We start from the raw sequence: 71,453 nt of genomic DNA on the forward strand, positions 1-71,453 counted from the left end.
GCATTAGCCTCGTTAGTGACGGTTACCCACTTCTACAAGAAGCTACTAGGAGCTTGACTTACGGGGGCAGCACTATTGAGTTTAGGTCACCAGCTCGCACAGGAGCCTTGGAATGCTCGACCGGCAGGGGCGTCCATGCAGTCTATTGGCTGCCTACTCTCGCGGAAGTCACGAAGAGCTCATCTTTGTAGAGGGTACCTCACGAATATGACGGATGAGACTTTATTCGAATTGAAATAAAGTTGGTAGAGCTTTTTAGTCTATTGGCTATTAGAGTGCCGAGCTGCCTACTCCTGCGGACTTAGCGTTTCGGAGGATGAGAACTTAGCTTTTTGTAGCGTTTCCCAGGGACGACGCCAATTGATGAATCAATTTTTGGTGATGTATCAATTTTTTATGCTAAGTACCTTGTCATTTGGTGTGAGCTAGGGGTAGATTAGGTGCCGAGTTAACTGGTTCGAGCTGGGCACGTTAGGTGCCGAACTGACTGGGCCGAGCTGGGCAAGTTAGGTGACGAACTGACTGGGTCGAGCCTGGAAGTTTAGGTGACGTGCTAACCAGAGTGTTGAGTTGCCTATTAGGTGCCGAGCTGACAAGAGTGCCGAGCTGCGTATTAGTTGCCGTGCTGACAAGAGGGCTTAACTGCCTATTAGGTGCCGTGCTGACCAGAATGGCGAGCTGGATTGATTGTTGAGCTTTGTAGTTCTTTAGAGACCTGCAAGGAATCAATGTCAGAGGATCCGGGGTGGCTAACCTGACGAGGTCGCTCCGATGCTTAAGTTAGTACTCTCATAGTTGACTGCGAGCTAAAAATGACAAAGTATGAAAGCTAGAATATGCTTACTTGCCCCCTATGCCATTGGGGTTTGGTGCCTTTATATAGGCATAGTTTGGTGTGGGCTTCACGCACCGCGTCTGAGATTTTTGAGAAGTCGTTTAAGTGGTCTGAGATTCCCTAAGATAACCGCCATCACAATATAATTGGGGGGCCAAATCCGCCCTCATCATTTGCCCCCCACTCTCGAGCTGAAACTAACTCGGCGAAGGGAGTGGATTGCTTCTTTTGGCCTGAAATGAGTAATTCGATGAGCTCGTAAGCGTCGATTCAATTCCTTAGGCTTTGGGAGCGACTCGCAGTCCACTCTCCTTACCCTTGATTTTGCCCATGTCGAAGAGGCGACTTGGTTTTATGTGGTGCCGAAGTCTTTGCCAGTTTGACACTTTAGCCCTTAGGCTTTAGGAGCGACTCGTAGTCCATTCTCCTTGATTTTTGATTTTGCCCATGCTGAAGAGGCGATTGGGTCTTATGTGGTGCCGAGGTCTTTTATCAGCTCAACACCTTAGAGTTGCGGCTACGCTGCATCAGCCTCGTTAGTGACGTCGGTTACCCACTTCTATAAGAAACTATTAGGAGCTCGACCTATGGGGGCAGCACTACTGACTTTAGGTCACCAACTCGCATGGGAGCCTTGGAAGTCTCGATCGGCAGGGGCGTCCATGCAGTCTGTTGGCCGTCACTCCCACGGAAGCCACAAAGAGCTCATCTTTGTAGAGGGTACCTTGCGAATATGACTGATGAGGCTTTATTCGAGTTGAAATAAAGTTGGTAGAGCTGCTTAGTCTGTTGGCCATCAACTTCCTGCATAGTCTTTGAGTTAATAAAAAATGGAAATTAGAAAGTGAGAGCTTTTAGTTTCTAAAAGGTGAGAGCTTATTTTTATGGAAGAAGAGGACTTAGCCTTTCGGAGAATGAGAACTTAGCTTTTTGTAGCGTTTCCCACAGACGGCGCTAATTGATGAATCATTTTTTTTGTGCTAAGTACATCGTCATTTGGTCTTAGCTGGGGGCTGATTAGGTGTCGAGTTAATTGGTTCGAGCTGGGCAAGTTAGGTGCTGAACTGACTGGCCCAAGCTAGGCAGGTTAGGTGATGAGCTGATTGGGCCGAGCTAGGCAGGTTAGGTGACGAGTTGACCAGAGGGCCGATCTGCCTATTAGGTGCCGAGCTGACCAGAGTGCCGAGCTGCTTATTAGGTGCCGAGATGACCAGAGTGTCGGGCTGCCTATTAGTTGTCGAGCTGGTCAGAGTGGCGAGTTGGAGTGATTGTTGAGCTTTGTAGTTCTCTAGAAACCTGCAAGGAATCAATGTCAAAGGACCCGGTGTGGCTAACCCGGCCAGGTCGCTCCGATGCTTAAGTCAGTACTCTCATAGTAGACTGCGAGCTAAAAATGACAAAGTATGAGAGGTAGAATATGCTTACTTGCCCCCCTATGCCATTGGGGTTGGTGCCTTTATATAGACATAGCTTGGCGTGGGCTTCACGCACCGCATCCGAGATTTCTGAGAAGTCGTCTAAATGGTTCGAGATTCCCTGAGGTAACCGTCAATCACGTTGACCACCTTCCGGATCGTTCGGCACGTGGCCAACTTCTAAGGATCGTGGGAGTGTTTGGATTTGCATGCTGAATTCGGTGAGCACGTCTGGATATGCATGCTGAATTTGTCGGCAAGCATGTCTCGCAGGTCGCCATGTCGGCACCTGTGCTAGGCCGCTAGGTCGCGCCTTGGCCAGGCCGCTAGTTTGCGCCTGGGCAGGTTGTGCTAGGGCCAGGCCACGACATCATCAACTTGGCTAAGGCAAGTTGTTGCCTAATTGGTTTCGGGTGTCACCTAGTTGTTCCGGGGTGCCATGTGTCACAATATCATTGGAGGACCAAATCCGCCCTCATCATTTGCCCCCCACTCCCGAGCTAAAAGTAACTCGGCGAAGGGAATAGATTGCTCCTTTTGGCCTGAAATGACTAATTCTATGAGCTCGTAAGTGTCGATTCAATTCCTTAGGCTTTGGGAGCGACTCACAGTCCACTCTCTTTACCATTGATTTTTCCCATGTCGAAGAGGCGATTGGGTCTTATGTGGTGTCGAAATCTTTTCCAGTTCGACACTTTAGCCCTTAGGCTCTAGGAGCGACTCGTAGTCCACTCTCCTTGATTTTTGCTTTTGCCCATGCCGAAGAGGCGATTGGGTCTTATGTGGTGCCGATGTCTTTTATCAGCTCAGTACCTTAGAGCTACGGCTGCGCTACATTAGCCTAGTTATTGACGTCGGTTATCCACTCCTACAAGAAGCTACTAGGAGCTCGACCTACGGGGGCAACACTACTGATTTTGGGTCACCAGCTCTCATGGGAGCCTTGGAATGCTCGACCGGCAGGGGCGTCCATGCAGTCTGTTGGCCGCCTACTCATGCGGAAGCCACGAAGAGCTCATCTTTGTAGAGGGTACCTCGCGAAGAGGACTGATGGGGCTTTATCCGAGTTGAAATAAAGTTGGTAGAGCTGCTTAGTCTGTTGGCCATCAACTTCCTGCAGAGTCTTTGAGTTCATAAAAAATGGAAATTAGAAAGTGAGAGCTTTTAGTTTCTTAAAGGTGAGAACTTAGTTTTTTGAAACAAGAGGACTTAGCCTTTCGGAGGATGAGAGTTTAACTTTTTATAGCGTTTCCCACAGACGACGCTAATTGATGAATCACTTTTTGGTGATGTATCAATTTTTTGTGCTAAGTACCTCATCATTTGGTTTGAGCTGGGGGCAGATTAGGTGTCGGGTTAACTGGGGCCGATCTAGGCAGGTTAGGTGATGAGTTGACTGGGCCGAGCTAGGCAGGTTAGGTGATGAGTTGACTGGGTCGAGCTAGGCATGTTAGGTGACGAGCTGACGAGAGTGCCAAGCTGCCTATTAGGTACCGAGTTGCCTATTAGTTGCTGATCTGACCAGAGGGTCGAGCTGCATATTAGGTGTCGAGCTGACCAGAGTGCCTAGCTGGATTGATTGTTGAGCTTCGTAGTTCTTTAGAGACCTACAAGGAATTTTTGTCAGAGGACCTGGGGTGGCTAACCCGACAAGGTTGTTTCGCTGCTTAAGTCACTACTCTCATAGTAGACTGCGAGATAAAAATGTCAAAGTATGAGAGATAGAATATGCTTACTTGCCCCCCTATGCCATTGGGGTTGGTGCCTTTATATAGGCATAGTTTGGCATGGGTTTCACGCATTGCATTCGAGATTTCTGAGAAATCGTCTAAGTGGTCCGAGATTCCCTGAGGTAACTGCCATGCACATTGACCACCTTCCGAATCGTTCGGCACGTGGGCCAACTTCCAAGGATCGTGGGACTGTTTGGATATGCATGCCGAATTTGTCGACGAGCACGTCTCGTAGGTCGCTAGGTCGGCACCTGTGCCAGGCCGCCAGGTCGGCGCTTGGGCCAGGCCGCCAGGTTGCGCCCAGGCCAGGTCATGCTAGGACTAGGCCTCCAGGTCGCGCCTGGGCCAGGCCGCCAGGCGGGACACCATCAACTTGGATAAGGCAAGTTGTTGCCTAAGTGGTTCCGGGTGTCACCTAGTTGTTCCGAGGTGCCATATGTCACAATATCATTGGAGGGCCAAATCCACCCTTATCAATTTTCTTTGGTTTGTAAGGTTTTGTTAGTTGGTAAGGACTCCGACTGGTTGTTGGGGAGATCTGAGATTGATTGAAAATGTTGTCTCTAGTTTGATAGAGACAAACTAGAGGTGCCAACTAGCTAGTTGGTAAGGCCTTTCCTCCCTTGTGTAGCCCAATTGAAGCCAAAAAAGAAAAGAAAATGCTGTATAGACAATCAGAGAAATAGAAACTTTTCTTTCTGTGACAGCGAGAAAGGCAGAAAGTTGAGGGAAAGTTGTCTAGAAATTCAGTGAAATTCCTGAAGAACTTTCCCTGAACTTTCTCTTTCTCTTTTATTCTAGTGAAAACATAAAATATAAACAATATATAAACAACTTAGTTTGTTAGGCGAGAAGGCTAATAAGGTGTCATTCAAGTGGCAAATTGGTTTGGAGCACAACTTTCTTCTTTAGAGTTGAGCTATTTCAAAAATATCTCGAGAGTTGAGATTGCTTTACAAGGGTCCAACTTTCTTCTTTATATTATCCATGCTTTCAATAGCTTAAAGCTTGAAACCTTTCCCAGTTCCCTTTGCTTTGAAGTCTTAATTCTTCTTCGAGTTCTAGATCTACTGATCTAGACTTTCATAGGAGATTGAGATGGCTCTACCTTTCTCTGTTGCAACAAGTGCGGGACCCCTCACCGTCATTGGATCGAATACGCAACCATTTCTGCTAGTCGAAAAGTTGTGCAATGCTAGGTAGAGCGTTTGAAGTGTATTAATGAATAGCCTTTTTTCCCCTTCTTTTTTTTTTTTTTCAGGTGGCGTATAAAAAGGGAAAGGACTATGTGGAGAGGATTAAGGGTTACAGTATGTTGGACACTTTGGGAAGGAAAAAACTACATGATATTCTCAGAAGCTGAGAGAGGAGCAACAGATCTGAGGGCTATCATACATATTAGGGCTATATAGTGGCTGGAATCTTTGGAGCTATTCACATATTACACTGTGGATGACATGTTGAGGAAGTGGGGTGAAATTGCAAATTGCGCACATACCAAGTCAGTAATGAGTGTGGCTGGACCCCTCCACCTGGTGGATTCTTGAAATTAAACTTTGATGGGTGTAGTAGGGGAAATCCGGGACAATCGGGGATTGGGGGTGTTTTTAGGGATGAAAATGGGGTCATTTCTGCCATGTTCCCAAGCCCAATTGGATTGGGTGACTCCCTTAGAACTGAGATCTTTGCAGTTATGGAAAGAGTTCGGAAAGCTAAGGAGTTGAACATCAGGAAATTCATAATTGAAAGGGACTCAGAGGTGGTGATAGGGTGGCTGATTAAAGATCACAATGGTTTATGGAAGTACAACAATGAGAGGAGGAAATTCAAGTGGCTGGTGTGGGAGATGGAAGTTAAGACATGCTAGGTTAAAAGATCGGCTAATTCCCTAGTTGACGGTTTAGGTAAACAAGGGGCAGAAAGGGAATCACTGTATTGGGCTAAGCTATAACTTTAGTGTTTTTTTCTTTTTCTTTTTTTTCCTTTTCTTGAGGTTCTTTGTTGCTCTTGGAAGATAACTGTGTTTGTCTTCCTCTCGTAAATCTTCTATTGATGATTTAATAAAAGTGTTATTGATAAAAAAAAAGTGCATCAATGAATAGGGGTGTTAATGGAATGATTTTGGGTTGGACCCTGTTTACATCAAAATCAATTTAAATGAATTGGACGGACCAATAAAACATATTGAATTGGATCAGTCCAAATTATTTATTAGATTGGATTGGACCTGATCCATCCATAATGGGTTTATATTGGATTGCGTCAGATTGAACCAATATCCAGTCTATTGATTGGAGATAAAAGTACAAGTGTTAATGGCAACAGGTTTGGATTAATTAAAATCAAATTTAACAGATTGGACGGTCCAGACATTTAACTGGACTGGTTCAGGTCCATTTGTAATAGACTCATATGTGACTGGCTTGGACCAAATCCGATCTAATTGACACCTCTATCAATGAAGCAAGGACTGTCATGTCATGGGCCTTCTAAAGTCGCGAATATGACAAAAGATAAACAGTAGATTCGTTGGGTGCTTAAGTTAAGCTTGCTCATTTCTGATTTTTTTCGTCTATTAAAATTTTTGGAAATCAATTTGATGCAAATACATACAGTGCAAATGCTCAGTTGGAAAGGAGTATAAATGCAAATATGTATAGTGCAAGAACATACAAAATATAAGATTTTACATTCTACATATTTGCATTTGTATACCTTCCAAACTGAGTATAAATACAAATAAGTAAAGGAGTACAAATACAAATATGTAGAGTGAAAAATTTTATATTTTGTATGTATTTGCATTATACGTATTTGCACTATGGGGTTTATACAAATATGTAGAGTGAAAAATCTCATATTTTGTAGGATAAATTATAAAGACCCGTCTGTATTATGGGGTCTATACAAAGACCCCTGTATTTTGTTTTGCGATAAAGATTCCTCTGTACTGTGAGACAAAGACTCCCTTCCGTTAACCTTCTGTTAAAGTTCATCGTTGCAATATTTTTTAATCCTGTATAAGCAGGGAAAGGGAAAGGGTTTCGTTTCCTTCCTCTGGGGGAAGCTTTTCTGGGTTAACAATTTAACATTCACTTGGCGAGCATGTGCTGTTGAGCCTCGTTCTCCTGCTGCTGTTGGTAGTTGAATGACCTCCTAAAGAGCATGATGCGTGGCTCGGGACGATGGATCGCGTAGTGAACCCATCCTCGACTCTGCTGAACCCCGAACGCCCTCCATTCATTCTGATAAACAAAATACAAATTAACACTCATTTTATGCTTTTCATGAATTCTTTGAACCATGTCTTCAGTTAGATTTGATTCTTCGTTTTTTCTCGTTCCTATTTACTTCAGAGAGAAGACGATTCTTCGGCAGCAGTTTGGCCACTTCAAGAGGAAGAACCACATGCCTGACAAAAGATACAATCGGAGAAATTTTTGAAATCCTGGTGCGTAACTAACCATAATCAAATCGCGAAAAACGTAAATTGGATTCGATTTCTTCATGATCCCAGAGAGGAATTTCGATACCTGTATTCTTAAGTGTCGTCGAAGTATTTCTCGGAGTACTGGGTCTGGCCCATATCTATTTTCTTGGTTCAATCCTATTTTAGTCGCTAGTGGAGGAGAAGAGACCAGGAAACAGAGAAGAACTGACTAGATCGGTTTATTGATTTTGGGAATCAAAGAGGGAAGAAAGAAAACACTGTGAAGAAGGAAGATGAAGCAGGTGATGATGAGAGCAAGGAAGAAGAAAATTCAAAATTTTCATCTAAAGAAGCTCCGTCTCTGTCTCTCGATTTGCTAGAATTGAGAGAGTGTGGATTCTATCTATAAGACTATCAATAACGGATCAAAAAAGGGTTCTTCGAGAAGCTACTGAACCGTTTGGAGCTAGATACCAAGTCGGAAAAATGCATCTAGTAGGCCCTCGAACGTGCTTGTTCGGGGAGGACAACAATCGTGGTTGCACATCGGTTGTCGACGATAAGGAATGCCCATGTCATCGCTGTGATCGATGATGGGAAGGTGGCGGAAAAGGGTCTCACTCTCATCTCCATCTGCAAGGAACGGAAAATAGGGGAAATCGGAAAAAAGGGGAGGAGAGAAAGGGGAAGGGGAGAGAGAGGGAGGACTTCACATGAAGCCCGCTGCCTTGTGAGACGAGGAAGATGAACAGTTTTTTTTTTTTTTTTTTCAAATACAAGCGTAGTATGAGAATTAAAAAATATTGTAACGGTGGATTTTAATAGAGGGCTAACAAAAGGGGGGTTTTTGTGAGTTTTTGTCGCAAAACAAAATATAGGGGGTCAGTGACTTCAGTCCAAATTCCAAATAGCCACTTATGAAAATCTGGACACATGTTCGAACCTCGTGAGTTAGTTAACACGACCGAGTCGTATCGAGTTCCGAGACACGCAAGTCCGATGAAACCTTATCAGGTGGGAGAGGGGTGTGTGGGTGTTATCAGATATCACAACTGGTCACTGCTCACTGGATTGAAGAAGATAACTGAGCTGCTGCTTCTACATCACAAAGATATAAAAGCTCTCTCCCTTTCTTTCCCTTCTTCTTACTAGCCCGCATTATTATAGTAGAGCTCTCTTGTCTTTGCTCCACAATGCGCGAAGACCTCTCTGTTCCATGTCTATCACTTCTGTGACAGTAGATACACCTATAATGTCCACAGCAATTCGAACTCCCACATGGGTCTCCAAACGAAGACTTCTCGAACAAAAGCTCTCGGAATGTTCAAACCTCATTCATTTGAAGCAAATTCAAGCCCAGATGTTCAAAGCCAATCTCCATCAAGATCCTTTTATGGCTCGCACGCTTATTCAAGCCTTCTCTTCGTCTCGCCAGGTGATGTTAGCAGTTAACGTTTTCAACCAAATTCAGCAACCCAATACTCTTCTCTATAACACACTCATCAGAGCCTGCACCCAGAATTTCCAATCCATTCTTGCCTTTTCCATCTTCTTTGATATGCAAAAGAATGGTGTATTCCCTGACAACTTCACCTATTCGTTTCTTCTCAAGGCTTGTTCAGGCCAATTTGCATTGCGCCAGGTTCAAATGATCCACTCCCACATTGAAAAATTTGGTTTTTATTCCGACATTTTTGTGCCCAATTCACTTATCGATACCTACTCCAAGTGTGGCGCCTGTGGTGTCGATGCTGCAAGGAAGGTGTTTGCAGCAATGACAGACCGCGATGTTGTTTCCTGGAATTCCATGATTTCGGGGTTGGTTAAGGGTGGACAGTTGGAAGAAGCTCGCCGACTTTTTGACAAAATGCCTGAGAAAGATGCAGTGAGTTGGAATGCTATTTTGGATGGATATGTGAAGGCTGGAGAAATGGATACGGCTTTTGAGTTTTTCGGAACTATGCCAGAAAGAAATGTTGTGTCTTGGTCAACAATGATAACGGGTTATAGCAAAGCAGGAGACATGGATATGGCTAAGATGATGTTTGATAGGATGCCTGTGAAGAATTTGGTTTCCTGGACCATAATGATATCAGGTTATGCTGAGAAAGGACTTGCCAAGAAGGCATTTAACTTGTATGATCAAATGGAGATGTCTGGATTGAAGCTTGATGACGGAACCTTTATTAGTATTTTGGCTGCTTGTGCTGAATCCGGTTTGCTTGGTCTTGGTAAAAGGGTTCATATCTCAATTGAGAGGAGTAGATTGAGATATAGCATAAAGGTATGCAATGCCTTGGTTGATATGTATGCAAAATGTGGGAGCTTAAGCAACGCACTTAGTGTTTTCAATGGAATGCTTGAGAGGGATGTGGTGTCTTGGAATGCCATTATTCAAGGACTAGCCAGGCATGGGCATGGTGAAAGTGCCCTTGAGCTTTTCTCCAGGATGAAACAAGAGGGTGTAAAACCTGATGGATTCACTTTTATTGGTGTCTTGTGTGCCTGCACCCATGCAGGTCTTGTCAAGGAGGGTAAACATTACTTCTCTATAATGGAAATAGGCTATGGGATTGTTCCCCAGGTTGAGCACTATGGTTGCATGATTGACCTTCTTGGACGAGGGGGGCATTTGAAGGAAGCATTTGAGCTTGTGAAGAACATGCCTATGGAGCCAAATGCTGTCATTTGGGGAACCCTCTTGGGAGCATGCAGGATGCATAATGATGTTGATATTGCAGAGGAGGTTGTACACATGCAAAAACTGGAATCCTCGGATGCTGGTAGTTATGCTATCTTGTCCAATATATATGCCGCAGCAGGCCACTGGGATGGTGTTGCTAAGGTGAGGTTGCAGATGAAAAATACAGGCACCCGGAAGCCATCTGGGACTAGTTCTATTGAAGTGGATGATGAGTTTCATGACTTCACTGTACATGGTAGATCCCACCCACAATCGAGCTGGATATATAATATGATTGATACATTAGGTTATCATCTTAAGCAAGTTGGTTTCGTGCCAAAGGCAGATTATTAAAATAATGGATAACTGGTTTTGGTTGCTAACCTGGATATAGCCAGCTTAACTGTTCTTGATGGCGATGTTGCTAAGCATGGTTTTTATGCCAAAAAGAATTTCAGTTGCAAACGCTATGTTTGTCAGGTCATGTGAAGTAGCATTTCAGGAAGCATCCGCTCATAATACTTCTGGTACTGCTGCTTGGACTGACCATGCTGAACAAAAGAGAGTTCGATTGTTCTTACTGGGGCTAATAGTTCTTTGTTTATGTATGACATTCAGCCAAAGCATCAGGAGTTTTTATTTTTAATCATGTGATTAAACGATTAGGTGTATACAATTAGCAAAAGGCCTATCAAGTGCATCAGTGCATGTACACATAATGGAGAAAGCAGGTTGCATATTGTGTAACCATTGTCATTGTTAAAACCATGGTAATCAGTGGGAGAATTCCTTTGTACTTGTACGTTCCTGCTTCTGTATATTCAGTTCTGTGTTAGTTTTTGACATATTGTTTGCTGAATTTAAGGATGACCATAAATAAAGATAAATTTCCTGGGTATTGAGTGTAGATGTCATTTCTATTCTATACATATATGAATAAGATTTATTTATTTATTTTTTCTGTGGACACTGTTTTGGCATGTGACTTGTGAGCAACAGCTTATAATAACTATATGGTTATACTTTATTTTAAATCAGTTTTTGCCTTTTGTGTAGCTCTTCAATTTTTATAAAAGGGGTAAATCATGGAAACCTGTTATGCATTTCCATCCGTGTTACCTTAATAATATTTTATCATAGCCATAACAATGATTTCAAAATTTCCTTCAAGGGGTAAACCATAAAAAAAAAAAAAACTTTTATGCCTCTCCAGCCTCGATAATCACCATTCAATGTGTTATCCTAATCAGAGAATATATACAAATACCCATATATTATTAAAGTATTGATGCAGTAGGATTTTGTATTACTTGCTTGCTAACCATGTAAATTTAAAATCTACTTTGGAAGCAATCCACCAAACCTGATAAAGAGTTATGGTTCAGTTTCAGCGGCAGGTAAATTAAGCAAACCCATCGAGGATGAATCTTCTATTAGGTTTCAGTGTGTCTTTATCTTCTTACCTGCTCTAGTAGTTGAATAAGGAAATTAGATAAGTGGGGTTACTTGACCATTCCACAGATGAGGAAAAATAGATATATTGGGAGCTTAGGAATCTTCATCAGTTATCATCATTTTTTTTTTATGTACACATCATATTTATGGTAGCAAGTCATCTAGAACTTTCAGCGACGGTCTTATTCTGATTTTGATTTTTGAAAAGCTATTCCCCTTCGTGCAAGGAGTGGCCAGAAACCTAGATGGAGGCATTTTTCCCTCCCTAAAAGTGTATGCTGGTCAAGTGAACCTTCAAAGCTGATGAGGTGTGTGATATTATCTTACAAAAAGAAAGAAGCCCTACTGTTCAATAGGGCTGTGTGGTCCGTAGGCCGCCCATTCTTTTCCAAGTTGCCTTGCTACTACCTTTTGGACCAATTAAATATGGGGTATATTATATTCTACAGAATAGGACTTTTGGTACGGGTCATGTAGGATTTCTTGTCTTGGGACCCTTTCCTGGCCAACACGTAAGAAAAACTATTCATTAGGAGACTTGGCTTCTTGTTTGGGTCGATTTGTACTGTGTTGTCCACATCAGCCCTACTTGAAAGCTGATAGATATAGATACATAATCACATGGCCAACACGGCAGGTCTTTTTGGATGCCATTTTTTAACAGAAGCATTGCCCATTTCTGCAATTTTTGAGGAGGCCATATCAGCAAAACTTGTTTGTGACTTCTTGATTTGCAGAAATGAGCAACAAAAGTGTGCTTTCCAGATTTATTGGTACTTCTCAACACATTGAGTATGTGTCCAGTATAGCTTCCGTTTATTAAATAAATTGAACCGTTTCTGGGTCTAACGGTTCAATAGTTCAAATCGAATGGATGACCCATTTTGATAAAAAATAAAAAAAATAAAAACGGCCAAACCGTTGGATGGTTCAAACGGTTCAACTGCCCATGATAGTCATTTGCTGACCAAATCAACGGTTTTTGATAAAATAGCAGTTTTGGGGTAAAACATAACTAATCACCTGATCGGTTCTTGGTTTTTCCTGTCCGGTCTGATTTTGAAATCCATGGTTTGTACTTGATTAGTCTTCAAAAATGAGAAAAGTACTTGATAAACTATTTATGGACAATTAGGCACCACATCAGCGGAATAGTAAATAAATGTTTAATTGTTGGGGGAAACATTAAAATAAATCTTCTCCCAACAATTGATGTACATATAAATAAAAACCCACTTTTATAAATATCAACACGCAGATGAATATGATGGAAGAAATGCTGATTTTACGATGACATGATAGTATTTTAATAAACTCCTATCAAACAAAACACACGCTGAATAAAACTAAAAAACTGAAACCAATATTTTCACAAGGTGTTTTGTAAACATCATCTCAACGTGAGATTTCACAAACACTTAGTGGGTACTTGGGATTGAATCCCGCCTTCACCAGGGGTGGGGTGGTGTTATGGGTGGGCTACCCTCCTCTAGGCCGGTGGTCTCCACCGGAAATGGAGAGGGCTTAGGTCCAGGTCCATCATTACTGCAATTGGATGGGTCACTTGGTCAATACTTGGGAATTGGTAGGCCACCAAAGTTTTAAGCAGAATTAGCTTGTAGGTAGGCAATATCATGAAGCTATGCCAAAGGAGTTATGAAATATGTTTTGTCCTAGTAGGGAGTTTCAGATGTACGGACACAATCCTTTGGGTCGATTATTGACCCAGGAGAGGAGGTTCCACTAATTCCTGTTGAGTGCTGTCTACAGATGAGGAGTCTTCTAAACCGTATGGATTGTAAATTGAAATTCAGATATTTGTGGGTGGGTGGGTAGGTGAGGGTGCCGGGGGGGTGTTCTAAATTTATATTGACAATTGACAAACAGACAAAATGCACATGTCATGTGAACACAGCAATCCAAAAGTAGTATCATTCTAGAACTGGGTTTGATTGGAGCAGCTTCCACTTGTTATCCTGTTGCTCATTGCTTGCTTACGTGAATCTGGTAAAAGAACTCAGAAACTACCCCATTGAAAACAAAATATTGCGGAGATGAAGTTCAAAACAAAATATTTTTCAATGAGGATATTTCCTCAGAGAAATGATTCAAAAATGTCATGCTTATGTGGAGACAGCGTGTCAATAGTTGAATTTTCTGCACCAGTTCTCTTTCTTTTCAAAGAAGGGGAAAAAATAATGTTGCAGAGGAGCTTGACCTCATTCCAGAGTGTGTAGAAGAGAGGAATGCAGAATGCTGCACCAATTTTGGCTTCTCTTGAGTCTTGATCTCACCCTCAGATAAGCAGATTCTGTGCTTATGTGAGGGTGATGTCATAAGATAACCATAAACAAATTCATGCACACGTGTATATAACATAGGAAACCCATCTGAGGTTAGAGAAGATAGAGGAATACTCTGGCTCATTGGACTCTTATTTACATGTTAAATTAATTAAATTGATAAACAAAATCATTAGCAAATGGATGGGCCCAGGCCAACAAATGTAGAAATCATCGCCTTTATTTGACCATTTTAAATTCATATTAAATAAACGCACGCGCACACATATACACTGGGAGGCTTCATGCTTAAACTAAGGGACCATGAAAACAACTTGGCTTTCTTTTTCTTCCTTTTGTTTTTGCCTTTGAATATCGTTTTCTTAGGGTTTTATTCCACAATTAGAGATCCTTCTGATTAGTCAATGAATTGAAATGAAGCCCTTTCTATATCTTTATAATATACACAATTTGGTTGGTTGATTGGTTGATGCACAATTAATACAGGGTGAGAGACCCAGGTTACTATGCTGTGCACCCTGGATCCATCCTTTTCAATCTGCGCCCCTGTATCTATTTACAGCCTATCCACCACAAAATTTTTTAGATGGGAAGTTGGGAAAGCCTCTTTTATTGGGACCCACCACTTCAAGCCGACCACCACCGTAGGTGTTTGATAAAATATGCGCACATACATTGTGCAACTGTGCTTCAATCATTAGTTCATTACCCTGCTGGGTCAGATCTTGAGTCTTGACTTGAACAGCCGCGGCGCAGGCGCTAATCACTGTTCGATTAGGTGAATCGGCGCAGCATCCGACGCGATGAGCCCTCCCCCATTTGTTGGTTCACGCGCTCATCACTGTTCAATCACAAGTCAACACTCTTTGCGCTGGTGTTAAGCATACGCTTGACTAGAGACAGAGAGAAGACCAGAAGAGGACCCAGGTGTGGGCCTGGACCGTCTGGTGCCCCAATCCATACGGCCCAAACTACAGAAACCCCGTCTTGCTCATTCACACTCAAAACAGAGGTGGGCCCAAGCTCAATCACATGCTTGCGGGGGCCTCACGTTTCAACTCTCAAAGCGTTTCTATTCCTCCTCTTCTCAACCAAAATGTTTCTCTCATTCTTCTACCTGTCATCTACTGTAAACAAATCTTGCGTCCACACTATCCTTTTATTAGACCAAGACCGCTCGTTTAGTAATTTTGAGGCTCAGACCGGACGTAAAACCGGAATTCCCACCGGTTCACGGTTTTATCAGTTCATCAGTCCGATCCGTCCCGAGTCTTGTTCAGGAAGCTGTCAGCTGACTTGAATGCAAAAACCAGTCCGAGCCGAAAAAGGGTCAACATGGGCGGCTCGTCCGCAACTTCTTCTGAAACTGCGACCAAAGTATCCGGTGTTGACAATATTTTAGCACCATCAAGACATCAACAATAGAAAAACTTATTAGTAATTAAAGGCTGGAGATTAAAATTTAAAAAATTGAAAAAAAAAATTCAAGAAAATAAAGTTAAACGACGAACGTCGAGCGTTTCCTCCAAGCTTGGTTAGCAGCGAGCAGGCTATTCAGCCTATTCTGCTTCAACGACATTCTAAAACGTTGGAATCTCTGAAATTCGTGTAAGAATTTTGGAAGCTGATTCGATGAAAAATCTTGAGGGGTTGGAGCTGACCCGACGTTGAAGAAGGGAAGGCAGAATAAGAGAAGAAGAGAAGGAAGAAGGGGACAGGACGGATCATGAGAGAAGGAGAAACAGAGTGGCGTTTCTTATTACTATTTTCCTTAATACTGTTTACAGGCATGTATCGAAGTTTCTCTTTCTCTCTCTTTTCAATTTTTAAGTTCTTCTAGCTTGATCGGCAAAAGCTTCATCCTTTGATAATAGTAATACCAGTTATATTACGAAGTCTGTAATATAATTTAAGAATAAATAAGCTCCATCATCATGAAGCATGCACTAACTTAACATGCTGCTTCTGGTTTAATGCCTTTTCTTCATACGTTTTCCGTTTCTTCTTATTCTGGGTATGTCCTGTATTAATTAGTAAGTTCTGATGCGAATTGCTTCCGTTTGGTCGGTGGCGGCCGGCTTTGTCATCCATCTGAGCTGGAAACCATCCACTGAAACCCCTTGCACCCGTCTGCGTTACAACAAATCACGATTTGCGGTGGTGCAGGGGAAACTTATATACGACTTGTCAGGGAGGCGGAGAAGTTGGCGGTTCCCAACCGATATGCGAGTTCGTCTGTGTTACGATCCTCGTCAGATTTTAGCGCGAACTCTGAAACTTTTTAATAGCAAAAGAATCAGTCCGCACGAAAGCCGAGACCATCCGAGTCTCTGGTAATATTCGCTTCGCTTGTCGGGGGATAGAGTCAAGAGTGTCGTCTCGTGGCCATATCAATCGCTTACTATTTGATCTAATCCAAGTTATCCGACCTCTTGCCTAGATTCCCTTTGTTTATCTGGGCAGATTTCTTTTCTTTTTTCCGTTCCAGACGGTGGAATCCGAATGAAAATCTGCGTATCAAGTTTGACGCAGGGAAACAGAGTACTGCGGTGCTCAAATTTTCAGATCCGAGCTGAAACAAGATCAGACGAATGCTATTCCCTCTCTTTCCACCCGTTTCTCTCGTTGTTTTCTCCGTCCAAGTATCCCATTTCTTTTTTGTGATGTTGAGAAGGAACCACCATAGAATTGGTATCAGATCAATCCCATCTATCTCTCCCTCAGTCCCTTGATCTGAGGCCCGTTTTGGATAATTTTCTTATTGTTGCTATACAAAAATGAAAACAATGACACGTGTCAGAATTGGATGGCAACAGGGTCGATTTGGATTTTTTTTTCTAATTCATCTCAACCTCCCAATCCAAACCCCACTCATACATAAAAATGTAAAATCCTTCTTAATTCCATCATCCCGCATTTGAGGGTGAAACCAGTTGGGTCCAAAATCCATATATGATTCTTTTTTTGTTATTTTCTGTTATACCTATATAATGAATAATATAAATAAATATCAAAATTTCCAATTATTCAATTAAAACTATCAATTATCTTACATATAAGATTTAAAACACTATAAAATTCAACACATAATAGTATGATACATACACCAATATGCCTTACAACAACAGATTCAATTATTAAGATATTATAAACATTAGGGGTATTTTAATAAATCCAATATTCATATCAAAGAGGGTCGGGTTATACCCAATAGACTGAAGCTTTCTAGATAGAACTTAGATTGAAAATTTTCTATTGGTTAGTGATTTGCTTATTGAGTTTAATTCCTCCAAACAGGTCGGATAGTGGCTTCTGTTTCTCTACAGACTGACAAGGAAGTTTTGCTACGGCTGAAGAAGTTTCTCATAGAAAACAATCCGGTAAATCAAGGTCCATACACTGAATGGAACAGAAGTTCATCTCCTTGTTCTTGGCCTGGAATTTCTTGCAATGGGGCACGAGTTACCGGAGTCAATCTCTCTTACTACAACATTTCTGGGGGCATCTTTCAACACTTCTCTGCTTTAACCCAACTCTCAGAGCTTGATCTCTCCAAGAACACCATTGACGGTCCAATTCCAGCTGATTTGAGTCGATGCAAAAAGCTTAGATATCTAAACCTCTCTCATAACATCCTTGAAGGAGACTTGAACTTGACTGGACTCACCAGCTTAGAGACACTGGATCTATCCGTTAATAGACTCCATGGTGAAATTCAATCAAGTTTTCCTGCAATATGCGACAGATTAGTCGTTCTCAACATCTCTGCAAATAACCTCACTGGCAGCATTAATAATTGCTTTGACAATTGTTGGAGCTTGCAGCATGTTGATCTCAGCTCGAATGGTTTCAGTGGAAATTTCTCGTATGAGTTTTCAAGGCTGAGAAAGTTCGTGGTGTCCGAGAATAAACTAGGTGGAGAAGTTCCAGCATCCATCTTCAACGAGAATTGTAGTCTAGAATATATAGACATATCAGAAAATTACTTATCTGGCGAAGTTCCGAAAGAAATCTCCAAGTGCAAAGATTTGGTATATTTGAATTTGTGGGGAAATAATTTCACAGGAAAGTTTCCCCCAGAGATTGGACTACTGTCAAACCTTGAAGCTCTAGTGTTAGGAAGGAACAATTTCTCAAGAGAAATTCCAGAATCATTGATAAATTGCAGCAGGTTGACATTTCTGGACCTTAGCAAAAATGGGTTTAGAGGAGATATACAGAATATATTTGGAAAACTTGAGCAGGTGCAATTTCTTTTGTTGCATGGAAATTCATATACAGGAGGAATACACTCTTCAGGAATCCTCAAATTGCCGAATCTAAGTCGATTAGACCTCAGCTACAACAATTTCTCTGGGCCGTTATTGGTTGAATTCTTTGCAATGCCGAAACTAAAGTTCTTGATCCTTGCCTTCAATCAATTCTCTGGCCGTATACCGCCAGAATTGGGAAACTTACCACTTCTCCAAGCGCTTGACCTTTCATTCAATAGACTAACTGGACAGATTCCTTCTACGATTGGAAAGTTGAGTTCTCTCTTATGGTTGATGCTTGCAAACAATTCACTAACAGGAGCAATTCCTCGGGAGATCGGAAATTGCAGTAGCTTGTTATGGCTAAACCTTGCCAACAACCGATTATCTGGGTGCATCCCACCGGAATTGGCACATATTGGCCGAAATGCCACTCCAACATTCAAGTCCAACAGAGAGTCCAACGGAGTCATAGTTGGTTCCGGTGAATGTCTGGCGATGAAGAGATGGATTCCAGCAGACTATCCGCCTTTCAGCTTTGTATATACAATCCTCACTGGGAAGAGTTGTGGAAGCATTTGGAATCGATTACTCAAAGGGCATGGCCTTTTCCCAATCTGTGCTGGTAATTCAGTAGTTTGGACATTTCAGATATCAGGCTATCTCCAGTTAAGTGGAAATCAGTTTTCAGGCGGAGTTCCTCCACAAATTGGTGAGATGAAGAATTTCAGTCTCCTCCATCTCGGAATGAATGCATTTTCTGGAGAACTCCCACGGGAGATTGCAGAGTTGCCTCTTGTAGTTCTTAACATATCCCACAACAAATTTTCTGGTGAAATTCCAATGCAAATCGGGAAAATCAAGTGCTTACAGAATCTCGATTTGTCTTACAATAATTTCTCGGGGGAGTTTCCGGCAAGCTTGAATGGTTTGAACGAGCTGAACAAATTCAATGTCTCATACAATCCATTCATCTCTGGTGAAATCCCGTCCACGGGACAATTGGCAACATTTGAAGAGGAGTCGTTCCTTGGTGACCCACTTCTACGTCTCCCAGCTTTCATAAACAAAACCATACCAGGCAAACAGGGGGATGGAAAGACCATGGAGAGGCCGAAGAAACCGATCATAAGTAAAGCAACATTTTTCGCTTTTCTAGTCTTGACCATGGCGTTCTTGATATGCGGAATCTTTTCCGTCATCGTTTACACAATGGTTAGAGATCCGATTGAGTCGTCGGGGTATTTGCTGGAGGATACAGAGCACAGGCATTACAAGGTGTCGTGTTCCTCTTGTGCACTATCATCAGGGACATCGGATTCCGTCAAGGTTATCCGATTAGATAAAACGGCATTTACATACGCCGATATACTCACGGCCACCGGCAACTTTTCTGCGGAGAGGATATTAGGTAAGGGTGGGTTTGGAACGGTGTACCGCGGCGTCTTGCCTGACGGGAGAGATGTAGCAGTGAAGAAGCTACAGAGAGAAGGTGTCGAAGGGGAGAGAGAATTCCGGGCAGAAATGGAGGTATTGAGCGGCAATGGATTTGGGTGGCCGCACCCTAATCTTGTAACGCTTTATGGGTGGTGCCTATATGGGTCAGAGAAACTACTGGTCTATGAGTACATGGAAGGTGGGAGCTTGGAGGATCTTGTGTCCGACAGGACAAGACTGACATGGCAGAGGCGGATTGAAGTGGCCATTGGTGTGGCTCGGGCTCTGGTATTTCTGCACCATGAGTGCTTCCCGCCGATTGTACACCGGGACGTGAAGGCCAGCAATGTGTTGCTTGATAAACATGGCAAGGCACATGTGACGGACTTCGGGCTAGCCAGGGTGGTCAGTGCTGGGGAGAGCCATGTGAGCACAATGGTGGCCGGAACAGTGGGGTATGTTGCACCGGAGTATGGGCAGACGTGGAAGGCGACGACCAAGGGCGATGTGTACAGCTTTGGAGTACTGGCCATGGAGTTGGCGACTGCAAGGCGGGCTGTTGATGGAGGGGAAGAGTGCCTGGTTGAGTGGGCCAGAAGGGTTATTGGGGACGGACGGCCAGAGGTGGACGGAACCATGGTTCCGGTGGTGGTTCTAGGATCTGGGCTTGCCGAAGGGGCACTGGAGATGTGTGAGTTGCTGAGGATTGGTTTGCGCTGCACGGCGGAGGCGCCCCACAAGAGACCGAATATGAAGCAGGTTTTAGCCACGTTGATCAAGATTTCCAGCTGCTAGCATGTAGCTGGTCTGGTGCCTGAAATTGTTCATTAATTCACAATATTTGAAATTTTGTACACATTTTTTTTTTCCTTTCATGTAACACAGATATGATACACATGCATTCTTCATTCATTTTTGTGAAGAAGTTACAAATTTTGATCATACAGAAGACCTTTTGTTTGTGTTTTTCCATTAGTTGAGACGAAAGTTTAATTCTTTGATTCAACTGTAACACTGTAAATAATAAATGTCAGACAGCCAAATGTAAAGGATGTAGTCTTCGATATTTCGCCACTGAGGCTTGATTGAATCCAGGATCCGGCCAAATTCAAAATATGAATTCATTGAGTTTGCCTTCGAATTTTTAATTCCAGAACCAGAATTTCTAGACTGGGACCTAGGTCCACGATTTAAAAGGTTGGTATTTGATAATATGGTATCATAGCTCCGGATCTGCTGCATTTGTCGAGAGTTAAAATCAGCTCCCCACAAGACTGCCCTCACAACGTCCCACACCACACTTCCGCCGTGTATTTATACGGCGGGGATGTGTGCTGTGGCACGTTGTGTCTGGCAGTTGAGCAATGGGACATTTGTCGTGGAGTATATACAAGTGCAGCGCAGTCAGATGCAGCAAATCTCGGTACAAGAGGGACTACAGTTACAGCCCGCGAAAATCTGCCTTCTCCCAAAACTTAACTATATAACAACCAACTTCGAAAATTCGAATGGTTTTTGTTTCCTCAATTCCCAACTCACGCTCGTACATTAGAGACTAGGGTTTCAGCTTCTTAAGTTTCTATCCGTGGCTTTCAATGGAGTTCAGAGCCTGTGATAAGGATAAAGGCCGTAAGTTTTCGAGCTTATTGAAGCAACAGGGTAAAACGACAGTTGAACCATCGCAAGGTAATGCCGGCTCTAATTTCGAGCTTATTGAACCTTGCTCTTATTCATCGTTTCTTGGTTGTTCTTCACACCAATTTTGTAGCCCCTCGTTTCGATTATTGCTTAACCGCTGTTGTTTGTAGAAGAATCATCTCCATTTTTCTGATTATTGGTTTCAATCCCTGGCGATGGCTTCATCATTTTATTTGTGACAGTTTTGTCTTTCGTAGTTTGAACCTCTACGAGTATCACCTTTGCACTCGAATCGCGTCGCCAGACTTACATTTTCACTGCAGAAATTTGGAATTAAACCTATGGTTTACACGGAAATACTCATGCATGCACCAATTGCTTTCTGATCTTTACATTTGGACTATATATTGTTACCTCCCATTTGAGGCATCTGTGTTTTTAGTAGGACATGAAAATTGGGGATAACTTTGCCTAGCTTCTAATCAACTTTGTTGGTTCTCTGCAGCTTCTGCTATTTCCCATATTCTACAGCTAGATTGGCACTTCTCTAGAGATGAGCCGATACTACCAAAGAATATTGCGCCCCAGCCATTGTCATGTGATTCTGGATCGTCAAGTAGAGTGATGAACCTGCAATTAGTTGAGAGTCATCTTTCGCATGGGAGTTTGCGAGAAGAAACGACTATTAAGGAAGAGACTAAAGAAAGCATCAGGGAGAACATTATGCCATTGGAACTTGCAATCAAAAGAGAGCTGGCTTATCGAAGGAAGATACAGAGTTTGCGATTACATCCTTCTAATATCTCTAAAGAAGCCCCTGCAACATCCAAAGTAAAATTCCATTTCATTTTTCATCACACTTCTTAAAGAAATGCATGGGAGTTTGCGAGAAGAAACGACTATTAAGGAAGAGACTAAAGAAAGCATCAGGGAGAACATTATGCCATTGGAACTTGCAATCAAAAGAGAGCTGGCTTATCGAAGGAAGATACAGAGTTTGCGATTACATCCTTCTAATATCTCTAAAGAAGCCCCTGCAACATCCAAAGTAAAATTCCATTTCATTTTTCATCACACTTCTTAAAGAAATGAATAAAATAAATTAAATTTTTTGCATTTTGCAACTCAAGTATTTCGCTCTGCTATTTTTATTTGTGCTAATTGTTCATGAGACTGTTTTCTGTTGTATATCTGAATATCTCAAATAGTATGCGGTCAAATGTTTTTTAAACGATTTTGCAAGTTCTATTATTCACATCAAGTTCAACAGTTTTTGAAATTAAGTTTTCAATTAGAAAACAATTAGTATGTTATGAATGTGAAAAGCTGGAAGCAAGAATCTGGTAAGGCATTATTGTACATGATTGTAAGAGAACTGTTGGGTTTAAGCAAATTCAGTTGTACTTGCATTTTTTTTTTTGTAAATATTTATGCTATTATGATTGTACTTTTGCAATGGTGGTAAATAGAATAATCTAATGTTTTAGTTTCTTCATTACGTATTAGCATTTATTTATCCTTTCATAGATCATACTAGGGCTGCAAGTTCTATCTGTTTCTTCGAATTTGAATTTGAACCTATACAATTAAGGTTGATATAATCTGATTCTGTTTAAATATACGTGCTTATATCTATGTAAGCTTGTTTTCTATGACATAGTATTTGTTGAAACTAGGGATTATATGCAAAATTAAGTTCTTGGGTGAATGTCTTGGAAACAAGAGGTTTTAAAATAATTAGGATTAAAACAAAATGCAATGTAAATTTAATAATAATAAGAGTGGAGATCAAGGTTCCCTACTTCACTTTGCAATGGAGACCAAGAGATAGTTCAATGTAACCTTTTTCGTTACTTTGGTTCAATAATCCATAAGAAGGATAGATTTAGGAGGATGTTACCCATAAAACTAGGACAGAGTGGAGTCCTATGTGACAGGAGAATACCAATTATGCTGAAAGAAAATTTTAATGTAATGGTTACAAGGCCACCATAGTTTTGTATGGAATAGACTCCTGGAAAGTAACAAAATGTCTGAAAAATGAGTGTGAGTAATGCAAATGCTGACTTGGATGAGGGGAAAATTAGAAATGATAGGATCATAATGAACTTATTTGGAGGAACTTAATATTAGCTCCAACAGATGATAAAATGATGGAAAGCAGATTGAGATGGTTTGGTTATGTTCAGAGATCATCTTCAATACCAGTGAGAAGTGACTTGTTGCAGGTTGAAAGGTCTAGAAGGTCTTTTGGTAGAACAAACAGGGTATGAGTTGAAGTAGTGAGAATGGTCAAATGGCTTCATGTAACCAACCCCATTGTGAGCTTCGGGAAGCTCATGGCCGGCTCAAAGAAATGGAGTCACCGCCCATTTTTTAGAGGAAATGAGCCCTCATTTTTAGATTTGAAAGTCGATTTACTTGTTTTGATAATGATTCCGTTCTTCTCTAGGAAAGGCACCTAATTGAGAGATTTTGGATCTTAAGGATTGGAAGATGAAAGGTGTTAGGCACCCCTCTCTCCAAGTTGCTGTAGCAGCCCAATACGGGAGTTGTTTAGGCTTTATTTCATGTGAAAAACAATAGAAATAGTTGTTGGAAATTTGAAATCTGGAGAAACGTGCTCTCAACTTCTCCTAAGACTGATTTTGAGGTGATGTTATCGGGTCTTAAGTACTGACTTCCCTAAGGCCCTCGCCTCTTTGCCTCTATTCTCAGTCTAGAAGAAGTTGAGAACAATGGTTCTCCAATTTCTCAGAACTTCAAGCAACACAGAAAGCATAGACTCGAGCTACAGATAGGGTGAAAGGCTTACCTCTCGTGTATAACCTTGACTGTGATATTCCAACAATCAAATTGATCAAAAGAGTAGTTGAATGGACTCAATAGAGGTTTGATATGGATGAATGCTTGGGGATTTTGGAAAAATTTCAGATCTAAAACACAGATGGTGGTTTTTAAGTTTAAGGTTCAAATATCTGGGGGTTTCTCATGAATGGAAGTTTTACAGAGGTTGGGAGTGCTTCTAAGATCTCTACTCTTCAGATCCACACCCAAAGTTCTCTTAAAAGCCCACTCAGGTTTCCTCCCTTTTTTTTTCAAAGCTTGAGTTGGGTCTGTATTTATATAGGAAGGGAGAAGAAGATGTCTAAAACTTATTTAGCTACAGTGCCTGGGATTCAACGAAGATTTTTTACATAAATAGGCAAAGATTTTTCAAAGAAAATGGTGCTTGGTCAAGCCTTCTTCTTTGGTGAAAGGTTTTCTTCGATTTAGTGATGGTTTTCATGGGTTTTGTGCATCCAATGGTAGCTTGGGGCGTGCCTATCATGACAGTTTCGTATTTGTGGCTGTTAGTGGCAGAAAATGCAAGTTTGATGAACTTTTAAAAGTGGCTTTGTCTTTTCTTAGTTTTAAGCAAGGTTCAAAGTATTGACATTGGTCGTAGGGCGTATCGGCTTGTGTCGGTGCTTTTTTTTTTTAGTTCTACTTTTTTTTTTGAAATCGGTTCAAAGGGGCCAGTTTAAGGCCCGACTACCCTCTGAACCAGTGGCTGACCTGATACAACCCCTGTAGGGGTGTATTGGGAAGCCATCGACACGATATGTATCGGCTGATACGGGCTGATACACATCAATACTTTGAACCTTGGTTTTAAGTGGGGGCATCTTTGGGTTTTTGGGATTTTTGGGTCTATTTGGTTCAATTTCACTGGTCCAAGTGTTTGAACAGGTCAAGAATGACATCAGCCATCACACTTTTGAGGTTTCAGATTGGGAAAGATGAGGTAGCGATTCAATCTGGCGTGTCAAAATGGTATTTTCCTAGTTTAAGGGTCAAATGGAATTAGGTCGTAAAATTTGACGTGTTGGGGGTTTGATTGACCAAATAGGGTCGGGATGATGGAGATCTATGGTTGACAAATTCAGATCAATAAGATTTGTTGAAATAGAATCTTTGCTTAATGAATGGTCAAATGTGGGAATTTTGGGTGAAATTTGGTGGGTAGGCAATTTTGAGCTTCTTGAATCTGATGGAAGTGATGGATCTTTGATCAAAGGTATAGATTGATAGATTTGGTTTGGGTCAATGGCTTATCGGTTAATGAGACGGTCTGAAATAGAATCTCACTTTTTTAATGGTCAAATGGAGGAGTTTGGTCGTGAAATTTGACGTGCTAGGGTTTTTTGGGTTTCCAAACATAGTGAGGAGGTCTAATTGGTCAAATGAAGTTGGGAAGATGGATGATAAGCTCTAATCAATAAGATTTGTTGAAATAGGATTTAGGCTTGATGGTGGGTCAAATGAGGGAATTTTGAGCTAAAATTTGGTGGGTATGGACAAATTATGGTGAGGAGTCAAGTGGATGGTTCTGATATGAGAAAGAAATGGTTAATTTAGGTTTTTTAAATCTAGTTGTGGAGGGTCATCGGAATGGAGTTTGGACGCTTTTGAAGTTGATCATTGTAGACTTGTAGTGCGATTCACTAGTTGATTGTATCCTAATGATCTTTAGGTGACTGATGCATTGGATTAGGGTCGTTAGAAAGGAAGTTGGCATGATGAACGGTGGATGTATAGCTAATTTATAGTTTCCTAAGTTTGTAGGCCATATTTGATTGGATGTTGATGTTGATCTCAATGTTTTCATTTGTCCTATGGATTATGTCAAAAGAGGAATTTTTGGCTTTGTAAAGTCTCAATTTGATCTGGTTGTGATTCTAAGTTTTGTGGTCTAAAAGGAGGGTATAAAGAGGTAGGGTGAAGGGATTGATAAAAAATTGGGTGTTGACGCCCATATAATTTTTTTTGATAAATAACTTGACACGCATATAATTGGGATAAGGCTTAATTGAGTTATATTTATTACTAAAATTGGTTTGAATTTTGTATGTTTACTAGTCATAATTTCAAGCCTTGTTGCAAGCTATTTGTTTTATTGTTCAGTTATATTAGATGTATTTTGGTAAGTCATCTCAAGAGGCTGATATGGTGATTGGGGGGGGGGGCGAATAAGTGTTGTGACAAGAATGTAGCAAGAGCTAAATTAAATTAATTAGAGATGGTTTTGGTGGAAATTGAGGATTTAGAGGTATTGATGGAAAACAGAGGATTCAACTGTGACAACTCTGTCAGGAAACTCTTTTGGATGTTGAAAGCTGCTGGCAATCAACAACAAACCTGATGGAGCGCAATCCGGTCGGTCTCGCCTCTGAGCTGGAGCGTCGGGGAGCCTGAAACGGGAAAGAAGAGAGCTCCGGGTGGAACCCGATGTGATAACTCCGAAGCTCAAGTCAGTAATCTCTCAAAGGCAGAGTGTAGACCAGATAGCGCAAAGTTCACATACCTTGTCTGTTGGGGGCAGGGGGTTCTTATAATCACTTCTCGCACTCGCTCCGAGGCCCTTGTCAGGTCGGGTATGATTACTCTTGCGTCCGTCAACTCGGCCGTCGTCCTTTTTGCTGGGACAGAACCGCCACTGCCTAACCGTCTCTCTAACTGGAGATGGCGGTGTCAGGTGGCTGTTTTAGAGTGCGGCTGTCAAGCGTTAGATCCCAAGTCAGTCGGGTGCGGCGCCCTCGGGTACGGACTTCCTCAGTGTCAGGCATGGTACGATTTGTTTGGTTTTGGTGCCCAGACGGTGATGCAGAGTGGTGAACCAGGCGAAGCCTTGAGTTCGGAGGTATGTATAGGGCGGGCCAGTTCGGCAAGGTGTATCCCGAACTGCTACGAGGTTGGCCAGTTCGGCGAGGTATATCCCGAATTGATAAGGTAGGCCAGTTCGGCGTGTATCCTGAACTGTTACAAGGTTGGCCAGTTTGGCGAGGTGTATTCCGAACTGTTACAAGATTGGCCAGTTCGGTGAGGTGTATCCCGAACTGTTACAAGATTGGCCAGTTCGGCGGTGTATCCCGAACTGTTACAAGGTAGGCCAGCTCGGATTACTTTCTGGTTTGGGGCCGAGGGTGAGTTCGGGCCCCCAGTAGGGAGTTCGATCCGTTGGTGTCCCCTTGGTGTTCGCGCTTTAGGCTTGCTTTTGTGCCAAGCTGTTGTCTTTGCCACGTGTCGCATAACTGTGAGGTCGGGCCAAATCTTCCTTCATCAATTGCCCCCCCACTCCTCGTGCCAAGGGTCTTGCCCTGGTGCGGGGAGTTTTGCGAGGTGGTAGGTGGATTTGTCCCGTCCTTTGAATCTTGATTGTGCGAGTTGCTTTTGCGAGGGTTCTTCGGTTTCCGAGAAGGCGGGAAACTGACGACGCGTTTTGAATTTCAAAAATTCGCGCCGCTGGAACGTGACAACGGGTCAGGAAAAGGCGCGTCACTGCTAGACGTGCACTGGCATTTGTCAGGGAGATGTGCGGCGCGACCAGTTTCAGAAAGACGTGCGTCAACGCGACATCGATTTCAAAAAGACGTGCGCTGACGTTTCACTTTTTTTTGGAAAGACGTGCGCCAATCACGTCTCGATCTTAGGGGACGTGCGGTCAGCGCAAATGTGGGCCGTCGGATCGTCTTTGATCTGCACGGTCGGTTCTTGGTTACAGTAGCTATAAATAGTGGGGGACCCGAGTCGATTTGTCACTTCTACGGTTTGCCTATTGAGCTCGTGTCCAACTTTTCAGCTCACGTCCAAGTTTTTTCAGATCGCGTCTAGGCTGGTTACATAGCCTCCAAGGTTTTTGGCTTGTTCCCGTCTCCGGAGCCTTCAAAACTTTCTTCCGGTGAGTACTTTCTTGAATCCACCTCTTTTCCTCAATGTCTAGCTTTGATAGCTCAGACGACTCTTCAAGTAGGACCGACGTAGGTTCTATAAACCGAGCCGTATCCCCCAACTGCCTCAGTGATCCTGAGGTGGAACCCGAGGACTATGAACCAGTAGGCCGAGCCGCTTCGGGCAGTTTGGCGTCTACCTCTCGCTGAGGTCAGATGCTAGACAGGTTTGGTCCCTCGACCATGATGCCTGAGGGGCTTCAATCTATACTTGTGTCTTACAATCTGCCTGGGGGTATACATATTTTATTCCTTCGGGTAGCTTTCCTTGGGAACACGGTCCTGATGAGATCGTGATTTTTCGAGAGCAGCTCGCTGCGGGGTTGCGACTTCCTTTCCACCCTCTTCTCGTCGAAGTCATAAACCACTTCAGTGTCACCATTGTCCAACTTCATCCGAACTCTATTCGGAACCTGGTGGGGACAGTCTCCCTTTTTTGCGAGCAGAATTTCCCTTTAGACTTAGAGATATTCTCCTCCATCTTGATGCTCAAGAGACGGGCGGGTTCTCTTCCTGGGGGAAGATGGGCGTATTACCTTTCTCCTCGCTCGGGCTTTAAGCTTCTGCACGATCTTCCTAATAAAGTCTCGACGTGAAAGTGGGACTACTTCGGTGTGCGAAGTGCACAAGGATGGCCCTTTCAGACCGGGTGGGGTGAGGCCGCTCCTAATTCAGGTGTTACTCTCAACAAAGAGACGGTGAAGGGCCTTCGGCAATGGGCACGACTAGGTTTGAAGTGCCATTACTACTTAACGGAGGCCAAGCTTATTGCGGCCGGCCTGAGTTCGGGTAGGTTTCTAGTTCTGCGGTTTCTTGTTTCTTTGTTCCTTTATTTTTTCTGATGTCGAACTCGTTTCTGCAGGTGTGATGGATGCAGAGAGAACTCGTGGGGGGCGTCTGTTCCAAGGTATTAAGAGGAGGAAGCGGGTCGCCAAGCGAACTCGTACTGAGCTGCCCCCGGAAGAGGAGCCTCAAGTTCCAGACAACACGCCGGAGGATCTGCCCAGGGAGCCCGAGGTGACTCCACCGATGCATGAAGCTGCTGGGGTGCCTTACGCTAAGACCACTTATACGGGCGCTCCTACATACTCAAGTGCTCCTACTCACTCTGGGTCCACTCATACGCGGGCTGGGCCCTTGGGTTCGGGAGCTCAAGGGGAGTTCAGGAGCGTGTTGACGCTGAACTACGCTCTTCAGAAGGGTAGGGAGGCTACTTTCCCTGAGGAGATCGCGGCGTGGACCGATCTTCCTTTAAACCAGGTCGCCTGCCGCGCCGTAACTCATGCTATGGTGGTAAGTCAGATTTCGTCTGCCTTTTTCATTTTCTGTCGCTTTTGCTGTCATTGCTCACTTGTTTCTTTTGGTAGGTGAATTCTTCAATTCATGCGTTAGCAGCCCAAGTGGAGAGGAGCTCGCGACAGGCGCGAGCTGCTGAGGCTGCCGCTCATGCTGCTGAAGAGGCTTTCCGTGCTGCAGAGGCGAATACCCGAGCTGCTGAGGCAGCCGCTTATGCTGCCAAAGAGGCTGATCGCGTTGCAATGGCCAGGTAGGCGAGGTCTCAGCGTGATGCCGAGGCCATGGGGGTCGTTGTCAAGCACATGGCAGACTTGAATTTGGATTTGCAGCATCAAGTCGAATATCTTCAGGAGGACATCAGGGAGAAAACGCAGATTTTTTCCCAAGGCATTGAAGACGCCAAGAAAAAGGCCGTTGAAGACTACATTGCCTCTCCGCGTTTTGACGATCTGATGGTGGATTCTTACAGGAGGGGGTTCAAATTGAGTTGGTGGATGATCCGGAACACGTACCCCGACCTTGATGTTAGTGCCATATCCACTTCGAGTATAACTCAGGAGATGGCCAATGCTGCCGATGGCGAGCCGGACTCTGAAGGAGAGGCAGGGCCTTCGGGTGTTGTTGAAGTGCCTTCTGATGGCGAAGAAGTAGCTCCGGGCATGTAGCAAAATATTTTTTTTAAGTGCCTTCTGATGGCCAATGTACTGTTTCTTGTAACGAAATAGATAATCTTTTTGCCCGTGTTCCTTTTTCCCGAATTGTTTCTTTGTCGAACTGATAATATGCCACTTGTTCGGGTTATTATACTTCCGCGACCTGTTTTGCCGCTAGTCTTTTGCAGCGAACTGATTTTTTGCCGAGTTGATAATATGCCCTTTTCTTTGCTTGTTTACGCTGATGTTCTTCTTGGCTCTGTATCGTGGCCCATAGGACTTGATTTCGTCCACTTCGTTTGGCGGTTTATAGGTAGTATCGCCTTAAGTTCACGATGTTCCACGCTCGAGGTACTTGTTTGCCTTCCAAGGTTTCGAACTCGTATGCACCCCCGAGCGCTCTCTTTACTTTATAGGGCCCTTCCCAGTTTGGTCCAAGTTTGCCCACGCCAGGTTCGGGCACCATAATCTTACGAAGGACCAGGTCGTCGACTCGGAAGCTTTGTTGCTTTACTCTGGTATTGTAGTAGCGAGCTACCTGCTGCTGGTAGGCCGCTGTCCGGATATGCGCGAGGTCCCTTACCTCGTCCAGTAGGTCAAGGTTGGTATGTAACTCATATCTGTTTGTCCGATCGTCGTACGTTTCTAATCGCAATGTTGGTACTTCGATTTCCGCCGGGATCACTACTTCAGTGCCGTAGGTGAGGTTGAAGGAGGTTTCTCCTGTGGCGGTTTTTTCTGTAGTTCGATGGGCCCACAAGACATTTGGTAGCTCTTCGGCCCAGACGTGCTTTCAGTCCGGGCAGGATGGCTCTGTTCATTACTTTCGTCTAACCATTTGCCTGTGGGTGCGTGACTGATGTGAAGTTTTGCCGAATCCCCATGTTCTGGCACCACTCTTGGAACTTGATATCCTTGAACTATTTGCCGTTGTCGGAAATTAGTACCCGGGGTAACCCGAAACGACATACTATGTTCTTCCAAAAGAAGTTCTATATGTTCCGAGCCGTAATAGTTGCCAAAGGTTCGACTTTTATCCACTTCGTGAAGTAATCTACTACAACAACTAAGAATTTTCTTCCGCCTGTTGCTGGCGGGAATGGTCCCAGGAGGTCGATGCCCCATTGTGCAAAGGGCCACGGGCTGGCGAGGTATTTTAGGTCGGAAGCAGGCTGATGGTGGATATTGGCGTGTTTCTGACACTTGTCGCATTTTCTGACGAGCTCGACGGCTTCTGCCTTCATCGTTGGCCAGTAGTATCCTTGTCGAAGTGCTTTTTGGGCGAGTGCTCTGCCCCCCAAGTGTCTGCCGCACAGGCCTTCGAGAGTGTCGCGGAGTATGAACTTGGCTTCGGCAGGTCGCAGGCAACGCAAGTAGGGGAGCGTGTAGGACCATTGGTATAACCGTTCATCTATTATGACGTATTTGGCTGCCTGGCGCTGCACCCTCTTGGCCGCATTGCGTTCTGTAGGGAGGGTTCCGTCTATCAGGAAGCTCGCGAGTGGGTCGATCCAGCTCGGCTCTGCTTCGATGACGGGAGCGACCTCCTCTGCCCCCCGGAGAATACTAGGCCGAGGTAAATCCTCTATGTACACAGTTCTCACGTTGTTGTGACTTGTGCTGGCTAACCGGGACAGAGCGTCGGCCTCAGTGTTCTTTGACCTCGGGATTTGCCTGATGAAGTGTGACTAGAAGTTGAGCAGGGCCTCTTTTACTTTCGCCAAATATGCGATCATGGAGAGCTTGCGTGCTTCATACTCGCCTGTAACTTGGTTGACTACGAGCTGGGAATCGCTGCAGATGACCAAGTGCTTTGCCTTTACCTTTCGCGCTAAGTTCAGTCCGGCTATCAGTGCTTCGTACTCTGCCTCGTTGTTGGATGCTGCGAACTCAAAGCATAGTGCGTATTCTAATTTCGTGCCGCCCGGGCCGCATAAGACTATTCCAGCCCCGCTGCCTGGCTGGTTCGAGGAACCATCCACGTGAAGGATCCAGGGCTCCTCATCCCAGTTCACGTTTCGCCTGACCAGGAGAGATGCCACATTGGCTGCTACTTCACGGGGTTCAGACTCTATTGGCTCGGGAGCTCTTGGTTCGCCCGAACTGGGACCTTGGGCTCGACCTGTAGGGCTTCGTTGTTGAAAGTGCACTCGGCGATAAAATCTGCCAGAGCTTGGGCCTTAATTGCGGTCCGGGGTTTGTACTGGAGATCGTACTCGTTGAGTTCGATGGCCCATTTCGTCAGCCTACCGGAGACCTCGGGCTTCAGCAAAACTTGTCTTAGGGGTTTGTCGGTTAAGACAACGACGGTTTGAGCTTGGAAGTATGGGCGGAGTTTCCGAGCTGACATCACTAGTGCGTAGGCAATTTTTTCTATCTGCGGGTACCTTGTTTATGCTCCTTGCAGAATTTTACTAACTTAATAGATGGGCCGCTGGACCCGATCTACTTGCTTTACTAATACCGAACTGATCACTTCGTCGCTTGCCGAGAGGTACAGTTCTAGGACTTCGCCCTTCTTGGGTCTGGCTAAGGTTGGTACGGTGGCGAGGTAAGTCTTTAGCTCGTCGAACGCGAGCTGGCAATCTGGGGTCCATTCGAACCCTTTGCCTTTGATTGCCTTGAAGAAAGGCAGGCAGCAGTCTGCCGACTTGGACATGAAGCGGCTCAGAGCGGCTATGCGGCCGTTTAGCCTTTGAACTTCTTTTACTTTCCGAGTTGGTCTCATATCAAGGATGGCCTTTATTTTGTCCGAGTTGGCCTCAATGCCGCACCGGTTGACAATGTACCCTAGGAACTTACCCGAGGTGACACCGAATACACACTTGTTTGGGTTTAGTCTCATGTTATACTGATGCAGAATTTGGAAGACAGAATCCAAGTTTCTTATTAATTCTCGCGAAAACTGTGTTTTGACGACCTTGTCATCTACATAACATTCGATTTTCGTGCCAATTAAAGGCCGAAAAAGTTTATTTACAAGTTTTTGAAAGGTCGCACCAGCATTCTTTAGTCCGAAAGGCATGACCTTGTAGTACAGGCCGAACTCGGTAATGAAGTTGGTTTTTTCTTGGTCGGACTGGTCCATCTTAATCTGGTTGTAGCCTGAGTAGGCGTCCAGGAAGCTTAGCAGCTCGTGTCCCGAGGTCGCATCCACGAGGCGGTCAATTCGGGGTAGGGGGAAGTAGTCTTTTGGGCAAGCTCGGTTCAAATCGGTGTAGTCGACGCACATGCGCCACTTGCCGTTGGCTTTTTTCACCAGCACTGGGTTGGCTACCCAGCTCGGGTAATGAACTTCTCTTATGAAGTCTGCTGCGAGGAGCTTTTCGACTTCGTCGTCGATCGCCCTCCAGCGCTCTGGGGCTAAGTTGCGTTTCTTCTGTCTAATGGGTCTGACTACAGGGTCAGTGTTAAGCTTGTGAGTTATGAGGCTAGGGTCAATATCGGGCATATCTGCTGCGGACCATGCAAAAATATCTAAATTTTGGAGTAAGAAACTCACTAGTTCAGTTCGCAAAGGCTCCTTGACGGAGGCGCCGATCTATAGAGTTAGCGTCGAATCTGTAGCCGAGGTCGGGACTGCGACTGTTTCCTCAGTGGGCGAAGCTCGTTCCTCGAGGTCGTCGGTTGCCTTGTTTTTTCCCTTTAGGGCGGCAACATAGCATTTGCGGGACTCGAGTTGGTCGCCCCGCGCTACCCCCACACCGAAGTCTGTGGGGAACTTCATTGCCAGATAATAGGTGGAGACCATTGCACGCAGAATATGCGTAATTGGTCGCCCTATTACGGCGTTGTATGGGGAGGAGGTTGCGACCACCAGGAAATCGTGAGCGGGCGCCGATTTGAATAGTATGTCCGTCGAACTGCCTGAGTCGACCAGCACGCGCCGGACTTCGAAGTCGTTGATCCTTAGCTTTATGACGAGTGCATCGTCGTGGGGGTAGTGAACACCTCGCATGTCGTCTTCTGTAAAAAAGATCGGTTCTTCCTTCTTCGGCCTCTTGGGAGGGTTATGCTCCTCTCGGGCCGCTTCGCGAACTGACGTCCTTGCTGCCGCCGAAGTGCATCCTGCCACCACCGAACCGCCCACTATCACGTGGATGGTTCCCCGGACTGGCCTTTCTTCTAGGGGAGGTCGCTGCAAGACTTCGGTCGGTCTGTTGCTTGGCTCGGGGACATCCTTCTCGTGTTCCCCTTGCCGACCTACTTTATTACTATTGTCGTAGTGTACAAAATTTCTTAAGTACCCGCGACGGATGAGTCCTATCTCGTCGCGGAGATTATTACACTGCTCGGTGCTATGACCGTGATCTTTATGAAAACTGCAATATAAATTTTTGTTCCTCTCGTTGGGGTTGCTCTTCAAGCGAGGTGGCCACTTTACGTAAGGCGCGTCCTTGATCGTCATCAGAATCTCTGTCTGCCTTGCGTTCAATGGCGTGTAATCCGTCCGAACTACTAAGGGAGCTCGGGACGGTTGGCTCGACTTTGCCTCTCGGTTATGGCCTCTTTTGTCGCCGGGGTTGGAGGGCTGCTCACCCTCTCTTTTTCTTTTTTCCACCCCGCCTTCGATTCTCTGGTTGATCTCTTCCTCTGTTCTCATAAACTTGTCCACGAGCTTGAGGAAGTCGGCCACGGTTGCTGGTTGGCTGGCCACCATGTGCCATTTGAACTCTTTGTGCGTCACCCCTCTTTTGGCCGTGGCGAGCTGTACCGCGGGGTATAACCGAGGGATCTGCAAACATGCTTCATTGAACCGTTTGATGTAGCTCCAGACAGGTTCTCCCTCTCTTTGGATTACCCCGAAGATACTTTCCTCGGTTTTGGGACACCTTTTACTGGTGACAAAGTGCGCAGTGAAGATCTGCACGAACTGGGGCCAGTTTTTTATTGACTCGGAAGCTAGGTTCCGGTACCAGGTGCGGACCACCCCTCTGAAGGTGGTGGTGAAGGCCACGCACATGCACGACTCGCTTGCCCTAGCGAGGTGCATTTGCAACTGAAACGCGTTGACGTGGTCGTTGGGGTCGAAGGACCCATCATACTTGTCCAGAGAAGGGAGTTTGAAATCTCTAGGCAAGGGGACTGCCAAAAGTTCTGCTGAAAGGGGGGAAGGAATTGAGAGAATGGGGACGATTTTTACCTCGCCCGAGCTCGTTTCTTCCTTGCCTCTGAGCTCGGGTAGCACGCAAGTAGCGGTTCGGCGACTTCGCCGGCGACTTCGCCGGCGCCTTCTTTGAGTGGGCCTGGTGCTGGCGCTGCTTGCCTCCGTGTTGCCAAGCTCAATGGGCCCGGGTTGTTGGCCTGCTGCTAAGGCGCTGAAGCGGTTCTCCGTGAGTGGGAACTCGGGCTTGGAGCACCGAGGTGACTTTGTTGGCGAGGTTCTTGACCCACCCGCGGGCTGTGAGGCGGGGGTGATCTTTTTTTGCTTTTGGCCCCGGGATGAGGCCTAACTGTTAGGGGGGTTTTGCGGTCAGGAAGCCTCTCCTTGGTGAGGTCGTCCACCTTGGGGGGAGGCCTTGACCGGCTTTGAAACAGGGTGCCGGGGGGGGGGCGGCTGGTTCAAGGGTAGCTGAGGGAATTGTTGTTGATAATGGTGTTGGGAGAGGTGGTGCAACACCTGGTGCTGCTGGAACTGCTGGATTTGGGCCTGCATTGCCCGCATGCATTGCATCAGATCATCTATCTGGTTTTGGCGGGCCGCTAAGTTCGTTTCGATGGGTAGTGGGAGAGGTACCACCGCGTGTGGCACATTCAAGCTTGGGATCCCATCCACTGAAAAGGGGATGGTGAACTGCCCAATGCACACCGCCGGAGCATGAAGTTGCTCTCCGGTAGTGGCTGTTTCGGTTCCACGTCCGGCACTGCTGGAGGAGGCCATTTCAGTGTTGGAGTTTTTGAAAGGGGGTAGGTAGAAGAGATTTAGAGGGAGGCTTTTAGAAGCAAGTTCCCATAGACGGCGCCAATTGATGGAGCGCAATCTGGCCGGTCTTAGCTGTCAACGAACTCGCCTTTGAGCTGGAGCGTTGGGGAGCCTGAAACGGGAAAGAAGAGAGCTCCGGGGTGAACCCGGTGTGATAACTCCGAAGCTCAAGTCAGTAATCTCTCAAAGGCAGAGTGTAGACCAGATAGCGCAAAGTTCACATACCTTGTCTGTTGGGGGCAGGGGGTTCTTATAATCACTTCGCGCACTCGCTCCGAGGCCCTTGTCAGGTCGGGTATGATTACTCTTGCGTCCGTCAACTCGGTCGTCGTCCTTTCTGCTGGGACAGAACCGCCACTGCCTAACCATCTCTCTAACTGGAGATGGCGGTGTCAGGTGGCGGTGGTAGGTGGCTGCTTTAGAGTGCGGCCGTCAAGCGTCAGATCCCAAGTCAGTCGGGTGCGGCGCCCTCAGGTACGGACTTCCTCAATGTCAGGCATGGTACGACTTGTTTGGTTTTGGTGCCCAGACGGTGATGCGGAGTGGTGAACGAGGCGAAGCCTTGAGTTTGGAGGTATGTATAGGGCGGGCCAGTTCGGCGAGGTGTATCCCGAACTGCTACGAGGTTGGCCAGTTCGGCGAGGTATATCCCGAACTGATAAGTTAGGCCAGTTCGACGTGTATCCCGAACTGTTACAAGGTTGGCCAGTTCGACGAGGTGTATTCCGAACTGTTACAAGATTGGCTAGTTCGGCGAGGTGTATCCCGAACTGTTACAAGATTGGCCAGTTCAACGGTGTATCCCGAACTGTTACAAGGTAGGCCAGCTCGGATTACTTTATAGTTTGGGGCCGAGGGTGAGTTCGGGCCCCCAATAGGGAGTTCGGTCCGTTGGTGTCCCCTTGGTGTTCGCGCTTTAGGCTTGCTTTTGTGCCGAACTGTTGTCTTTGCCACGTGTCGCATAACTGTGAGGTCGGGCCAAATCTTCCTTCATCAAAACACATGTCTGAAAAGAATCCTCTTTCTCTGAAAATTTTGCAAAAATCAATCCTCTTTGATGTGAAAAGGAACTATTTATAGGGTTTTCTTGATGGATCAGTGTAAACCTTTCCCTTTTATCTTTGTTGAAACTGATTAACAAAAAGTTTGTGCAGCATAGTCCAAGGATATATTAGAGACCATGGTTCTGTACGATGAACAGGCGGGTTGAGAAGGGACAACTCAACTTTGCGCTTGGTGGTCCTATACATTAAAATGTTTTCCAAAGTGGGAACCGTGATACCTGTAATAATGATATAAAATAATACTGAAATCATTGCATAAACAGATGAAGTCAGTGAGTTAACGTTGATATTACTGAGGATGTGCCATATAAGATTCGCTTTTGAAAACTATATGTGTTGGATGTTTGTTGGTTATGAATCTGTATTAGATAAAATAGACAAGTGTATGTGGATAAAATAAAATAGCATGGCTAATACCATTACAGATGTTATCTAAGATGTTGGGTCATTGAAAGGACCTCCTGTTTTCCTTTATGTTTTCTTTTCTTGTTCAATACTTAATATCATTATATTGCTGAACAGGTGTCTCTATTTCTCCTTTTCCTTATTTATTATTTCTTATTCTAGGGGCCATTTCTAAGTTCAAATCTAGTAGGAACAAAGAGGAAAGCAGCACCCGGCAACCTCCAAAACTTGTCATCTCAACAACCTTTACAATCACATAGTTGCCGAGCCCATCAAAACCAACAAGTGAATCCATCCAGCAAGCTCAAATGCTTGCCACCAAGAGAACCACAGCCATCGTGTAGTCGCCATCCCATTCAAAACCAACCTGTTAACTCTTCCAGAAGCCTCCAATGTTCTCCGCCACAACAATCTCAACCATCATATAGCTACCAACTCCGCAACCTATTCTGCAAGGTCTGCCAGGTGCAATTCTCAAGTGCGTTAAGTGTCAAGCAGCACCGTCAAGGCAGTGAACACAAGGCCAAACAAAAAGAGCTGGAGGAAAAATGGAAAGATGGTGGAGGGAAAGGCAGCCAGCAATTATGGTGCAAGTTGTGCAGTGTCCCATGTCCAAACGAAATATGCTTCAAGCAACACCTTAGAGGCAAGAAGCATGCTGCTTAGCTCGAAGCACTTCAGAAAGAAAAGAAAACAAGAGAAGAAGAGGCAGAAGCTGCAATGGTGAAATGGAGTGCAGAACTGGAATGGGAGACATTTGGATGAAGATATAGGGGAGTGGTTTTTTGCCAGGTATGAAGGAATGGTTAAACAGTTGATAAAATTTCCACTATGGGTGCAAATAAGTAAAACTTCATCAAATGCATTATTGAGTATTGACATTGAAATTTGATGTTTTACCTGATGAGCAATGCCCTGGGTATGGGTTGGTCAATCCCATGCTGAATACAGTGGCTGCTACTGGCTTGTGTACCATGGATCGATCCCTTGCATCCTGTGGCAATTCAATATGTACATGACTAAGGGCACTTCAACACGTGTCATGTCATTGTCATCTAACTCTTGTGCTTGAAATTTATTACTGCTTGTTGCATATAGTAAAAGCATTAGTCTTTAATGCTTTTCACTGTTGCAACCACTGTAACTTGGCTAATAAGTGGATAAATGTTGAGGGAGGATACTGATTCTAGTTTTCTCCAATCTGGTAGTGTTTCTGCAGTTTCTCATGGATTGCTTTTAAAGTGTCAACCTTGAGCTCTAGATCTTGTGCTGTTATATGCTTTGATTCATGAGATGACTGGTTGCAGGAGGTCCGCACGCTTGGAAGGACATGAGGAGAGGCCCTAGTTGTATCTATCTGTACTGGGAGAGCCATCAGTAAAGGGCCACAGCTTGTTAACCACCTATAAGGTCCAAAACCAAAAGGCTGAGCAGATTGGATCATTCTTACCGTCTGATCCATGTATATTTTTAGTTAGATAAAATTCATTCTATGAAGAAAAATCTACCGAGAGAGAGAGACGCTTGACTTATAGCTTCATCTATTTTTTGCTTCTCATTTTGGTGCTGTATTTTGGTTGTCCCTAGAGGCCGCTCTGCTTAATGGTGCCAGCAGGTTCTCTTTAAAAGGAGATGGAATTTGTTTCATCTATTGCATCTATCTATTCATAAAACATGATATAGTCATTCATTTGAATGTCGGTGAAATACTACAGATACTAGAAAATTGTCTTTACTGGAGAGAGATCAGAAAATTAGAACTTAGAAGTAAAAACAACCACCGAAACTATGGGGTCTGAAGGGTCAATCTATGGGTTTGTGATCCCTGTGTCTTCTTAAATTGCATGTGGAGAGGAGATTGGACTGACCTTTGAATGGGTGAGTCGTCACTTAAAAGAGGTAGTTCAGGAATGTGTATTTACTTGGATAATGAAGAAAGAAATTCTATTAGGGTGTGTTTCATTGGTCCTACCTTTTCTTTCAATCCAAACATAACATGGGGTTAACACTCAAAGTATAATTTGCGGGACATGATAAAAAGTAAATCGATCAAGCTGATGGTTTGTATAGTTTCATAGGAAATGTCTTAGGTGGTGTTCGGTAATGTGTTCATCTTGTGGATTGATCATTTAGGTTTACGTCATAAGATGGATTTCCCGTTCGGTTGGTTGTGGATGGGATCAATCCACATTATATTGTGGATCGTTTCCGATTATAGTCCAAGAGCTTGGCTGATTTATAGTATTTTCACACTATTTTGATACAATACATCTCTTTTACATATATTTTTTTTCTTTTTAATTTTTAAATTTAAAATTTTAGTTTTTTAATATTTTATCAGTAAAATAATGGTGTTCATTCTCTACTTTTTTTTATTTATTTAAATATTAAATTTTAATGTTTTTATCAATCAAATAATATTTTTTAATATTTAAAATATTTTTTAATTATGTTACTATCGTTTTTATTAAAATTAATATTTATTGGTTAATATTAATTTATTGATGCCTTTTTTTCAATATATTTATCATATAAAATGTAAAAATTAGACATTTATGATTGACTACGTAAATTACGCATAAAATGTATATGAGATACATTGAATAAATAAGTGTGGTGTGGATTAATCCACACCACGCCTATAGAATGACACTGTGGGTGTGGACTAGTCTAATCTACGTAATCTGAGGATTGGTCATTGCCATAAGGTGTGGTGTGGATTAGTTGGCGCTCACCAATTTCTCATCCACACTATAGAACACTCCCTTAGTAACATGTCTTAAATTCCTTGTAGTGTCTACACAAGGCATGTAATGAGTAGCAACTATTAAACTGTATTTGGCACAAGAAGCAAGTCTTTTATCGTGCATATTGATTAGGTTGAAAATCCACTAGATCATCTCTGGAGGAGACAATTATGGATGTTTTATGATATTTTTGATGAATATATTTGGCTTTATAAAAATAGGAAATTTCCCGATTAGTACTTTGTACTTTGGGCTTAGTGCCACTTTGGTTCTTGCTTGGTACCTTGTACTTTGGGCCTAGTGACATTTCAGTCCACAAACTTTAAAATGTGACAATTTAGTATCCGAACTTTCAAAACATGCCAATTTAGTACCTATCGTTAACCAACCATTTAATGAATCATTAAGTGGTATTTGAAAAGACACAAATGCCCTTTGAGTGTCATCTAGTTTTCTTTATCAACCGTATAAATATTGACAGAAAATGAATAGTCCCAAATCATTTTCTCTTTTATTCAAGAAAATTGGGGTCGTTAAATGTTTAGATGATTAATAAAGAAAATTAGATGACACCTAAAGAAAATGTCTTTTCAAATGCCACTTAACGGTTGGTTAGCAATTGATTAAAGATAGCTATTGGATTGTCACATTTTGAAAATTTAAGGCCCCATTTGGTTTGCAAGAATAGGGTTCTGGAATCAAAATCAAAATGGGCTATTCCGATTCCAACTGTTTGGTTGGGTGGAATCGGAATCCCATTCCCATTCATGCTAGAATGACATTCCCCCATTTGAGAGAATGGCCATTCCCTACCCATCCCTTGGAAATGAAATCCTATTCTTGTTGATTTTAATTCCCATTCCCATTATTGTATGAGAATGGATCATTCCAATTCTGATTTCAAAGAATTTAGATTCCAATTGCGAGTCAAACGAACTCAAAACTGAATTATTGCATTTTAAAGTTCATGCCCAAAGTACAATGTAACAATCGGGGACAGTTCAAGCCCAATAAAAAAAGGTGTGCTTGGCTGCAATGCAAAAAGCATATTTTCCTTTTAATCTGGTAAATCATTTGAACGCACATCTACATTATCTGAAGTAAATGGATAACATTCCAAGACAATAAAGATCAGAAGTTTGTTTTCAAGAAAATCTCAATAACCTCATTCTGACATGTTAAAGTTGGTGAAGGGTTAAAAGGGTATTCAAAGAATTTCCTTGATTACAATTCTTGCAAGCACAACTGCCAATCCGCTATTTATTTTTTCTTTTTCCTTGTCAAAACATGACATTGTCTTCAATACCATATGGGTTTTCCTGTATGGCAATGTTTCTACTGTATTATGGTAGAAAATTTCTCATGGCTTATTGTGTACAAAAAAAAAAAGAAACTTTTTCACCCCCGAAACTTTAGCCTTGTTTCTCAAGGAACCTCTTAGCCTTCTTGTAAGTCTTCTTCAAGTGCATTCCAACTCTAATAAGATCCAGTTTAATATTTTGGTTCTTCAGATAGATGTTGGTATTGGACCAAGCTAGCTTAATTACAGCTTCTGGGTTCCTTAACACCAAGTCATCCTTCCCATACTCATCCACCAAGCTGCTCTCGTCCACTGTAATCTTATACTCCATGTACTCCAATCCCATATCTCTCGCCGGTTTACCAAAACAAATTTCCCCAAGCCAGTCGATTCCTATTGGTACCACCTGCACTAACACTGACCCAGGCCGAAGGAACAAGAAATGCGTGAGCGCCGCACCGTGCACTCCCATCATCGCATGGCTCGCGTTGATCATCTTGTATGCTTCACTCAGAGACGTATAGCGAGTCGGCTTAAAAACGACGACGTCGAACCCTATCTTCTTCGCCCGCTGTACGACTTCTTTCTGGTTTAAGATCACACGGCCGACACCACCGGTGCGACCCACCAAAACAAGACGAGGACGGGCGGTTGATGGGCTGGAGACGTGGAGATGCTGGTGGTGCATGTAGGCGGTCTGGAGCAAAGCGCGGAAATCAAGGAACGTCTCTTTATTGGGTAATAATGTGGGGTCGATCGTCATAAAACCTTGTGATATGAGACCGACAGTTGCAGATGGGAAGCAATGTATAGCGGTTTCGTTGTCGAGGTTGATGACCGGGTAGGGGCTGAAGCTTCGAAGCAGTTCGGCATACTTGCTAAGCCACCAATCGCGACAATTGGCGACGATAAGGACGGGGTCCACCCCGGAAAAGAGTGAGCGGGTAGTGAGGAAAAGGGGGACGAACCCGTCGCTGAAGTCGTGAAAGAGATTACCGGTGTAGCCACCGGCACTGAAGACGAGCGCTGGCGCATGGTGCTGGATTTGGCAGGAGTCTGTGGAGGGATCGGAGGTGAGGGTGATCTCTTTGATGCCTGAGATGATGCCATTTTCCCATTTCCGAGGGTAGGGACGAACTTTCTCAAAAGTGCGTTGGGGTGGAGAGGGAGAGGTTGTGTCTTGGTGGTTGACGTTGTCGTTAACCAAGGAGAAAGTCGATAAATTTGGGTTCATGAGGGTTGGGGCGTTGAGGGTGCAGAGATCGTAGCGTTCATGAGAGCGGTCGCAAATGATGGGTGTGGCTGGGGCGGCAGGCTTTGATGGGACCGCTGCCGGTCTCGGCCTTGTTTCCACTTTGAGACGTTTTTCAGCTGCAGAGCAAGGGAAGCGCTTAGAGTCAGGAGTCAAAGAATAGAGCAGACTGCGCGTCAAATAAGTTAAAAGACTCTAGGGCCTGTGACAAAACCAACGTGATTGTGACTGAAGAAGATGCATAAATTGCAAAGCGTCTAGTCGTCTCGTCTGCTTGTAGCTCCTTTGGTAGAGTTTGCAAGAAAACCAGATCCGTTGACCCAAGAAATTTTAATTTATTCTAATCTAACGCATTTCGTGCAGAATGATGAATGATCAATTGATAATTCTTCCAACTTACAACCCTCCTTTTGTAATCGAGTACGTTTAACACTCTCATGACCTAGCGACCTAGGTCATTGGCAAGATAATGCCTGGCCATCTGGGGTAATTTTGGTTATGTAAAATATTTAAATATATATGTATATAGATTAATTTTGTTAATAATCACTATTTCGATGAAAATCTAATGGAAGGTGAGTCTTAAACAATAAAATTTAGGCATCATAACCGAAAAATTTGTCACAAATCAAGCGGGTATCATAGATACCATAATCAATAAGATGGTATTTATCAAATTTCACAAATAGGCTTTGATTGGTCTGGCTAATATCTTTTTGCACCATAGTCATAAATTCTTTCTAAAATTTACTATCTAAATTTTTAAAGTTTTAAAAATTCATGGTAAATTTTAAGATAATATCCAAAAAACAATAAATTGATTTTTTAAACACCAGTATTTATTGATTATGTAAACATGGCATGGTAGTTATATGATGTGTCACATCATTATGGTTTTGGTCATAATGTTTCTACTTGATGATGATCGTACTTTGTACATGCAAATCATAAATTTATGGTTCAAACATATTGCATTGTGTAGTTCAAGAAAAAATATATTGTCATTTTAGAAAACAAAATGATATAGTTCTCCAACCATAAAATATATTGTCATTTATATATATGGATAAATCTATGATTCTCCAAAGGCATGATAATAGAAGAGTTTTTTGACCAATCAAAACTCCCTGTGAATTTTGAGGAACACCTGATTGGTTACAAATATTATAAAAGTTGATTGGTTATAAGTTTTTCCATGGTGAAGACTTTACAGAAGCATGAGACAAACACCACCTAATGTAACGGGAGTTGACCAGTCATTGTATCGCAAAAGCGTGATTTATGTTAGAGACGGTTACGTGTGTGAAGAGAAAAGAAAGAAATGGAAAAAGCTAAATGAAAAGAAAGAAGAAGCTTGATGGTTCGTACCTGCAGGAGTTGATCTTCTCAATGAAGATGTCGAAATAATGGAGATGGTGATTTGGTGAATGTAGAGTAAGGTAAATAACAGGATGCATATGGACATGATCAACGGCGTCACACACCCTCTCTTCATCTCTTGCGGAGTCCAACTCAACTATCTAGATCAAAATTGAAAACTAATGCTCACAAAAATCAAGTCTTAGCCTTCAGTCCCCGGTCCTCGCCTTCGATTCCGTTGCATTAGTACTCTCTGATCGATCACGCGGATGGAAGTAGACAATCCTCCGTTTTTGCTTCTTGATCTAGGGTTTCTCCGTCACCAAAACGAATCTCGCTGAGGACCTGAGAAGCAACCCGCAATATTAAGCAAAGGAAAAGTCACAAGCCATGAATAGCGAGATTTGAGAGAACTAATCTCCAATTTCATCAAACGATATCATGATGAATACCTATAGCTAGCCTCTTAATTAGTTCCGTGAGACTATTTAGAAGAGAGGAATCGATAAAAAAACATCAATCAGATATGCAGAGGCATTTTCATCCTGAATCTATGTAACAATCGACTGACTTTCAATCCTACTGCAATTCCCTAAAATTTTAAGCTTACCAATGAAAATATTCCAAAAAGAAAGTAAAGAAGAGAAGGAAGAAATCGAAACCTTTGGCCTCCTTTCATCCTATCATCTACATGTTGAGATAGATGGGAGCGGAGACCACGTCGAACAGAGAGAGAGAGAGAGAGAGAGAGAGAGAATGTGGAAGGAGGAGCAACTTTCTAAGGGGCGGCGGAAAATGGAGAGCAACCAGGCGTAGAGGCCGCTTTTGGCGGGGGAGGTTTTAGCATTTGTCCGAAACCAGGAGAGGTTTAAGTATTTATGACGACGAGAACGTGTACTTACATATGCAACTCCTCACGAGTCATTTCACAGTGAAGGAACCTCATGGAAGTCATGTTCATAGATGGAACAGTCCACCAAAAGTCGTTGGATTGAAAGTACCATATAATAATATAGTATGTTCCATGTCATTTCCCATATATACTATATATTTTTGATAAAATATTATGCTTTGTATATAAGATACTTTACTTATATGGAATACAAACATATATGAAAGAAATTATACCAAATCGGTAATATACAGTTCTTAGCCGGGTTGGGTTGGATGGGCCTACGGCTTGCTGAATTGGTCTCTGCTGTTCAGAGGGTTTTTTCCAACGACCTCACATGCACATCCCACCGTGAAATAGGAATATCTCTCGTAAATAATAATATATAAGTACGGGAAATGTTTTCAATGCACGGTAGGATGTGCTTGTAAGGTCGGTGTGAGGCACCATGTGTGAGGAGCAGATCCGGTCTTGGGTTTGCTTGTAGAATTGTAAATTGGGTTGTGCTGCTTGTGGCTTGGCCCGATTTTAGACCAATCTAGTATAGCTCGACAAGATAGCATGCGGGCCATGCCAGGCCCGGCACGATGGTTCATCTGTCGTGCTGGGCCTAGGGTTTTAGGTCTGCAGGTCGTGCCACACACGGCTCGCATGCCGGCATGGCCTATATATATAATATTTATGTATTTATATAATATATAATATAGTATATAATAATATATATTATATAATATATTAATAAAATGAACAATTGTTTTCAATTTTATTATACTAATTTATTTGATTATTGTATATATAAGCAATTGTATACATCAAAATTCATATAAAATTAAAATTTTAAGTTTTTTTTTTAAATTTTAAATAAATAGGCAAAAATAACTTTGGCCCGGTCCATGGCCCAACTTGGGCCAAGGCTTGGCCCACGGCATGGCACGGCACGGAACGGGCCCGCACAGCCTTGGGGCTATAGGTTGTGCCAAGCCAACCCCCAAGCTTTTCATTGTGGAGGGTGGCACTGCCCATGACGGCCCACAGGGCAGCATGACACGGCCCGCACTTTGCACCTCTACTTGTTTGGCCCAAGCCTGACCTGCATTATGTATTGGTTTGATGACTAGGCCGAACCAGACTTGTGGGCTAGGCAGGCCAGGCTGGGTTAAAAATGATTATTTAGAAAGTTTTCAAATCCAGATCTAATAAAAAGTTCAAAATATTAGACTCGATTCACTTTATTGTCATTAAAATAAAGAAATTTGGCTTCAAAAAATAAACAAAATTTAAAAGGTTTTGAAAAATTAGTTGCTTTTTAATTTAAACAAATATAATATATTTATATAAATTAAAAAAAATAATTTATTAATATAAACTTTATATTATTAACAGATGCTCAATTCAACCCAACCCAAGTTTTTTTTTCCCTTTTTTTAACACGCAATGGGTGAAATCCATTCAATTTCAAATTCAAAGGGTGAACACTTTGTTTCTCTCGTTGTAAAATGAGCGAGAAAAAAACTGTGTAAGTGATTTATTATTCTAAATCCCGTAGGTCCATTCCCATTGTTATTTCTTATCATTAATCTTTATTCCTTTTCACGTGGAAGAGAGGAGAAACCCATACTGTTTTTTTTTTTTCTTTCTTTTTTGGAAATGTTTAAGATTTTTATATTTTAAACAGGTTGAAGAAATCACAGCCCATGTGTTTAATTCTACTGGGGCGGGCCCAACCCAAGCCCAGACCAACCCAGCCCACAACTTATCATTTATCCTTGTTCCTTTTCACCTAAGCCCAAGATTTCATTTTCTTTTTTTCAGGTTGGACCTGGGCCTATATATAAATATGACACATGTCAAATTTTAGAGTGTTCATTGACCAGGCCAAACCTAACATGAATGCATCAAATTTCAGTGTGGGCTGGTCTGGGTTGGGACTTGGGAGGATCGGGATTGGTCCGGTGGTCCGGGCTCAGCCCTTCGGCCCAAATCTTAAGGGCCTGGGTTGACCATAAACCCAGTCCAGCCCGCTTGAGTTGCACCCTTAAAGATAATTATGACTTTGAGTAAACTAATCTGGTTTCACGTCTGGTGGAAGTCAACTCAACCGGGTAACTTCAAATCCATGTCACCATGTCCATATAAGCAAGGATCCGGATCCTAGTATAACCACCGGGTCTAGGTATCATTATATACTACAATGTCTATCAATTACGCACCAATCAGATGCCCTCAAATCCTACTATGTCTTAACTATGGATCCACTGTAGGAGTTGTTACGTGCATTGTATCAGTCCGATCCGATTAGTCTAATGCAAACTGATACATTGTATGTGTCATGATACGTATTGATTTATTTTGTTCACAGATCACAATGTCAGTCCTTATTTAATGTGCATTACTGACTCAATTACTTCCTAATTAATTCAATAGTTGGTGCAAATTACTATTTCAATGGACCAAACATTGGTTCAATCCGATCAAGTCCAATAATAATTCATTAGAAATGGATTAAGTTCAATCCAATCTAATAAATACTTTAGACCATTAAGTCTGAACTGGTTCAATTTAATACGTGTTATTAGTCCATCTATTCTGTTCAAGTTGATTTAGACTTGAATGGATTTTTATCCAAACCTGATCCATTGACACCTCTAAATAGAAGACAACGTATCTGATATCCAATCCGAAAGAATATTTGCCTGATCAATCTCCGTAACTTTTTCTACCTGTACATTATGAATTATTCAATGACAATTTTATGGGGTGTTTGTCAATATGTATGATTCTGTTTTTAAAGAAATAATCAATTCACTTTTTATTAATACTTTTAATATGCATATTCGGGTTATGGTTGATCCAGCCCTGGATGCCACGTGTTGCCAACATGGCCTTTTATCTCCTCGGCCACATCAGCACTGCGTCACCTCCATTGCCCATCTTATCACCTTGGTCACGTTAGCGTTGCGCCACTTCCACGGCTCATCTTCTCTCCTTCGCCACGTCGGCACCACGTCTTGTGGATAAGCGTGACCAAGACAGGAAATCATCGTATAGATGAGGACAATTCCGTTGGGGATTAGGTCTTATCCCGGAGACCTCAACGTTAACCTCATCCTGACAATCCCGGAAGCCTCATTCGACCAAGACACGGATCTTCGATTATAAAAAGATACCTTCTACTGAAGGTAAGGGATCTAACTCTTGATTTCCGTACCGTTACTCTACTCAGACTAGCACCATTCTCTAACTGCTTGGCCCTACCGCCCCACTTTCCTCGACTAACTTGAGTGTAGGAGTATATACCCTGGGATAACTCCTCAGGCTTTTGACTTTTCTTGGTTTCAGATCTTGGAGTACGACTTCGTCCTTTCACCTCAATTCCCCTTAATTGGTAAAATTATTTGACTGCGACCTCGGTTCAAGCACTACCTTAGATGAGCAACACCAATGGATAATTTTATTTTTTAAAATGCAAGCAATTATTGTGTGAGAAGAGTCAATTATTATTTTTTCCCTGATGTTGCTGTTTTCGTTTAAAGAAATAAAATCATACATGTGGACAAACACCCCATAGTCATTAGGTTCAAAGTGTTATCGGTGGTTATAAGATTAAAGTGATGATCATTGATCTAGAGAAGTCACATCTGCCCTCCACAGAATGCGTCCCAAAAATGCCCATCTCAATCGTGTATTGAGAACATCTTTATGGAAAATAATTCTCAATGCATGCTAACATATTCATGTGGAACGTCTTAGATGTGAAGTCAAATCTAGATGCCATATTGGAAGGGCTCTCATGCGGCTTTTAAGTTTTATCTTTGCAGTGGAACCCACTCAAAAAGCTTATAAGCAGCAGTGATTAATAAAAAGTATGGACTCTGGAGAGAAATTTTTGATCATATATACAACAAATAGTCTTCAAAGCAGCTATCCAAATGCACCCCTAAAAAAACAAGATATTCAAATAAAACCTGTCGTTTGTAATAATGTGATATTTATATATTTTTTTCATAATTAGACTCATAAAAGCAGCCTTAAAAGTGAAGTGGTATAGACTATAGACAGAAAATTTTAACGACATTTGGTCTATGGTCTCCATTTTTTTAAGAGGAAGTCCCCTCAGCCTTGCTTGCACTGGCACATCTCTCTATTAGGCTGGGACCCACCCTGCATGAGATATATGCACACACCATGTTGGGACAGTCTTTTGTTGGGAATAGATCCCACATCAGCTATGCGGTTCTGTTCTCCGAGTTGGGATTTGCTCTCAACAAAAAGCCATTTCAACATGTTCCATCGTGAGCTGTGCTTGGCTATTTATACATCTCATACATGGTGGGTGTCAGTCTTGAGTTATAATGGGTCAGTCTCGCGGAGAGGTGTACAGACACAGATTAAGTGGGAATGTGTTGGGAGCAGATCTGATTTCATTTTCTTTAAGGGACACCGTACAAAACTATGGGCCCAAGGAATTTTCTTTTTCTAGAACCAACCTGTAGCCATGACCGAAACTCCTCTCATTGCATAATTCATACCCACTTGCAGTTCATTCTCGTATAGGATTCGGATCTTTGATTCTGGAAAAGTTGCTTTATTACCGAAACTCCTCTAATTGCATAATTCATACCCACTTGCAGTTCATTCTCGTATAGGATTCGGATCTTTGATTCTGGAAAAGTTGCTTTATTCTGGTCTCGTTTCTATCCGATCAGTGTCCCCACGGAACAGTTGTTTTCCTGCATGTCACCTATTGAATGCTCAAAAGGTAAACTTAAAACTGTGTTTACATAATTCATCTATTAGACGTCTTCTCGTGTCAATACACGCCCAAGCACTCTTCGATGTTTAGATTAGGATTAGTCTGCCCTTTCAAAACAAAACCCAGTTTTGTGGGTGGGTCATGGGTCAAACAGTCTGACATCTAGAGCGAGCCCGATTTGATTCGGGTCAGAAGATGTCCCATTTCTGATTCTGAGATTTAAAAGCTTTCATCCAATCATTCTGTTGGGAATAGGGGATAGGGCAGGACGGGACGGATATGTTGTTTCCACTTACCACTTGCAATCGATGGTGGGCCTGGCCCACTAAGAATCGTACTCTCTCTCTATTCTCTCAGACTCAGAGTCACGGTACAATTGGTTGTGTGCATCCATACTGCAAACGGATGCACGCGTGTGTGTGCCTATCAAATTTATGTGATACTTTTAGTGATTTTTGTCATCTTGGGACGTGGACAAATGTCAAGATACGGATCACAGATTTGTGACACTGCCCATTGATAAGCTTCAGACCAGACCACCCCATTTATGCTGCTTTCTCCCTGGGCTGAACCGTCATTTTCGTTCATATTTTTAATTTCAATTGTAACTGGATTAGGGCATCAATTAAAAATAAAAAACCTTGGTCCTCTTTATAACAAGAGTCTAAGTATACTAATTAGAACTAAACTAGATCCAATGGGCTTAGGTGGGCTAGGCCCAAGAAGTAGTGTTAAAGAGAGCCTAGACTCTAGAGGGTGTTTGTATGGATAGGCCAACAAATGTGAATTACCAAAGAAATTGCATGTAGAATGTAGAGTGAGTGACATAATGTCATGGACGGAAAAATGGAGACAATCTCTCGTGATTACTATTTGGAGCAAAGTCTCCAAGTGCTCCACTACCACCAGCTCTCAATCCCTGTCCTTGAATTTAGAAAATCAGCACTACCAACCCTCAACCCTCAACCCTGTTTGGGATAAATGTCCCCATTCCCAGTTTCCCACCACCACACCACACCCTTCCCTTTAAATTCTGACTTTGCATGGGAAGGATTGAACATTGTATTGGATAGATAGCTAGAATATAATTATTAAAGAGTGGAGACGGCAGGATGAAGAATTCTCATGATGAGTGTATAGCAACAAGCAAAAGCAAGGATGTTTCGTTTGGGGAACTGAGGGATAGGCTTGCAGAGTTCGCCAGTGTAAGGGGATGGGATCAGTTTCATAGCCCTAGGAACCTCCTCTTAGCCTTGGTAAGTACCCACCACTCCATCACTACTGTAACGTAACTGATTGGTTTCATTGCAGCATCCATCCAAATATTGCATATCTAAGGCTAACACCGATGAGGAATATTCATCACCTTTGTTTTTTAATCTGTACACCTCTCTCTCTCAACTGTTGTTTTAGGTGGGAGAGGTAGGAGAACTGTCCGAGATCTTTCAGTGGAAGGGAGAGGTAGCCAAAGGACTACCCAATTGGACTTCAGCTGAAAAGGAGCATTTAGAGGAGGAGCTGTCGGATGTTTTGCTCTATCTAGTTCGTCTAGCAGATGTTTATGGACTTGATCTTGGACGAGCTGCCCTCACCAAGCTAGTCAAGAATGCTCGAAAGTATCCCGTTGTCAATTCATCGCCTTCAGCAACATCCAACTAGTTAAGTTAGGCTACGTTATTCCCCTTAGTAATCCTTCCGGTCTTTGTTTTGTGCCTCTCTCTCTCTCTCTACTACTACTACTACTAAGTACTAGTAGGTAGATCTATGAACAAGTTGTAGTTTTTTCTTTCTAATATAAATGCGTGAAGAAGCATGTTAATTTGTTAAGAACAATTGTATAGAGATCTAGATATGTATTTTTCTCCTGTTTGCTACAACTTTTTATGTAGCCATGTTGAAGTTAAAGGGCTATATAAAAATGGGTTACATGTGTTCAAGCCCAATAAACAATGGCCCGGGACGGTAAAGCCCATCGGACTACCTGCCCATGAAAGATTGGACGAATTAGGAATCAGTAGCACAAATTGATCCTTGAGATCGAACCTCAATTAATTCTTTAGTCTGGTTAGTCTATAAATTTCTTTGTCCTTTCCATTCTAGTTTTCTGTGCTAATTGAGTATATCTTCCATAACTCTTGAGTTGTGCTTATTGTCTCCATGGAGAATCTTCTTGTTCATCGTATTCAAGTGCAATCTGAATGTCATCTTTTTTGTACAAAAGATACGCTATAATGCGTGGAAGTAGTTTATTCAATTGCCTTTGGATTCATCATACGCAATAAACTTTGGCTTCTATGTCCCAGTAGAGAAGAAGAATTATATGGAGATATGACAGAATGAGTAATGTTGTGATAATAGTGCCCGTTTGGGAAAGCTTTCACCTAGCGGCTTCCCATTTGGTATGGTAGGCTTCTGAATTCGGATTTAGACATTTTGTCCTCACAAGACTTGCAGTTATGCATGGGTGAGGAGTGTTGTGAGAACAGTGTGAAGAACAAATTTTGTGAGGACTGAATCCAATCTCACGGCTTTTACGTCATAGGTGAGTTGCAATACTAGAGCTGTGGTGGTTGATCACCTGCATTTCAGAGAAACTACCTAAGAGTACTAGTTTCCTATTATAGTTGTGTTTCTTGTGTGTCTGGAATAGTTCCAGTGGCATACTTTCCGAATACTCACCAATCGTCACTTTTGGCGTCCCTATGTTGGAATGCCAGAAGCGGCATCCCAAAAGCCCTCCCAAACGGGCACTTGATAGATTCTTCACAGCAGCTCAATCAAAGCTGAAGGCCTCCCAAACAGGATCATTGTATTTGTCTGAATCTGTTCTCAAGTGATTAACAAACTCCGTTCATCTATCCCCATTATAATTAAACTCAGACCACATCCGAATATCCGACAGGTCCAATGGATTTAAGTTGTATGTTACCATCTAAGATTTTATAAAACTATGTATCGAACTCGGATCAGGTGACTTTTATGGTATTGAATTCGTACACCCGATCCGAATCTGATCCGATTACAACCTAGACTCTAAAGCGAATAGAAGGCCTCATGATGATGAGGAGTTGGTTTAAAGCATCACTATACTAGTGGACAAAAAAATAGTGTCATTTTAAGCCATACAAAATTATAAAGGCTCAGAGAGAGAGAGAGATCTATCCCAGTTTTAACTCAGATTTAGTCCTCACAAAACGGTATTCACACTGTTCTCACAGCCACTTCCAATCGTGTATTAAAAATATCTCCATACTTGTATGATTTCATTCATTGAGAGATATTCCTAATCAGCGGCTGTGAGTATGGTGTGAGCATGGTTTTGTGAGACTGAATCGATCTCTCCCAATTTATATTCTAATTTTTAACATCAAGAGCTTCTACTAAGGGTGTCAATAGATTGGTTTTGGATTGGACCCTGTCCAGTCCAAAATCAATTTGGATGGATTGGATAAACCAATAAGACATATTGGATTGTACCTGGTCTGTCCATAACAAATTTATATTGGATTGGGTTGGATTAAACCAATATCTAATCCATTAATATCAGATCAAAATATATATCAATGGATAGGGTTTGGGTTGAAACCAATCTAAATCAAAATGAATTTAAACATATTAGACGATTCAGACATTGAATTGGACTGGTCCAAATTAGTCCAAAACATTCATTAGATTTGACTGGACCTGGTCCATTTATAAAAGACTCACATTGGACTGGATCAGATTGGACCAAATCCAGCCCAATTGACACCTCTACTAGTCTACTACTAGCATCCGACCATGCAACACTAGAGAAGATAACCACATAGAGAAGCGAACAGGACATGAATGGCAAAAAATTAAAGAAGCATTGAGTACTGTTATCTCAGGCCACCTCATGGAAATTAACCGATCAACTGTGTTAAGAGTGTTAGCAGTGATTCTACTTTGACCATTCCAAAGTAGTAGAGTTTCTACATTTTGTTCAATTTCATATCTTGTTTCTGTAAAAAAAAAAAAAAAAAAAAACCTATTTCTGCATTCTACCAACAGAGATTATTTGGCCAAAACCAAACGACCACATCAACCATACATCCTTAAAGTTATCCAAGGACTTATGGACTGAAATTTGGGCATTGATGGAATATGTAAGGAGGGGAAAAAGGTGAGGATCTTTTGACCTCCCAACTCTACTCTACTCTGCCGAGCAGCCCGAGCTGAGTTCTGCTTCTGCCATCAGAGGACTGTTGCCTCTCGGGTTGGGTCTCGTTTGGACTCTTTAAGACTTGAACGTACCTGTTCTCTGCTTGCTGCTCATGATGCCTTACAGGATGTTAATTATTGGACTGAGATTGCCTTGAAGATTCCATCCAGGTAGCTCAGATTTCCTTCCGCATTAATTGCTCTTCCTTTTCAGTTTTCACACGGCTCGAAGTTTTGGATTGCGGGAGCCAAAATGGAATTTAGTCTCTTGGGAATTTCAAAATAAATCCTCAAAATTCCTCAAATGATAGCCATTTGATTTCCATGGAATGGCGCAGAATCTGAATTTCAACTCAAGTCCATGGAATAATAAATACGTGGAATTTGGATCATCGCAGCGTTGGGAACCGGAAAAAACCACACCATCCAATTTATTGCTACTGTACATGAACATTGAGAGATATATAGAATGCCTTAAACAACTTAAATGCGACTGCGAGCAGTCAGTCAGTCCCCTGGGGCGACCCATCACCCATGTCTCTCTTTGTGGATCAGTGGATGTGATTCTATCAGTTCAACGACGAAAGGAAGGAAATCCATATTCCATGATGGTACACTGTCTTGAAGATCCTCTTAACATGCGCGAGCGCGAGGGACCACCCACCTTAATAAAATCAACTGGGCTACAGACTACACGCTACAGGCCCGTATAAATGGTGTGGGTCCCTTCACCGGTTCGGCAGGATTGAGACCGATCATTTCATGATTCCCTGTCAGACTGGGCCCAAAACAACCCTGGAATTTCTTTTTCTTTTTTACCGCATATACATGTGGACGGTGGCGTAAAGCTTCTATATAATTCAGGGCTTTTAATGAGTCAGGGTCTGGCCCGCCGGGTCAGTGGCAGATTTGACTCCGTTAGAAAACACATAAACCCAGACCCCAACCAAGCCATAAGGCTATGTTTGGTTTGATGAAAAAAAATGAAGGTTTCTTCAGAATTTTCCTCAAATTTCTTAAGAACTTGACTCAATTCTTAATTAGGTTTATAGAATATTATTTAATAAGGCATGATTATACTTGACAAGAAGACAACCCTTTAGCTTAATTTTGATTTGTGACAATAAGCCTACTGATTCTCTTGCCATCGATAATATTACTAAGTTTGAGTCTTAATTAATCAAAACTGGTAAAACTAATCCAAACCCTCTTATAATCGGAATTCCAAATGTAGGCCCAGAACCAGCTATATTGATAACGCGAACTCAAGATGCAGGGTCAGACCGGTCTTGTTTGTCGGTTTGATTGGGACCATTTACAACCCTATAATTTGTTGGACTCAGAGCAACCCTGATTACGCTCCCTGTGACTGTGGCCCAGATCCAAGACAAACTCGTCTTACCAATTTATGTTTCCAGTAAAAAGCTGCTTTCTACACATTCATGATTCACGTATAAATGGCGATTCTGAGACATTTTTTTTTCTGGTAAATAGCTGACAAATTTACCACCTGTTCTGACTCAAACCTGCATTTTGACGCTCCGAGATACTCCATTGTATCTCTTGAAACACCCAGTCTACGTGGCAAGTCTACGAGATTTGCCATGTGTCATATGATCAGCAGCCACATCATCTTTTCCACATTGGGCAGGTTGGATCCTCCACAAAAACCATTTGTTTTCTGCAAAACCAATCGGAATGTGATGGGTATGTCAATGTACACAAGTCTCCACTCTTGAGTAATTGATGTAGTTGTCGTTCCCTTTCTTTCTCCTTGTTGGTAGGTGGGAATGAGAATCAATAAAATAAAAGTTACCAAATGCTATGTTGTAGACCAACCAATTTGCATGGGAAGCTGTTCATAAACGCAATTACCCAAGACCAACGATCATTTGATTCATGGAATTCCTGAGATTGAGGCCTTTTATGTCTTCAGATTAGATATGCTCAATACCCGTACGCGCCTTGTCATCATTGCATCTAATACTCATACAGGGATGGCATCAAAATTGAGCCAAATGGCAACATTTTCTTTCTTTATATATTGTGCTAGGTGTTGCTGCCAAATATGAAGCCCAGGGCAATAAGGGGATTCCACTGGTGTTTGAGGCCGACAGGTTCAACCTATAAATAAGAGGAGAGGTCCAATCTATAAATAAGAGGAGAGTATGTGTCAGAGGCCCCAGGTGTAGACTCCAACAATCAAGTTAGTCGAATACTTAAGAGGCGTCATACTTGGCAAGAGATGAGGACTCAAAGCTTAGCCCTTAATAGCCAGAAATGATCTTCTTGGGATTCTTAATGTAAGTAAGTGAGTAAAGTCCTTTACCTTGAGATGAGCACCCTCTTTTATAGCTACCCTTGCCTTGAAGTGGTTGGAAGCAATTGGTGATGTGCGGCCAGCATTTGATCTGGCTCATGCCATGAGGCGCGATCTGAGGCCCTCCAAGTATCCTTACATCACTTTTCCCCCACTCTCGAGGTCATAGTGGTTGAGGTCGGATGGCGTGTTAAGTGAAGACCTTGGCTTTGGCCGAAGAAAGTACCATGTAGTTGCATGGAGGCATCGGCCTCAGCTGTCGAGGACGCTTCTTGGCGACTGCTTCCCTGTTCGCTCCCCGCCTCAATGGATAATTGCAATGGACCGAGAACGCTGGCACAGGTGTGGGACATTTGCATTCGTTGGTCATGCCCCGTGTAGATGCCAACGCCATCTAGTGCAAGCTTGTACACGGGATGGGCATCGGTGCTAACCGATCGAGGCCGTGTGTAAAATGGTGTAGAGGGGCGTCCAGTTTAGGTCGCTCTTGACTCGGGTTGTCGGATTGGCTAGTCCATGGCTGTTGGATCAAAGAGATCTGAGCCATACATTTTTCTTTAAATAGGGACGCTGGTTGAGTGAGTCTTCACCGTTTGCTCAAACCTTGAGTCTTCTCTTGTGATATCAAAGACCTCGGCTGCCAACCAGTTGATTCCCTAAATCTTCATTCCTTAAACAATCAAAATGTAACGGACTCCCATCTTTAACATGCCAGCCTCATACTTTGGAGTTGAGTGCTATGCACTTCCTGATTGGAGTGACCCTAACAGCTCCTCCTCCACCTCGACCAGTAGTGGAAGTTATAGTAGTGACTCCAAGAACACCCCTCGGGCGTCTAGTGTCTAGGTATAGAGGGAGAGGACAACCCCATGGGGAGATGAGTATGATTGACAGGGCGTAGATTCTCTCGACGAAAGTATTGGCTCTATGAGGCCGAGGGCAGATGCCACGAGGAATGCCCATGTGCTTCTTGAGTTGGTGGAGCTGGAGGAAGCTAAAGAACCTACACTCGAGGTGTGACATTGATGCGTTATCCCTGCTCCGATTTCGATAGTGAGCTCAGTAAAGAGCAAGTGAGAGCGTTGTCCTGTGTACCATATCCCATGGCGCTATAGGGTTAGAGTCCCCTGCATAGCTGACCGGCTATGGTAACCAAGGAGGAGGTGTTTGTGCATGAGTACTACCTCCACTTCAGCCTTTGTTTTTCCTTGCCTCCTCTCATCTCTGAAATCCTCAACCATTACAACATTTCCCTTAGTCATCTCATTTTGAACGCCATTAGGACTATAATGGCCATGTTGGTGATGGCTCGCCTCTCCGAGATGTGTTTGTGACCTTGAAAGTCTTTTGAGGTCTGTTCGCATTGAGGAAGCATCTCAATGGGGAAGGTCTGTGGTACTTCTAAGGCCGACGGGATAGGGTAGTAAACAACCCGTTGTCTGTCCACAACTGGAAGAAGAATTTTTCTTCATTTTTTGTCCATAGGGATGGTCCTTTTGGTCTGACTAGGGGATGCTAGACTCGTTGGCTGAGAGGATCATACCATACAGCAACGAGGAAGAGTCGGTTGTGATGAATCAGATTCGACTGATTAGGATGATTCATGTCGAACCCTTAATAACGGAGGAAGCCTCTGTGTGGCCTGGCCTCAGTCCTACCCCCTTGGTATGGACACTCCTGCTGTCAACTAGTTGTGTCATTTGCATAACGTTCGTTACCTTCCTTTTAATGTTGATTCTCTTCCTTGAATGTAGAAATGAACTATGGCTTGAAGGAGAGGCTCCTTAAGGCGACAATGGCCAAATCTAGCATGGGCTCAACCAAGGGGCCTTCAAGGAGGCCAAGTGAGAGGGAACCGCCTCAGAAAAAGGGGATGGGCGAGGCCAAGAAGAGGAAAGCAGCCACTCCCAAGAGGTCGGTCGACGTCCCTCAAGATCCAAGGGTGAAGAAGGTGGTGGAAAGGGACTGCCAAACTGAGGGTGTTGTGGGAGAATCTCGGTAGTCGGGACCACACTCCTTGGTCTTGCGGGATGACATTCTGTTAATGGCACGTTGGGAGTTCCACCTGAACTGAAAGGTGAGGGAGGGTGACTCGTTGAGCAATGTAGGCGTTGGCCACACCTTGATCACTAGCATGCTTCTTGTTGGGGATCAACATTCGTGGACCCAGGTCTCCCCCAGGTTGTTCAGGACATGCTAGTCGACAAATTGGCTGAGGTAAGGTTGAAATTTCACTTGCTTTGTGCTACACTCCTATTACTTAGGTTTTTTTCAAAAGACGTGGATCCCTTGTGTCTTTGTAGATGTCTTCTTGTGTCGTCGACCTTTGTGACAAGATGGAAGTGATGATGCAACAGCTCTAGGCGTCGCAAGAGGAGAATGACCAGTTAAAGTGTCAGTTGGCCAAGGAGTGGGCCAATCGAGAGGTCACTCGAGCTGTGGAAGAGTACAAGGCCTTTGAGGTCCACCAGGAGGAGTTGGCTGAGCTCGACACCTCTTCTTACTTGGAGGGGATTGAAGATGCTTGGGCTCAGGTGTTGGCTTCTTTCCTAGCTTCGACATCATCCAACTAGGCCCTCGTCTTTCGAACCAATAGGCGGTCGAGGTGGCGGGACTAGCCAAGGGCTAGGGTGACGTTGAGTAGCTTACGCAGCAGGAGGCGGCCAACAAGCATGTTGACATTGAGGTTGAGTGAAGACGTTCGCATAGGGCCGTGGCTCCTTTCGGACAATTTTTTGCTTCTTTTCCTCTTTTATTTTGGTAATCTTTTTGTAAGGGGCCCAACTTCCCCCATCATAGGCTCTTTTTGTAAAGGAAAGTTAAGTGAAAATATTGAATGAATATACAAACCTTTTGATCTCTTTAAGTTTCTTCATTGTCAAAATAGTGCCTTTGTCTTTATTCTTCTTGCTTTTTCTTTTCTTTCTCGCACAAGGGGCCTATGCCTCCCCTGAAGAGGCATATTTTTCAAAGAAACTTGTAACTTCTGGCTTAGCTACTCGTGAAGGCGTTTCTCCTTAAGATTTTTAAGCCGAGGTCGATTCTTGTTATCGAGGTCTCGGGATTGTCTTCCTTAGTGAAAAGAAAGGGAGGTGATTGCCTTAGCTTGCCTGGCGTATTTTTGCTTAGGAACTTAGAGACTGGACTCAAGCATGGCTGAGGCCTAGCAAGTGGTGTGCGACTGAAGTCATAAAGTGCCTTTGCCTTGACGGAGTAGTGTCACACTTTATTCATAGAATTTCCACTAGTCATATTTACATCATTGATGATACATCCGGATGTCCTTTGAGTTCCAGGTGTGAGGTACTAGTCTTCCACTCACGAACAGAGTCTAGGTAGGCCGAGGTTTCTCATCCTCTCTAGGTCCTAGCCGAAGGTGTGACTGAAGATGCATTCGATCAGGGAGTTAGTTGATGTTGGTGTTTTCATTACGGGCTCGACCCGACTTGTACCATCTTCTTTGGCTTGGCCTCGACTCACTAGTTGGTCCCTGAGGTCAAGCCCCTCCCTATGGTAAGGCTTCTTAGTTTTGCCTTTTAGTGTTGCAGCGTAACACTGCCTGGCAACTTGTTAGTCCCCCTGATTACTCCCACGCCATGCTTAGTGGGAAACTTCATGGTGAGGTGATAGGATGAGATAGCCACCTTGAGTGCATGAAGGGTTGGCCTCCTTATGAAGGAATTATATGGGGAGACTATCTTCACGGCCAAGAACTCAATCATCTGGGTGACTTGCTGAGGCTCAACCCCTATTGTGACTGGTAGGGTTATCTTCCCTTTGGGCTTAATGACTGCTCTGGAGAATCCTACTAGTGGCATGTTCGCAGGTTGCAACCAATATAGCGTCAGTTGCTTCTTCTCGTATGTGTTCTAAAACAAGATGTCAGCCGAGGAGCCAATGTCTATGAGGACTCTCTTCATCATGTAGTTGGCGATGGTGACAGACACCACCAATGCATCCTCATGGGGCAATGAGACCCCTTGCATGTCGTTGTTGGTGAAGAAGAATGTTATGGCCTCGGCCTTTTCAGGCGTCAGGCTCTGGACATTGTATTACCTATCATATGCCTTCTAGGTCAAGGTCGATGCTCCAACTAAGGTCGAGCTCCCAGAAATGACTTCAAAAATTCCATCTAAGGGGTGATGGGCCTATTGCTATCGCTACGAGGATGAGGCGCCAACGTCATCCCTATCATACTCTTTCAAGTGTCCGCGGAGGATGGGGGATTCAATCTCATCCTGGAGTTCATAGCAGTCCTCGATGTCGTGGTGGTACTTTCAGTACTTCTTAAGTTTACCTCTCTTTGGGTTCCTTCTCATCCTGGCTGACCACCTCATGTATTCCTCATTCTCTACTTGCATGAGTATATGTGTTCGGGAGGAGTTTAGTAGCGTATATTTGTTGAAGGAAGGGGTCAGCGGCTTCTTCTCACTATCTTTGTCAGTGTGGTCGTGGCCGCGGCCTTCCCTTTCCTTTCTCTTCTTATTCGTGGCCCCTTGGCTAGTCTTGGCCTCTATTTCTTGGAGGAGTTCGTTGGCTTTGGCCTCCTTGATGGCGATGTATTTTTGTGTCTTTACAAGAACTCGGCCATGTTCTTGGGTGGAGTCTTAGAGATGGACCATTTGAGGGGTCCGGGCCGAAGGCCATTAATGGCTGCATGCATGGAGAATGAGGGGTCAAGATCCCTTACTTTGAGCTCTTCCTGCTTGAATCGGTCTATGTACGCCTAAAGGCTTTCCCAGCGTTTCTGCTTGATGGACATTAGGGAGACAATGGTCTTCTGACACCGTTGACTGCTGATGAAGTGGGAGAGGAAGGGATCTACAAACTGGTCCCATGAGTTGACAAACTGAGGGGGTGCGTGGAGAACTATCTACGTGCTGCTCCCTTGAAGGTGGCTTGGAAGGCTCAACACATCAGGGCGTCGGAGTACCCATAGAGGAGTATGAGTGCTTTGAAGCTTTCCAAGTGGTCATCTGGATTTGTGCTTCCATTGTAGGTCTCCAGAGTGGGAGCCTTGAAGTGAGGTGGGAGCAGCTCCATGGTGGAGTTGGTGAAGGCATCCATCCTAGAGGATGAGGGGTTCTCACTGGTGGAGGCATCACCTTGGACCTCATTCACTTTCCGAATTTGATCTTGGATGGTGCCTATCTACGTCTGAAGGTTGCTAAGACATCCGTCAATGGGGGATTGGACCTCGTCCTGGTCCTCTTTCATGTGGGACAGGTTGTCCCCTGTTCACAGAGTGCTCGGGTGTCGACACATCTTGAGCCTTGCGAGCTCGGCGATTGTTGAGGAGATCGCAAAGATCAAATACTAGTGGGGGAGAGACGTAGAATTGGCCTCTAGCCCTTAGAGGAGGACTGTAGTGGCCAGAGCGCCCACCATCGTTCTGGTTGCTCTTCGCGTGGCAATGATGGAGATCATGGTCCTTGTGGTTGTCGTAAGACCCTATTGGTTTGCCTCTCCAGCTGAGAAGCCAATATGTCTTCGATGGGGGCTTTCTGGCTCATCCACTGTTGCTATTGAATGTTGAGCGGTCAGCCTTCCCTTGGCCGATCAGGTGGTGGCTTGGTGGTTCATGGGTGGATTGTCTGTTGTATTGCCCCTGGCTTCCGACGGGGCGGCCTCCTATCGAATGCCCTACCTTGTCCAACCTTTGGGCTAGGTTTTCTATCTTGTCAAGGACCAATTTGAATTGGTCCATTATGACTATGTTATGAGCACTATGGGTGTGGTCTTGTGTATCGTCCATGTTGGAAACTTGATTGATTAAGTTAAGTTGTTTTTAAAGAGAAGTCTTGAAAACATTCCCACAAACGATGCCAATTGTTACTACAAAATATGAGGTCAAGGGCAACAAGGGGACTTCACTGGTGTACGAGGCCGATAGGTCCAACCTGTAAACAAGAGGAGAGTATGCATCAGAGGCCCTAGGTGTTATCCCAGGGGTAGAGATTCTGAAGATCAAGTTAGCCAAATACTTAAGAGGGGTCAGACCAGACACGAGACAAGGGCTCAAAGCTTAGTCCTTAATAGATAGAAATGATCTTCTTGGGATTTTGAAAGTAAGTGAGTAATGTCCCTTTACCTTGAGATGAGCACCCCTTTTATAGCTGACATTGCCTTGGAGTGGTTGGAAGCGATTGGTGATGTGCGGTCGGGATTTGATTTGGCCGATGCCACATGACGTGATCTGAGGCCTGCCAAATATCCCTACATCACTAGGTTTTCTTTATATATGGCATCTAATACCCAACGTTGACCTAGTCAGCTATGAAAAGTAAAAACCAATGATCCGATCACAATTCCAATACAGTCAATGACATATTGACCCTGATTTTTGAGTTGTTCACCTGTTCAACCTGTGCAATACAGTCAATGACATTGACCATGGATGGGCCCATTAACCTAGATGGTTGAAATCGGTTGCTTGCCCACTCAGAGGAAAAAAGTGGTCAAGCTTTTGGGCCAGTGCACTGGGATTAAAAAACATTTATTTGGATGCAGATGAAATGGCTTGAAATATAATTTACTTTCCAGTGTTGAATAAGTTTGTACAATAACATTTACATTTAACCAAAAAAATTGAAGAATGATAATATATTAGGCCACGTTTGTTTGAGGTGGAAAATTGAACCGGGGTAAACTTTACACCTCGGTTCGGATTTGCACATGTTTGGAAAGAGTGTAATTTTATTCCGTAAATCGGTGTAAAATATACATCAAATTTAAGGACATAAAACTAAACCTCATCGACTTCTATCATACTCTTCTCACCCTAACTTCTCTTTCTTACTCTTTGTTTTAACCGTCATTTTTTCTCTTGCTAGCACCGATGCGTCTCCGTCAAACATCTAGTATGAGATTTTGGCACCAGCGAAGCTCTGATTGGCACCGACGATTTTGGCAACTGGGTGGGAGTCCTCTCCACCATTGATCCTTCAACCTTCCCAATAACAAAAACCCTCTTTGTCCCCAATGATGAAGACCTCTCTCGCCTCTCCAGCTCTCTCCCTCCCAACTTCTACACATGAATGAGGTTGGCCTCAAATCGGATGCTGCAACTTGTAGTTGCAGCGGTGGATCTGAATCCAAGGCGGCAGTGGCAAAACCCAATTAGATCTTCCGCAACCAGATCTCTCTCTCTCTCTCTCTCTCTCTCTTCTTCTTCTTCTTGCCCCTTTTTTTCTTTCTCTATTCCATCACCGTCGCTACAACTAGTTGCAGCAGAATATCTGAACCCAACTCCGACCTTTCTCTCTCCATATGTCTTTCTTTCGTTCTCTCTTTCTCTCTTCTCCTCCTTTTGCTTTTTTCTTCTTCCTCTGCTTCCCTCCTCCTCTGTTCTATTTTTTTTAATCATTGAAATCACCTGAAGATATTGTAGATTGTCTTCTCCTTCAAGACAACCGCATAACGACAATTCTTCCTTTTTCTTCACTTTGATCTTCGCCTCCCTAAAACCATCACTTAAAATCTGTTCCATCTACTGAGCAAGTAGAATCAACTGTAGTAGTAACCACGTGAAACTTCTCTTAATAGCATGATCCCTCGTTGCAGCAATGAACTCAGGCCTATATTTGTGCATAACCGACAACGGCATGGTGACGCTCTTAGCACTCCCTATTCTGTGTCGACTGTAGTAGCTTCCATCTCAGGTTTCGTCTTCAACCTATTCTATGTCAACACTCTCATTGAATGCAATGTAGTACCATCTTTAACTATTGTGTCGATTACAATAGCTCCCATCTCACCAAATTCACAACTTGACAACTAAATATGGTCAATGTAAATTTTCAAAATCTACCGGTCCCAATTTCCATCGACAACTAAACCGATTCACATTTCCCTTTGATGTAAAACTAAATTTACACCTAAAACAAATGCAGCCTTAAGAGCATATGTTGTTGATAGTGTTTAAAATGCAACAGCCAATGAACACCACGATTCTTGCAAATAGAATCAGGCCCCGATTAGAGAAACTATTTAACCTTTTCATGTAGCTTTTGTTCTTGCGAAACATATGAATGAAATCATAAACATAATAATTGCTCATAAGTCATAAAGCTATTCATTTGTATGGAGAAGAAAAAAGGCAAAATGGGTCTAATGGGGCTTAGATTGGACATTCAAAAGTATATAATAAAGTTGAATTAAAACATCTTATGAAAGTAATAAGATGTTTGACGTTCTTTGAAGATTGGTGTTAATTAATCTTTTAATGTACTTCTACAATTAATTTCTCAATTTTGGCTAATGGGAATTAGGAGGAATATTTCAACTCTAGTTAGGGATCCTTTTATCTCCTTCTTTTTTCATCACTACAATGAAAGGATTGTCTTGATTACTCATTAAATGCTGAAGGTGTATGCATAATTCATGGTATAGAAATTGCTAACATTGCTAAAATTGCACCTCCAACCCTTCATCGTCTATCTTCTGATGATTAATATTTTTCTTTTATAAATTTTCAAGATCTAAAGCTGCTATATTTTGAATTATATGATTTTTTTTCTGAAGTATATCTAGCCAATGTTTTGATTTTCAGTTTTATTTATTTTGTAGTAAGAATGTGCTGATAAAGGAGCTAAAATCATTGAATGAATGTCACATATGAGAAGACTAGAGAGTAATTCTAAGTATTTGGGGTTGCCTTTCTTTTAGACTAGGGTTGTGTCTCTGTTGTTCATTTTATTTTGAAAAAAAAAAAGGATTATTTTTTCTCAAGCCAAGAGAGTAGTTTTGTTAGGCTGTGTTTGGTTTGAAGGAAAAAATGGGGAAAGGTAAGGAATCCTATACAAGATTTGTAAAGGTCTCCCTACCTTTCCTTACCTTTTCTTTCAAACCAAACATAACCTGAGTGGATGGAGAAGATAATATATTTTCTCAAGCCAAGAGACTAGTTTTCGAAGTATTTTATCTGGTAGTTGCCTAACTGACATGACATGCACTTGAATACTAATAAAGTAGATTTTAATAAATAGTTAATTTTTGCTACGACGTGGTATTAGCCTTGGGCTAAAACCATAAATCACAGCCTTCCATTTATTGATGTGGCCCCGCTTTAAATTAGATGTAGTATATCATATCATATGATAATTTGGTAATTTTAATCATTTTATATTTATATATCAATAATTGATTTGACATTTTCTCCTGCAAATTATCAAGTAAAAAAAAATACAGATTGAATTTAACTCTCCTTTTTTTAGAAAAAACAAATCATTACTGTACCAAAAACAAGAACAAATTACAAAAACCAAACAGACCACAAATCAAACAAAAAAAAGACCCACCACATATCTCTCTCTCCGATCCGTGCCTTCATTTATGGACGGAGATGCAAAATGACCAACCTGAAATGAGAAATGACATTTTGCCTACCGAAAAGAGAAAGTATGAGAAGTGACATCTCAAGCCCACTTATGTGTCTCAAGCATTGAATATCAGGGCCCAAACATTAAAATGGTGCCACCTTAGATGTTACTTATGCAAATAATAATAATAATAATAATAATAATAATAATAATAATAATAATAATAATAATAAGAAAAGAAGAAAGAAACTGGAGATAAGATTGAGAAAGGTCACATTATGATTCCCATCATTCTGGTTTTTGTTATATTTTGCTTTTAATCAATGTGGGAAGAGTAAACAGGGCTTGGGCCTATTTCTTTGAATCTTGAATAAGCCCAAACCCATGGAGGGCCCAAACTAGTCCAATTAAAATTCATGGAAAGCTCCAACTTTAGACTATTTGTCTGCACAGGCTTGACCTTTCTGTACGTGATACACGTGTCAACAGCTTACTGTGATAGATAGGTTCAAAAACAACTCTGACTTTGACACTGGCGGGTCGTTCGTGTATCTCACGATAATGTAGGTACTTGGAAACGACAAATATGAGTGTTAAGGTGATGGATCGTCGTGGGTCTGCCTTTTTTGATTAAAATCAAATCAAAAGCATTCCGTACGTTGCACCTTATTTTACATGCTCCTTTATTGTTCTATTCTACACCACAAGTTTCTGATTCGTTTTCATGGGAAAATCTATCATGCGGAAAAGATATAATATAAAAAGAGTTTTGATCAATCAAATGAATTGTGATAAATAACACTTGATTGAATATCAATTTATGATTCTAATTGACTGATGGAAAAGATTTTCAAATATCATATCTTTTTTATATCATAGTCGAACCCATTTGCATTATTACAATCTCCCTACTACTGTAATCTAAGTGACAAAGTTCCAACATTTTGTCCACGTCAGCTCCGTGGTTCACCTTCAAATTTGTTGCCACCCGGCAACCGCCAAGGTCTCAGTTTCAGATCTCAGACGTCGTCATCACCGTCCACAATGTTCATCACATGGGGCTCACTTCTCTTATATTTTCCCATCAATGACTAGGGTGGTGTTGGCGTATTTTTCAGTCCGGGGAAAGGTTAATTTTCCCACGTGGCATCATGTAGATCGAAAGACCCATAGACAATGCGGCAGAAAGACCATAAAAGCTAAAAATCGAAAATTTTCAAATGAAGCTTTTCATCTTTCTGTGTTTAAAATAACCATATCAGCTGTTTTGATCTTTAAAAACAAAACCCTAAAAGCTTACAGTATCTTCTTGTCTATTGGTCTATTGAAAGATCTACTTAAAAAGACTTGTGAATAAAATTTGTGCCCACTTCATATATCATCCAAAATTCTGTTTTTGAACATTGATTCATTTTAAGATGAAGGAATGCTCTTTATTGATAATATGGGTGTTATTTGACAAGTCTTTTTTGAAAGACTTTTTAAAAGTTATGACAGTCAAAATATACAATACGTTTTTACATAAAGATCTTGGCAGCCAATAGGCCGTTTAGTTGGAATTGGATCTTTTTCCGAAGACGAAATGAAATAAGTCAAAAAGCTCTATTTAGAGTTTTCAAAAAATAGCCTTAAATGGGTTTCCCATCTCTTTTTGGGCCTGCATCTTTTGGTGGCTGAATCTTTTTCTATCCAAACAAGAAAAAACAAAAACACAAGCCAACGGACTTCTAAAAAACCAACAACCCATGCAAAAAGACACACCAAACAGAACAATGGTTTTAATATCCACTATTAAAATGATCATTTCTATTTTTTTTAATAAATTGGGAAAATTGGGGGCTAAACAAGACAAGGGGTAATCTAACTACAAGCATCATTAAAGCAAATATAACCTAATCTCCTCTTAGGGAGCCAAGAACTAAAGCTGGTGAATATGAATTTGCCTCTCTAAACATATGCACTTAAAGATAACATGGTAAGACCATGTAGACAATGCACCTTGTAGGTAGGAGCTCGGATCTCCTACCTAAAAACTCTTCCCACATCCCTATTGGACATTACCACTGTGTATTTAAAAGGGACGTGGGTAGGAGATGTAGTATCTTTTGGGTAGGGATGTGCGAACAGTTTGTGGGTAGGAAATCAGAGTGACCTCGTTGCACTCTTTGAATTGTAACCTTTGTATTTGAGGGTGGGTCCTCTAATCCATCCAGCACATTCACAACAATTTTTGAATTTCCTCCTGTTATATTCCTGTTATTTTGAACTGCCCAAGCTTTTTCATTGATGGAACAAATGCCAACATCCTTGCTGACCACAAAAAGAATTTTTAGGCAGGTGATTGTTGATGTTGGCATCCATTCTCATCATCTCATGCAACAGATCATGGGCAAGGATTAAAAATTATCAACATGACCCGTATCAGTATCAATATGGCCGGTGCCCCTAGTTTTTTTTATTTTAGTGTCACCCATTATTTTAAAATTTTAAATATATATTTTTTAAATGTATTATTGTATTTATACATATTTGAATGCACTGATGCCGATACGATATTGCCATATCATGAATATTTTAATATTGTTTAATCATGGGTTTAATACAAGGGAATGACCTCGTTGTTAATATTGCATTGTGATGCGATCTTCCTGGTTCACAACGTCTTCATGTTTGAGTTAGTCTTGTCTGATTGCCATAGTTGGGTTTGCTACATACAAAATCTCCTTTCATATAAACCCAGGGTTGAATTAATGAACAGGTGAGGTGATGAAATGATCAGATCTCTTTTTTTTTTTTTATGGTTTTGATACTTAAACCTTGTTTATTTTTCAAAATGTTAATTATTCACCTGAGAAATGGGTATGACTATTGAGAGCCCCAAATTTTTTGAAAAAATAATACTGTAAAGTTGGTTAATGAAAATTAATTTTCCATTGACCAATTTCCCCCCTCTTATTTCTCAAAAAAGAACGGAACCTTTAATATTTCCTTGAATGATCGAGATCAAATCAATCCCCCACAAAATTGTCCCATATAACGTCCCACAACACATCCTCGCTATATATTAAGAGCATCTCCTGGTACAGGTCCAAAATCAATCCAAATATAATTTAACTAGTGTAATAAGATCACATCATTTTCTAAACCACTAAACAACAAAAACAACAAAGTCATTATCCAATGCTGGTCCCAACCATATAGACCTAACCTCCGACACTTGAGGCAAGTGGCCGATCTAAGATTCAACAGGCACAGTTTTTATGCCTGTCAGTACCAGATTTTTATCTTAGTCCATACATGCATATATACATATATGTATTTATAGAATTGTCCACATCGCAGCTTTTTTAAAATTTCTTTCATTTTTTTTCTTAAATTTTGTTTTTCTGAATATAAAAGAAAAAAAAAACATCACATACGGAATTATTAAGGGGATGTTGCATGATGTGATTCACAACCAATTTAGTTATCATATAAACATAATCTTTTTTTTTTAAAGGGGCCTGTAATACAAAAATGTGACTTCCAACTTTTTGAGTTTCATTGTGCTATACATGATTTTTAAAACCGATCCAGAGATCAAACCAGTCAGGGTCTTATTATCGGGTCAAACGGTCCAATTTTTTTAACCGAATGATCGGCCCATTTTGACAAAAAAATAAAAAAATTAAAAAGAATAACAAATGGTGAGAACAGTTCGAACAGTTAACCGCACGGATCAGCGGTTGCTGACCAAAATCAACAGTTTTTGAAGAAATTCTGGTTTTGGGGAAAACTGAAACCGGTCACCTAACTGGTTCCCGGTTTTCCGGTTTGACCATCCTGTCCAATATGGTTTTGAAAACCATGGTGCTATACAACTAAGGGTGAGCATGAGCCGGTTTAATTTGACTCTAATGTAAAACTTAGAATCTACCTTGTAAGGATTGGTTCCAAGTTTTTTGTAAATATCCCATTCTACATTATTTATTATATACATATTAAATTGAAGAAAAATGATTAAATCACTTAATTCACAGTTTGGTTCAAATTTTCACATCCTTAAAGCATTATATACCTTGTAAGGATTGGTTCCAAGCAAGCTTGGTTGCATTGAGGTCAATTAAGGCCAACCAAAGTAGATTCTTCAAGTCACTAGAACTAGCTTACGTGGGGTCAGTTCCAAGAATTTGGGATTGGACCCTACCCACTAATAGATTGGGTAGGGTTGATTCAAGGGAATCAAGGCTGGTTTGAGGTTACTTCCATTCAATTTTGGGTGGAATCTACCCATTTCCGTAGAATAAGGATCTCTTGCCAACAAAGCATGTTCCAACAACATACCAACATCATCTAACACCACACATTTCATCATGAGACTACAATCAACTATAAAACTGGGACCCATCATGTATGAGATGTATGTTGTTGGAGAACACATTTTATTAGAAGGAGATCCCGACTCATTTGCTCATCCCTATGCACAGTGGGAATAGCCTATCCACCATCAGGCGGGATTTAGGCTTTGTTTGTTTGTAATAGTGCAGTTTACTTGGGCAAGTGCACTTATCCATGTTCTTTTGATTTTCAAGATTCCCAGGTAAATAATAAAATAACATTTTTACCCAAAAAAGTAACTATTAAAATGGGTAAAATAGTCTCATCATGTTTTATAAAAATTTCTCCTCACTGGGAAAGTTACTTACCCACATGGGAGATGGGAGATGTGTAAGTTTTACCCAAGAAAGTAAGGATAACTTTAATGCAGGACCCATTGCTTAATGCAAAAAGAACATAAGAAAGTTGGTCAATGGATAAACGCTACCCATTAACCAACTTTCCCATACATATTTACCTTCAAATAAACTAGGCCTTAATGGTAAGTCTTTGCTACAAGTATTAGATCCTACCAACTAGCCACCATTAGATGGTAAATCTTCTAATCACCAATGTTTACATCATACATCCTATAATCTAGTAATTCGGATTAGTTGAACATGATGGCTGTTTAGTAAGCTATGGAACCAATGATTAGATTTCATGCCAGTATTTAAATACATGGGGCCCACACCTCTTACAGTGGGCCCATGAATTTATTACTAGTGTGGAACCTCATCATTGGTTCCACAACCTGCAGAACAACCATTGCTTTCAGCCAAACCTTGCTCATAATCTAATAATCACCAATTTATTGATTAATTTAAGACATGATTAAAATCAATTTAACCAAGAATGGTAATGGTTTGGTTTTCTAAAATAAAAACAATTGCCATGTCAATAAAGAAAATATATTTTAGCTGATGTGGCAATTGCCTTTTGTTTTAGAAAATAAAAGTTTGTATATTAGCGAATACCCCCTAAAAAACTAGAGTTGTAAATCGGGCCGTGTTAGGCCCGGCTCGTCGCTATAGCATGCGGGTCGTGCTAGGCTTGGATTTTTAGGTCCGTGGGTTAGCACAACATGACACAACAAGGCGGGTCGTGTTGGCACAAATTGCAGCATGGCTCGACACCAGTAGCACGGTCCGACACAACTCATATATAATTATATATATATATATATATATATATATTTATATTATTCTCTCTCTATATATAATTATATATATACAATATATATATAGAGAGAGAATAATTATACAATTATATGCATATTTATATGTATATGTATATTAAATATTAATTATAATATATATATATATATCTATATATGAATTTTTAATTTTAATTTTATTATACTATTAACTATTTTGTTCTAATTGTATTGTAATTTTTTAATTTCATTTTATTATTTCATGTATAAACAATTGTATACATCAAATTTCATTTTAATTTTTTTTTCAATTTTTTGTTTATTATGTTAATTTATTTTAAAATTTTCAAAAAATTTTCAAATTTTTAAAAAATATGCCGCTCAGGCCTAGCCCAGAACAGCACGACCGGCCCGAACCTACTTTAGACTTGTGCCATAGGTCATACCGAACCTGATCTTTGAAGTATCCCAAAGGAAACCAGCACAGCCCGGCATAGCCCAGCAAAGCATGGGCAGCCTGCAA

The 71,453-nt window shown here is 42.3% G+C and overlaps 4 protein-coding genes and 1 long non-coding RNA gene across 5 annotated transcripts; 4 read left to right on the forward strand and 1 right to left on the reverse strand.

Moving 5' to 3' along the window:
- The first annotated feature begins 7,028 nt into the window (after nucleotides 1–7,028).
- On the forward strand, nucleotides 7,029–11,003 carry LOC148854378 (Tetratricopeptide repeat (TPR)-like superfamily protein). Its single transcript, XM_088940905.1, has one exon. It carries the CDS (start codon nucleotides 8,630–8,632, stop codon nucleotides 10,448–10,450), a length of 1,821 nt encoding a protein of 606 aa, XP_088797031.1. The 5' UTR covers nucleotides 7,029–8,629; the 3' UTR covers nucleotides 10,451–11,003.
- Nucleotides 11,004–15,442: 4,439 nt separating this feature from the next.
- LOC148854379 (putative LRR receptor-like serine/threonine-protein kinase At1g74360) lies at nucleotides 15,443–20,486 on the forward strand. Its single transcript, XM_088982545.1, has 2 exons — nucleotides 15,443–15,641; nucleotides 17,152–20,486. Exons 1-2 carry the CDS (start codon nucleotides 15,581–15,583, stop codon nucleotides 20,337–20,339), a joined length of 3,249 nt encoding a protein of 1,082 aa, XP_088838671.1. The 5' UTR covers nucleotides 15,443–15,580; the 3' UTR covers nucleotides 20,340–20,486.
- A 403-nt stretch (nucleotides 20,487–20,889) lies between these two features.
- LOC148854380 (uncharacterized) lies at nucleotides 20,890–38,979 on the forward strand. The gene is made up of 4 exons (XR_016112355.1): nucleotides 20,890–21,230; nucleotides 21,688–22,230; nucleotides 37,456–38,085; nucleotides 38,601–38,979. It is a non-coding gene; the product is annotated as an uncharacterized LOC148854380 (long non-coding RNA).
- Nucleotides 38,980–41,270: 2,291 nt separating this feature from the next.
- LOC148854381 (xylan glycosyltransferase MUCI21-like) lies at nucleotides 41,271–44,789 on the reverse strand. The gene is made up of 3 exons (XM_088940910.1): nucleotides 44,614–44,789; nucleotides 43,961–44,296; nucleotides 41,271–42,711 (listed from the first exon to the last, which is right to left on the reverse strand). The coding sequence occupies exons 2-3, from the start codon at nucleotides 44,085–44,087 to the stop codon at nucleotides 41,453–41,455; spliced, it is 1,386 nt and encodes a 461-aa protein (XP_088797036.1). The 5' UTR covers nucleotides 44,088–44,296; nucleotides 44,614–44,789; the 3' UTR covers nucleotides 41,271–41,452.
- A 5,832-nt stretch (nucleotides 44,790–50,621) lies between these two features.
- On the forward strand, nucleotides 50,622–51,423 carry LOC148854382 (uncharacterized). Its single transcript, XM_088940872.1, has 2 exons — nucleotides 50,622–50,852; nucleotides 51,010–51,423. Exons 1-2 carry the CDS (start codon nucleotides 50,709–50,711, stop codon nucleotides 51,253–51,255), a joined length of 390 nt encoding a protein of 129 aa, XP_088796998.1. The 5' UTR covers nucleotides 50,622–50,708; the 3' UTR covers nucleotides 51,256–51,423.
- Nucleotides 51,424–71,453: the final 20,030 nt, after the last annotated feature.

The sequence above is a fragment of the Nelumbo lutea genome, chromosome 4, assembly GCF_056320005.1.
Source record: "Nelumbo lutea isolate HS-2025 chromosome 4, American lotus-T2T, whole genome shotgun sequence".
In the NCBI taxonomy this organism is placed as follows: Eukaryota; Viridiplantae; Streptophyta; class Magnoliopsida; order Proteales; family Nelumbonaceae; genus Nelumbo; species Nelumbo lutea.

What these genes read in the sequence shown, in the direction of transcription:
- LOC148854378 (XM_088940905.1), top strand. Translation starts at nt 8,630, where the DNA reads ATGTCTATCACTTCTGTGACAGTAGATACACCTATAATGTCCACAGCA.
- LOC148854379 (XM_088982545.1), top strand. Translation starts at nt 15,581, where the DNA reads ATGAGAGAAGGAGAAACAGAGTGGCGTTTCTTATTACTATTTTCCTTA. An exon ending in TTCCTTAATACTGTTTACAG is followed by an intron (nt 15,642 to 17,151) that starts GCATGTATCGAA and finishes TCCTCCAAACAG; the next exon opens with GTCGGATAGTGGCTTCTGTT.
- LOC148854381 (XM_088940910.1), bottom strand. Translation starts at nt 44,087, where the DNA reads ATGAAGAGAGGGTGTGTGACGCCGTTGATCATGTCCATATGCATCCTG. An exon ending in GAGAAGATCAACTCCTGCAG is followed by an intron (nt 42,712 to 43,960) that starts GTACGAACCATC and finishes CTTGCTCTGCAG; the next exon opens with CTGAAAAACGTCTCAAAGTG.
- LOC148854382 (XM_088940872.1), top strand. Translation starts at nt 50,709, where the DNA reads ATGAAGAATTCTCATGATGAGTGTATAGCAACAAGCAAAAGCAAGGAT. An exon ending in GGAACCTCCTCTTAGCCTTG is followed by an intron (nt 50,853 to 51,009) that starts GTAAGTACCCAC and finishes CTGTTGTTTTAG; the next exon opens with GTGGGAGAGGTAGGAGAACT.